This window comes from Rhamphochromis longiceps, linkage group LG4, assembly GCF_057381845.1.
Source record: "Rhamphochromis longiceps isolate RC_006_pf linkage group LG4, R_longiceps_female_GT1.1, whole genome shotgun sequence".
NCBI classification, from domain to species: domain Eukaryota; kingdom Metazoa; phylum Chordata; class Actinopteri; order Cichliformes; family Cichlidae; genus Rhamphochromis; species Rhamphochromis longiceps.
In genome coordinates this window covers 3,245,720-3,317,436 of record NC_140560.1, presented here as the reverse complement: position 1 = coordinate 3,317,436, position 71,717 = coordinate 3,245,720, and the positions used below count along the sequence as shown (strand labels likewise).

Genomic DNA, 71,717 nt, shown 5'->3' with positions numbered 1-71,717 from the left:
GGGTCTCTAAACATTTAATCTTTAGCAAAGCATTTTCCTTTAAATAAATAATCAATAGCATAAATAGAACCGAAATAAACAGAAATACAGAAATTTAACCATGTTCTAAGGAAGTCAAATACAGGATCACAAAATCTATTCAAAAATGTAAATGTAACGTTGCCAAGTTCCCCAGTCTATTTCCCTGTATGCAGCATATAGACTGTGTAGATTAATAAACAAAGGTCACCCACTGTGTGCACTAACAAGCATCAGTCAGGCCGCTGCCTCTTTCACCTGCAGTATCTGCTTTAAATCGCTTTAGTCGCCATCTGTATGCACTGCAGTCCGGCGAGGACTGGCTCCATTTGGAGCACATCTATGCATGCTGCCAGCGGCTGTCTGCTGCCTATGAAAAATTAGTTTGAGGCCTTACCTGTCCTCTGCATCTCATGTACTGAGCAGTAGTCAGAAAGCAGCTTCCAGCTGAAGAGCACTTAAGTGTAGCCTAAAGGTTGTTTTGTGCTCTTGTACATAATGTACTTTGCTGAGCTCCACATACAGAAACACACACTCATTTTGGGCACAACCTCTATGTGCTGGACCCTACCAGTTCTTTTATAGTCACGCCTGTCTTTTTCTGCAGTAGACAGACTGTTTATAATCCAGGGGGTTTCCTGCTCTGCTGTAGACTTTTGTTCCAGCGCCTGCATCAATGCAGTGAACCCCGCTAATTGCTACACACTGTTATGAAGCCATATGCTTCGCTTAATCCTGCAGAGTGAGCACTGCCGTCTGAGGCACAGAACCCTGCGACTTATAAAAGAACTTCAACACACATAGGAGTTGGATGGGTGGGATGTTTGTCTCACTTCTAGGCTGGTCAGGTCGCCGCTGCTCCACTTTTATTACACCTTTAATGGTCCACCGACTACTTTGAAGTTCTGCTTGGCTTGTACTGGGCTGGGTTTAAGAACGGCCTTGATTCTTCATGGTATGGATTGAACAAGTTTCTTGGAAACATTTCTCCGGGTTTCTGGTGCTTATTGATATGATAGCATCGCACAGGGCACCACTTCCATGATGCGATTCTCCCATGACACCACCACCCTGATCTGGTGAGCGCAGAGGCCACTTTAGTACAACGAGCTCATTGTCATCGTCGAGAAACTAGACTGATGATGTGAGCTTTGTGATGTGGCACATTTTCCTGTTAAAGTGGCCGAGAACACTGTAGTCATGGAAAGATAAAAAGGAATGGACATGATTATGAACAGCACTGGCTAAAAATGATGCTCAATTGGCAGTAAGTGGCCCAAAGTGTGCCAAGACAATATCCCCCACACTAAGAAACCATCAACAGCGTTAAAGGTTCTCATCCTTTACGCTGTTCATGTTAAAGTATCGATATTGCAGCAGAAATCAAGACTCATGAGATCTTTTTATGCCCAGTTTTGTCCAGCTGCAGCTGTAGTTACCAGTTTTTAGCTGAGTCAATTGGTTCCAATGTGGGCTCCTGTTTCAAAGCTTTAACATGTTGTGCATTCAGAAACGCATCTGGTCATGCTTCTCTAAGCTATGTCACCGAATGAGACCTTTCCCCCCAGAGAACCACTTCTCACTTAAACCTATCTTCTTTCTCCATCCCTTTTTCTGTGTGCATAAAATCCCAACAGCTCACGAGTTTCTAAAAAGGTTAAATCAGCTCATCTGACACCGAGAGCTACGACACGTTCAAACTCCCCTAAATCGACTTTTCTTCCCCTTTTCGTGCTTTGAACTTCAGCAGGTCCTCTTGACCCACAAACAGAAGACAAAAAGACAGACAAGAGCTTTCAGGTCTGAAAATGAAGGATAAGCATCTTAAACCTGCAATCTTTTTCATGCCCAGTAGGGTCAACTGAACTGGTTCCCAGAAGAAATCCAGTTGTATTGAACTCAAGGTAAAAATGGTCCTGCTTCTTATTTGATTTTAATCCCAGTAAACACCCTCCTGACGAGCTTCTGTTTTCAGTTGCTAGAATAACTAACAATATAATGCTCTTCTTGTAGTTTATGGTCTCATACAGAGTGAAATAGACGACTGAATTGGGTATGGGAAGTTACAACCTTATGAATTCAATGCAGTTTATATTTATATAGAGCTACATCACAACAACAGTCCCCTCAAACCACTCTGTATTGTAAGGTACAATATTACAGAGAAAACCCCAACAATCAGACGATCCCCTAAAAGCAAGCATGTGGTGACAGTGGGAAGGAAAAACTCCCCTTTAACAGGAAGAAAGTGCATCAGTGCATCATGGGAAGCACCCAGTAGCCTAGGCCTATTGCAGCATAACTAAGGGAGGATTCAGGGTCACCTTGTCCAGCCCTAACTATATGCTTTAGCAAAAATGAGAGTTTTAAGCCTAATCTTAAAAATAGAGAGGGTGTTTAACTCCCGAGTCAAACCTGGAAGCTGGTTCCACGGAAGAGGGGCCTGAAAGCTGAAGGCTCTGCCTCCCATTCTACTTTTAAATACTCTAGGAACAACAAGTAGGCCTGCAGAGCGAGAGCGAAGTGCTCTAATAGGGGGATATGGTACTATGAGGTATTTAAAGATAAGATGGGGCCTGATTATTGAAGACCTTGTATGTGAGGATGTGGATTTTAAATATTACAAATGCATTTCCTTTCTGTCATGTAATTGGCCGATTAGATATTATTTTAAGACGTAGTTCCAACTAATCTAGTGGCCGTAAGCACAATATTTAGGAGTGGATGTGCAGCGTCTTCAAGAAGAGAATATTCAGCCGCTATGTTAGCCAACACCAGTCATTTTAAATACACAGAGGTCAAGAAGTACAATAAAGCTCTAGTGTTACTCAGTACACAAACAGACTGACAAGTGAATTTATAAAGTCATCACTTGCAATAGGGGCTCAAACGTGGACCATTATTTGTCATTAGCATGGCCTCTTCTTATTCAAATGAGGCCCACCTGCTGTTTCCAGTGTAAGCACCAGTTCAGATGCTGCTGCGTACCTGCCCAAGCAGAACAATTATAGTAATTGGATAATAGGCTTGGTGTCAACTAGCTTTTATAAAAATAATTACAAGAGTTAAAGCTGAATTACTTGTTATGCCTTTGTGCAAATTCTACCTCCTGCAGCTCGGCCTGTACGCTACCCCTCGCTGTCTGCTCACAACTGGACCAGCCAGTTATATATCAGTGGAAGTATCAGCAAGCCACCGCCAGCCTCTACAGAATGATCTATCTGCAGCTCTCTCTGGCTTCTCTCTGTATTGCCCACACATTAGAGTGGGCTGTGCAAGTGAAACATTGTTGGATGTTGTAGTGCTACACTGCCCGAAGGAGAAAAAAACCATTAGAGGAGCAGTCGTGAAGCGAGCCTCGCAGTATGCAGGATAGAAGAAGAACACTGGGAGTCGTGTCACACTGATTGTGATGTTGAAACCTTAACTATCACACGGCCACCAGTATCATGTCACTGGAGAGCCAGGGTCACACACAGATCCAAACACACACACGCTGTGTTCCCTCCCTCTCTCTGTGCTGCAGTGTACAGAGACAGGGGTTTGAAGATGCGCTGCCACTCTCCAATCACACCACTAATCTTCTCGGATACACCCCGATGCATGCAAACCCCTGTCTCCCAGAAGACTCACACATGCAGCCTTCACACATCACCATCATCTCAGCGGTGAACAGCTCCTATGCGAGAGAAAGCTTTTGCCCATGGCTGAACACGGGCATCTATAGGGGAGGGTTTCAACAGAAATCCACAGCTGTGTTCTCATCTCTGCAGTGGGAGAGAACCGACTGTCTTACTTGCTTTCCCTGGCCGGGGCCTCTGCAGCAGCTTCTGCACGGTGAGCAGGTCCTCGGTCTTCACCGCCTGCAGCAGTTCCTGGTCCTTTCCCATCTTCCGCGCTCGGCCGCTCTATTCCAGCATCCTCCGATACAGAGGCGCCTCGCCACGCGGAGGGTACGTCTACACCCCGGCCACGAAAAGCCTCCTTCCTCCCACCCCCCCAGGTCCCTGGCTTGATGAGACCCCCCCTCCTCTCTCCCCTAGAGCTCCGGCATAGCACGGGTCCAGAGGGGCTGAAAGCGAGAGAGAGAGGGGGGGAGAGAAAGAGGGGAGGGGGGTAGGGATAGGCTGGGTGGGATGGAGGGATGCTCTCGGGTTCTCCCACGGCTACGTGCAGCGCTGCTGAATGGAGACGGGACCGGAGGCTAACGGGCCGCTCGAGATCCCAGCAGCCGCGCGGCGGCGTCGCGTGCGTCGTATTTTGGCGGAGCGGATGAGTGGTGGGGGTTCCAGGATTCGCCTCACCGGCTCCTCGGTCTCACCCCCGCTGCAGCTGCCCTCGATATTAAACGATTAACCGACGGTCACCGGGAGGAAGGAGTCAAACGGAGAAGCCTCGCAGGCTCAGACACACTGCGCGTAAATGGTTGTGCGTTTGAAGGCGGGTGCGCGCCTGTTCGTATCTGCCGAGGATGTGCCGCTCGTGTGCTTTACGTCGTAAACGCAGCCCAGCGGTGACGCGGCTGCAGCCACAGCTCCGCGTGCGCTCGCTATTTGGTAATGATTTTCTCCGAGTGGGGTGGGTGGGTGGGTAGGGGTGTGCAGAGGTAGTGAAGGGGGGCACGTGCACGTGCCCGCGCGCTCTACAGCTGGGCCAGCTCGCACTGCTAAATGGCTCGTGCTGAAAGTTGTGGGCGGACCAGGAGCGCGGTGCTCTCCCGCCTCCTCCTCGTCTCTCTCTCTGGCCCTGTTTCTGTGGCAGAGGCTGCAGAGATTTATTGAGGAAGACACAGAGAGAGTGGAGGTGTGCCACGCCTTTCTGCTTATTGGCGCGATGAAGTCTTATCAGACTACACACCTGCATTCTAGCCTAAGAGTTAGACTGAATTCAAAGCTGCACGACACAAACAATTTCAGATTTGTATTAAAACTTACCTTCTTTTTTACATAGATGTTTAAGGCCTCAAGGCAAGGCAAGTATCACTAATAAACTTGGCATTGGTATTGGATAAACACTACTAGGATCAGCACTTTGTTCATTTAACCCACTATACTGTGTTACATAAAACATTTTTTGAGGAAATTAAACCCCCACCCATATAGCTCCATATACCAATGGCATTCCATCAGGGCAAGCAAGGCAATCAGTGCTTACCTTGTCAAATCCAAAAATAGACATAGCTGTCATAAAGCTCCTAGCTGATTACTTTTCTGCCATCTTGTGACTGGAGTGAGTTATTGTTGCTGAAAGCTCCACTTGTTTTGTGCTCATAGGAAACTTAAGTTGTCTCCATTTTACCCGCACGTCCATTTCCCGTTACTTGAGCTGATCAAGCTGAGAAGCTAGACACTTCTTTCTGGTGGTTTGCACATTGTGAATAAGCAACTGCTCTTTCATGGTAAACTGATGGGAGACCAGCTTGTTGCTGCTGTCTCTACTTTCACTGCTCTGAGACGACTTACAGTCTGCACTTTGTGTGTAAGCACAGCTAACATTAGCAGGCAAACAAGCTTCTGTGATTTATCATCATAATAAATAAGTTTCCTCTTGCTAACCGCTATGTGTGGTTTAGAGAAGATGGAGTGTGAAAAAGTTGTTGATAACTTGTTTAGTACGTTAGCAAGAAAAACTGTGATGATGATGGAATGATACATGGTCAGAGGGGATGGCAGCTCTGACCATGTATCACGACTAAAACAGGCAAGTTGAGCAGGTGCTCAGCAGCACCTTCAGATTAGCATCTATGAGAATCTCTGAATGTTTGGCCATCGCTTCATTTTCACCTTTATCTTTTTTCCATTAATATTTTTAATCGTTGTGTAAATATCGATAGGTAACTAAGTCACACACTGCTCAAGTCTTTTAATTCAGATGTTTTTTTAATGTTAATAATATGTATAAATATACTTTTATAAAATCAAGATATAGGCGTGTGTTTGTGATCTTATGAACAACTATTTAAACTTAGAGGAAAATACATACACATGCTTTCAGCTAATGCCAAGAGTAATATTAACCAAATGCTAAAATGCTAGAAATTTCTAATCAGCACCAAAACCACAAATGCAGCTGATGTTTGGCATTACTGCTCATTGGAGATCTCATCAAAGACAAAGCCCACAGTCCTTGTTCAGTGCAAAAATCTGGACAATAATCTGGTGCTACGTGGGGCTTCACTAGTCTGAGTTTGTCAAGTCACTTGAGTATCTTACATAATTTCTCTAAAAAAAAACACACAGTAAGAAGATATTGCTTAATTTAGTGAATTCAGTAGGCTGAGGCTAACCTTGGATGAACTTCCCAACATTTTTGTAGGAATGCCAACAAAAGGGGACCAACGTTTGGGACAAGTAGCAGACCAATAAATGACAAGGATAGCTAGAAGACATTCACACAAACCTACCTCTACTTTTAATAAAGAAAATAGTTTTTTAAATATCTCACAGGTGAAAGAATTTCAGAAAAGCCATCAAAGCAGTTATATTTTTACTACAAAGCCATAAGTGTCTCACATTGATGCTTTTTAAACAATGGCTCACATGTTAAAAGCAGGAGTAAGATTGTAAAGATCTGCTAACCGTTGTCATTATGAGCATTAGCTCAAATACTACAAATATGATTTTACTACCTCCAGCAAGTTAGTTTAGCTTAGCATAGCACAGGATCTTCCATCCATCCATCCATCCATTCATTCATTCATTCATCCATCCATTCATTCATCCATCCATCCATTCATATTCTTCTGCTTATCCAAATCAGCATTGGGGGGCGGAGCCTGTCCGAGCTGTCAGGAGGCAGCTACACCCTGGATAGACGGCCAACACAGAGAGAAGACAACTTTTTATGCTCACATTCACGCCTACATGACTGTCTTGCTCTGAGGCTGACCGACCCAAAACTGTGCCACACCACTGAAGCTTGTTAATTTAATTAAAAATTACTTATTGATTAGAACTTATTGATTTCATTGGGGTGGCACGGGAATTCAGATTCTTTGATCAGAAGTAAATGTGGTGAACAAAAACACTGGGCACAATTTTTCAGCTCCTTCTTTCCTCATACAAATATATGAAATATGACATGAAATTCACCGTCCAAAGACATGCAGCTTGTGGGGATAGGTTAACTGGATAATCCAAATTGTCACTAGGTGTGAATGTGCGAGTGAATGTGAGTGTGAATGGTTGTCTGTCCCTGTGTGTTAGCCCTGCGACAGACTGGCGACCTGTCCAGGTTGTACCCCGCCTCTCGCCCTATGACAGCTGGGATAGGCTCCAGCGCCCCCCGTGACCCTGAAAAGGATAAGCGGAAGCGAATGGATGGATGGATGGACATGAAATAGGCTTTGCACTGAGCAGCCTAACTGCTTTGCAAAGTACAGAAATGGGTATTTACACCCTTTAAGTAGAAGTAGTACTTGTACTTTGAAATGTTTTAGCTTTGACATGCACTTCAATTATGCAGAATTAAGTGCATGAAGTTTAATGGATCATAACATTTGATTTATTAACATGTACATCAATTTGATATTATAGGTGGGAGTTATTTTGATTACTAATATGCTGCTGGGTAGTTTTGTCTTTAACAACATCTGTTAGCCGCACATATAGCCTTCAAACAATGGTGTTGTCATCCAAAGTACAGTGGTGCTGAAATGGGAAGCAGCAGAAACAGAGAAATACTTGAACAAATTAGAAGCACAGGGAAGCTGTAATTCAGTACTTGGCTAATTGTACTGTTACTTTCTATCCGAGGCTTCTCTATAAGATCAGGCCTGTTTGTGTTAAAACTTGTGTTGCCAAAAATCATTGTGATCTTTGGGATAATCACTCGTACACATGCAGCATGTGCTGCGGTCATGAAGACAATTAGAGAGCACACACACTGCAGAATTTGACCCTGACTTCCAACTGCAAAATCTAATGTTTTCTTTCCCTCTCCACCCTCCTCCACGTTTTTTATTTCACTTTTTTCTCCATTGTGTGTGTGTGTGTGTGTGTGTGTGTGTGTGTGTGTGTGTGTGTGTGTGTGGGCAGTGAGCAGTACTTGGATGCTGCTCTCTTCCTCCTCCACATAACCAGCGAGTTATGTAAGAACTCTAAAGAGTAGCCCGTATGGTACCGGTAGAGTATTTATAAATATGCCTCTGTCAATGCAAAAGAACCACACTACCCCAGAGGCGTGTTAATGCTAATGCCTGCTGCATAGAAGCTTACTTAGAGAGTGCTTACCTGCAGCCCCTCCCCTGTTTCTATTTGCATATCTCCTGTTATTGCTAAGTGCAGAGGCTTTCAGAAGTGGATTCAATATATGTACACTGGACACTCATGAGCCACTTGTCTCAGAGACAAGTGGCTCATGCCTTTCTTGTTATATCTTTGAGCACGTGTTGACACTTTTCACTTGACACTTTAGTGAAATTCACATTCACAACAAAGAATGAGAAAAAGGGAGAAAAACAAGAGTTTTTTTCCACTGAAATAAATATCTTCAAACTACATTTGATTTGTCTGTACTCATCTACCTGTCTGGGTCACATGAATAAGGGTTAAATTATAGGGGGGAAATGTAGTAATTCTAATTAGGCAGCAGGACTGTTTTACATCATGAAATCGTGTTTATTTAAAGCTTGAAAGTCACTTCATGTAGCATGTGCTGGAGCTGGGAGTGTTCGTGTGAAGCTTCCATAAAAACAGAGTGCCCTCAAGTGGCCGGTCCAAGAGCACACCTTTATTGGGTAGTCTTTGAACCTCTGTTTCCCAGAGATCTGTGATGGATAAAAGCATTGGGGATTTTACACCTAGTTTTATGTAGAAAGTGGTTAATATATGAGTAAATATATAAGTATATGGTTGGCTTCGTTAGTAATTTGTACCTGTGTATAGTTATCATAAAGACCTAAAGAAAAGGGGCAAATCACATTATAAAACACTTGTGACCGAGCAGCCATTGCTATTGCTCAGTGTTTTGAAAATCATGTGTCACTACGACAGCAGTACAGGTTGAGTTCAACATCTTCAGGAAATTCTGAAAATTAGCCAACCTCAGTTGTAGGCAATTTGAAACAAGATTTAGCGAATAAACATGAAGGAGAAATACAACATATTAATAAACCTCGCTGAAAAATGTATTCCGTTTAGCATTTTACATGTAATTGCGACTAATGATAAAAAAAAATCGCTTGTCTCCAATAACTCGTCTTGTCTACGGGTTTTAAATGTAATATTTTTCAGAGTACTTGAATGCAGCCTAAGGCCGACCCTTTAGAATTTTCTAGTCTTTGATTGGTTGAGTCATACGTCCGTCAAAACCGAACCTCACAGTCTGTTCGAGTCAGGGGAACAGGTTGGAAAGAGCCCGACGGAGGCTCGTACAATCAAATACTGTTGGTTGCAGGTTGTAACCGGATCTAACACACAAGCTGGTGAGGAGTCGTGTTAGTTTTGCTTCATTTATTGGATTAAAAAAAAAAAAAGGTTGTGTTTTCTGCCTACCGTACAGACAGGCTTGCTTTCCGACGCGTGAAGAATCAACTCGCGCAGTCAGGAGCTTTGGCTTGCCATTATGTGTTGAGCTATCGCGTTAGTACTTATGGTAACACAGGCTAGCCTAAAGCTATATCATGATGTTACAGCTATACATTTTGGTGGTAGCTGGGGTTGAATGGGCTGTTATTCCTCTACTTTCTTGTGTATAATAGTCATGCAGACACAGTTTCACCACGCAGCTTGACTTCTTAACGTATTCATTCCAGAATAACAAATGGCATCATGCACTGTGAAATCCGACTAGCTTAGCAACACGAGGAAGCTAATGTCGTGACTGTTTGTACTGTTTATACCACCTATTACATGCTATAGAGGGACCTTATTAAACGTCGTGCACCTCTCAAAACAGTGTTTTGTATTTAAATAAATGGTTAATAGAGTGGTCGCATACATTTGGGTTTGTATTGACACTTCATTGTTTCCCAGTCTCTTTGCTTTCTCTATTGTTCTACAGTTGTAATATGCATGCACATGCAAACCTGTTTAATAAAAGCCTTTCCTGCTGCATATACTCCAAACTATAACCTTTTTTTTGTTTCTAATGCATATGCAAGTCCTTTTATTCAGCAAGACAGACGTGTAAGGCACTGTGAAGAGAAGCATGAATTTTTAAGCTAAAAGTGGCATCTGAGTAGATGTGGATAGTGTTGTGTTTTAAAAAAAAAAAGATAAGGAGCCCCCCCCCCATAATAAAAGCTTATTCCCTTTTTGTTTAATTCTTACCTTAAAAAGAAAATATATTTATCATATTTTAACATAAACAAAGACAAGCAAATAAAATGAACAACAAACCACCTGTCCCAGTCCCACACGTGGTAATCTGATACTCAAATTTAAATCAATTCAAAGTACACACAAAAAACTGCATGGTTACCATTTACTGTCCTAAATGCTGCTGCAGCCACCACATTGGCCACATATTTCTCTTTCTCTTTCTCCTGGGCTGTTTGCCATTGTTTGTTTTATCCAGTGAGTGGGACACTGGGTCTTTTTCTGTTTTTTTTTCTTCCTTCTTTAATAATTGTGTTTTGGGGAACCAAAATTTTGAAATCATTAAATGTTACTTTGTTACATAATGTTAGTCTTCTAGACTTTGTACATTTAGATGTTTGGTATATTTTTATTGAAATGGTTTAACTTGGCGGGAGTTGCATATATTTGGATCATAGTTGTTATAAAACATGGATGCAACTTCTGTGATGTCAGCCATTGGTTTCTGAAGTCCTGTTCTTGAGATGCGTGTTGGTTGTAAAACAAAAACAAACAAAACCAAGCAGACTGTATGGATGAAAGCACTTGCTCATTGGCTAATGATTTGGAGCGGCCGTGGTTTGGGGGGTAGATCGTTGTCTACCAGTCGCTACCAAGTCTGGATGTCAAAATATCCTTGGGCAAGATAATGAACCCCCAGTTGCTTCCAGTGCAACTACTGGAGTGTGAGTATGTGTGCACATACGGCCGGCTGCAACCGGTTCAGATTGCCCCCCGCCTGCTTCTGCCAGAGGTTTCTTCCTGTTAAAAGGGAGTTTTTCCTTCCCACTGTCGCCAAAGTGCTTGCTCATAGGGGGTCATGTGAGTGTTGGGGTTTTTCTCTAAATGTATTATTGTAGGGTCTACCTTACAATATAAAACGCCTTGAGGCGACTTGTTGTGATTTGGCGCTGTATAAATAAATTGAATTAAATTGCACATGTGAGACGGGCATAGAAAAAGGACCTTTGTGTGACTGGGTAAACGGGGCTTGCATTGCAAAGCTGTGGTATCTGCTTTCTGCAGGATCACATGATTCTTTGTGAGAGCCAATGTTGTTTTAACCAATATGCATTTTATTCATGATATTGTGGAAAAAAGGATTCTACCATGAATCCTACAGTGCTGTCGCTCAGTGGTGGAGGCTGCTGTTACCAGAAACGTGTTTAAATCCGTGAACATTAGTTTGCAGAGTGAGTGTCAGACTTCAGTAATTGTGAGAGTGGTGATTGCTGTGCATTGAAACTAAGCACTGTTCTCGATCATTTAAAAAGAGGGAAGTCTGGCAGTGACCACTAAACCATTTAGAAGAAAAATGGTTCCTGGACTTGACATCAGTAAAACGACAACGTTTTAGTTTTAAATCTAGGATTTATTCCATTATTTTTTCTGTCTATTTTTAATTTTCCTTGAGATTTCATAAAAAGTTTACATGTTAAGCTTGTAATCAATGTTACAAACTGAGGTGTTAAATGATGTTGCAGTCATTAAGTTTACAGGTGGCATTTTGACTGTACGTCTTTAAGGACTAAACCAAATCTGTTTCCTGTTTCCATTTTTTGGAGGACCTTTTTTTAAAGGAAGTAACCGCCCTCCTCTTTTGTTACAGGAAGGGCTCAGTGCAGCGTGGGTGCCCAGGGATCCACTGCCTGAGTGTGGGGAGAGCAGCGGCCGAGACCCCAGAGACATGAACCACACCAAGGGTGGCCTGGTCATCTTCACCGCCAACTCGCACCCCTCGAGCCGTGAGCTGGGCAAGAGGATTGCAGAGTAAGTTCTTAGACATGCACTCAGACACACAAAGCAAGACGGGTTATTTTAGAGTCAAAGCCCATACACGTCCTCCAGGAGAATCTCGGTCTCCTTTCTTTTGTCTCATATGGTAAAAAAGGGACATTTAAACTCACATGTGTCAAGAAGACATGTTTTGCTCTTGCTTCTTCTGTTTAACATGTGTTTATTGATAGCATGAGCCTACATACGCAGTCCTTATGTGCTGTCTTTTCTGTTTTTAGCCACCTTCCCGAAACAACAGGATGATTGTCCTGCCCACCTTCCCTGTCACCAGCTCATCAAATACGCTTAACTCCCATCATTGCATAAACCTTTAAAAAAGGAACCGTTTTCTAATTAAAAGGGAGATAAAAGACTCAAAAAACAGCTGTCTGCAGAGCTAAACTAATAATGGGTAAAGGGTGTGTAGCCTCATTTTAACAGAACGTGTGTGGTTGCTTTGTTAGTGTTTCATCATGTTCTGTGTAAACCGAAAATTCCTACAGTCCAAACGTACTTTAAATGCACAGAGTCCAAACCTGGACTGCACAAGGACATCTGAGTCTGCATGTGTTTATAGAACAAACAGTGTTTGGCTGCTTTAGTGGACACTAAATACCTCACTGTGCACCAGGATGTAAACACTGCTTCTTATTGCATTTCCAAATGAATAGTACATTTTTTAAATGTTATACATATATTTGGTTGTGGGTTGTTTTTTTAAAAATTCATTTTTTTGTTTCAACTTTAAACAAACTTATTTACTGTTGTTTTGTCATTTTCTTTCTCAGGCGTTTAGGGGTGGAGCTTGGCAAGGTGCAGGTGTACCAGGAAGCTAACAGAGGTAAGCTCATATAATAATACATGCTACAAGATTCTTTAAAAACAATCATTTAGTGTCTTCCTAGTTTAAAGCTGTAGCAGCTAGAAAATGCTTAAATGAAAAGATTCTATTTGGAAATAGCTCTGCGAGTAATGAATGCTGAGAATGAGGTTCCAGTGAAAACCTCTATAAAGGCAGAGTACAGGAGTTATAGAAGAGTTGGACACGCATCATCTGCATAAAAAAGAATATTATATGTAGCTCACTGCTTTGTCGATTAACAAAAATTATATCTGCAACTGTTTTGGAACAAAATTAATTCTCTGGGCTTTTGACAATTAGATGACCAGGTAAAAATGGGCGGTGGACATTGATGTGATGGACAACAACAACCTAAATGAAAATACATGGCAGAGTAATAAGTGCTGGGGAATGCTGTTAGCTGCGGCTGTAATTCCAAATACATGAAGCTTACAGCCTTCTGGTGCCGTCTCGGCTCTATCACACAAACCTCATCCGAACTAAAGCGGACAAGATCGTGTAAATTGCAAACTGAAAAATGATTTCTAGTTTTACTGTGTTTGTCATCAGGTTACCTTAACTTCAAAGTTAAAGCTTCATGTTCTTTGAATTCTTTCAAGTCTGTTGTAAAGTGTATGATATGTAGTGTCGTGACATTTTTTATTAGTATTATTCAATCCTTCTCACCCACCAACAGTTAGTACTGCCATCCTATATTTAATATCTCAAACGTTTAGAAACAAAGTCTTTGATTTTTGTACAAAAACTTCCTTTAATCAGCTGCAAGTCACACGATTTAGGTTTCTTGAAAAAAAATGTTCCCCTTAAAAAGTGACAAATTTTTATGGAACATACTATATAAGTGTTTCTGCTTGTATTTGTGGAGTTTTCTCCTTGTACATTTAATAAAATGCTTCAAAAGTGTAGGTTTAAATTTATCGTTGAGCTTGTGAGAGCGTTTAAAGCAGAAACGGAAACACTTCTTGTTCCCCTTTCATGACAGCAGTGCTAGACACAAGGTCACCGTTTCAACTGAGTCTGTTCCTGTTGCAAATAAATTTCCTCTTAGAAGATCACAACCGTCCACTGGGCTTGTACTGGGCTTGTACTGGGCCATGACTGTGCTGACTTTTAAAAGTTTCTAAGCAGTAGAACGCGAAGCATTTCGCATTATTCACCACTGGAACAGTTTCTCTCATTACTGGTGTTTGGGAATGGGTTTGACAGGGTTCGTACGGGTGCTTGAAATCCTTGAAAATGCATAATTGAATTTTCAAGGATTTGAAAAGTGCTTGAATTTCAGATGTGGTGCTTAAAAGTGCTTGAAAGTGTAGCTGTATTTCATTCACCACAAATAACTATCTGATTGAATAGTTTTCTTATCAGATATAAAAATAAAATGAGTCACAAAATGTAAAAGAAAAATTTCCCCGCCTGGCTGCCTTACGTCTGTTTCAACGTGTGACCCCGCCCCTCCCTCGGACAGTCGGGGATGAGTGCGCTAACATACCTGTAGGCTGCTGTTTTAATGAGTGTTTGATGGAAAACAACAATGGCGGAGTTTGCGCTCTCCAGCATGATAGGTGAGTCCTAGTAAATAATTTTCCAGTACGTGTACGTTACACATGCTATTTTTTAAAATTATGATTATTATTATTTTGCTATCAAACTCGCTGGAGAAATGATTGGAACGCACTGAGTGTGATGCAGTATGGCAGCGCTGTTATGGAATATGCTGTGAACTTAGCTAACGTTACTTAACATTAGCCCGATGCATAACTAGCTAACTTAGGCTTTCTGATTAACCCTCTGGGGTTGACGGAGCCAAAGTCTCCATTTCAACTTGGGTCAACGTGCGGACTTCAAACTACATACCAGTGTTTAAACTGTGTTGATAGGCCACGTAAAACCGGTGTTTGTTTGTTTGTTTTTTTCTGAATAAAACAGCTGTTTACTCCGGAAGAAACGATAAAAACAGCGTTTTCTAAGGAGAGCGCTAGCAAACACGCTTTGCTTCTGAGTGAAAAAAGAAAAGGAAAAAACACTCCTTCCCTATTGGTGGAAAAATGTACCATGTCGACCAATCAAAAAATGATATGGCAACATGTGGCATCTGGTTGTTTGGGAGGAGACGGAAGCTTTAGGAGTGACAGAGAGCGAGAGAGCGAGAGTTTTGATACTGAGAGGTTTGTGACGTTTGCCGTGTTTGGAGTCTCGGGTTAGTGTGTTGTCTTGTGTAGTTAGTGTGTAGTCGTTGTTTTGTTTTGTGTGTCAGTTCTACTAGTGAACAGTTGCTGCCTTAAAGCCACCAAAGGCAGACTGCAGTGTAAACGCTGAGTGACACAGCTGCTGTCAGACCTGCAGGTTTATCCCTGAGCTGTTCTCATGTGTTATAGTGACACAAACTATTTTTTGGAGTTGCATAAATAATTTCTGTGCCTTCTTATTTGATGCAGAACACTTGATTGTTCTATATAACCACATAACTTTGTTGTTTGCAAAACTTGTGCATATTTTTTAAAAATGTAAAATTTCTATTTTCATTTCAAGTTATGAAAATGATTCGTTAAACATGTTTGTGGTTTTTACAGTCAAAAATATCACTTTCTACTCGTATTTTACATTTTGTCTGAATTTAGATAAATTGTGCTGACACATTATGTCAAAATGAGAAAATAACAGATTGGCAAGATAAACAGTTTTTAAAGGTGAAATATAGAGGCCAAATCAAAAGTAGTCAAAAACAGCCAGTTAAACCCTGGACACCAGCTTTTTGGAGTATTTGAAATAATGGTAATATGAGTGATCCATGTGGTTTTATTGGGAATTAACTTAAAAAACAAACAAATATCTGTCTCCTATTTCTTGTCACACAGGAAAGAAGCATCAATATCTGATGAGAAGACTTATTTATTTCTTTTTTGTTTTCCAACAGGAGAATCTAACAAGTTGATTTGTTCACATCTTAATTTTTAAGTGAAATGTGCATTTTGAGTTTATACACGATAAGGCGACCGTTTCCTTTTGCAGTATATTTGTGTTGTACGTTTTTCTATGTCTTAACAAAAGGGGAACAAAGGTGTTTAAGTTCACCTGGGATGATTTGTTTTAATGTTCACATGGTCTTACTGAGGTGATGCGAATTGAAGCATGCATTCTTTTTTTTTTTTTTGGCGGGAGGGAGGGGGCTGGAAAAGCTTGAAAATGGACCTTGAAAGTGCTTAAAAAGTGCTTGAATTTGACCCTGAAAAGGCACTTGGTACTAACCAATAATACTAACCAATAATACTAACCAATAAAGAAAGTGGCCCTGTGTCAAGTTGTTAGCCCAGCAAGAAAAGCTGAAGCTGTCACTCAAGTTATTCCCCCAGCTGCAACCTTTATGTCATTTATCCTTTTTATTTTTATAACAAACAAACTAATTACAAAACTTACAACATACAGCAGCCAGGTCAGCACATATCATACCAAAATAATAATATAAAAGAAATGCTTCATGTTTTTACATACGTCCTCAGAGGGAACAAAACCGTGACAAACAAAAAAAAGTGTTTCTCAGAATCTGCGTTCCTTCGTGGCGTCAGATCGTCCCTGCAAGAGAGTTTTCGGTATCGTCAGTTAGCCTGGCCAGCAGCATGTTCATATGAATCGCAGTCAGCCTTGTACCTGGATCGCTGTACTCTGGTGTTTGGAAATATTAGGCATTACTGTTGGTCCCCCAGTAGGCATATTCCTGGTGACACTGTTGTAACGTTGTAATCTTATTTTCCAAAATGGGAAAATGCATTTAGAGTCCCAGATTGTATAACGCTTTCTGGTTCTGCTTGACATTTCCAGCATATGTTATTGGTAAGTAGAAACCTAGATGCAATAAAGTAAAATCTGTGTACCATCTTATTTTCCTCTAGTTCTAACCATGATTTCTGTACATAAATCACCTGTATTGTGTTTTCCCTTTGTAAGCCATTGTTTCCAGTAAACAGTTTTCCCAACACAGACAGAAGGGTTGAACCATAATGAGGAATACGGCTGTTTAAAACGTGACACCATGTGCACCTCCCTCCATAAATGCATGGCGTTGAATTTATGGAGGGAGATATATTGCATATCTGAGGGCTGTGCTGTTGCCATTACTGCTGTCAGTGACCTGCAGCGGTCTGTGCTGCTACTGTACAACATGCTGTGTAGTGACGCAGCTAAACCCCTTTACAAGCTTTTTTTTAGTCCAGCATTAGGATACAATTGCAAATAACAATCTGTAGCTACTTTACTATGTTAGTTTCTTCTAATAATACTACTAATAATAAATAACTGCATCATGGGCATATTAAAAATGCAAATTCCATAACCTTAAATTTCCATATTTACTCAACTTACACTAATATATGGATCTAATGTTGAAACACGTTGCATTTTATTACCTCTTTTGTGACACATGATGGAGACCTGATTGTGTCCTTGAGACCTGTGTGTTTAAATGAAAGCACGAAGTACAAACATTAAGATGGACTGCTACACATTAAAATGACACATTATACGTAACAAATTAAGAAAACATGAGTAGTTGCAGACAGACTTGAAATATTGTAGCTTGTTCCATTTATACACAGCAAAGTATTTAATCCAGTTTTTCTCAGTTCAGCTGACAGTGTGGTAACAGTAACGGAGATTTAACGGTGTAATGGTTTAACATGTCCGGAGGGGTTGTGTTTCTTTCTCAGTGTGTAGTAGGGATATGTGTGACTCAGGAGTTGTTGCTGCTCTGGCTTATCAGCTCCTACAATGTTAACAAGCAAAGCTTTGACATAAATGAGCAGTTGTATGCGATTGTAGCAATGCTCAACCACGCTCTTCGTGGTCGGTGTAACATTTCTATGACCAGCCTTTGTGTTCTCGTTAGAATGTTTTTCTTACTTTTAGATTAGTCCACTACTCTTATTTTTCCTTCTCCTTAAAATGACCGATCGGTTGGTCATCAGCAGCAGACCTGGTCTGTATATAAAACGTGGGCGTAGCTCTCAGGTGTGGAAAGTATTTTGTTTTCTCATCTGTTTTTCCTGGGAAGCACATTTTTGGAATGCTAGTGTCTACGATTTAGGACAGTGAGGGTGGAGGTGGTAATGAGGCTGACAGGCTGTTGTAGGCTTTGTTAGGGGGCGTGTACCGGTGAGGCTCAGTGCATGTTTGTGTGCGCGCACATTCTCTCTCTGCTCTTTCCTTCTCACATCCGCTTTTTGTTTCCATAGAAACGCGGGTACAGATCCAAGAGTCGGTGCGAGGCAAAGATGTCTTTGTCATCCAAACGATGTCAAAGTAAGAGAGAAGACAAATATTTATTTGGACGTTTCCCCAGAAACGTGTCCCTCACGTGTAATCGTCTGCTTGTCTCTCTGCACTTCAGGGACGTGAACACCACCATAATGGAGATGCTGATCATGGTGTACGCATGCAGGACGTCCTGCGCCAAAAGCATCACGGGCGTTCTCCCCTACTTCCCCTACAGCAAGCAGTGTAAGATGAGGAAGAGGGGCTCCATCGTGTCCAAGCTTGTTGCATCAATGATGTGTAAAGCTGGTGAGTCTGTCCCTTTAAAGCACTCAAGAAGAAGACAGGACACTATTCAATGTCACATATCGTAGTATTTCAAATACATGATCTGTACAAACCACAGACATGTTACAAGCTGACATGACCATGTTTGTGTAGGCCTCACCCACCTCATCACCATGGACCTCCATCAGAAAGAGATCCAAGGCTTCTTCAACATCCCAGTGGACAATTTGAGAGCCTCCCCGTTTCTGCTGCAATATATCCAGGAAGAGGTCATTTCTAAAAACAGATGTGACACACACGCCTCATTTCTATCACTTTTATTGTTTCTAGTCTTAACTTTAACAAATTTGATGCTTTTTTGATACTTTTCTACATTAGTTCATCTCTTGTGTGTCATTTTAGCTCCTCTCCCTTTAAGCTTACTTCTGATTGGCTGACTCGGGTGGGAGCAGGTGGGAGGGGCTTCTGTGCCCGAGATGGCCACGTTTTCCTTACTAATTTCATTCGTAAACAAAAGCCAGTCTGAAGGGATTAGCTGTATTTTCCTGACATCGTTCTTTGACACTTGCACCACATCTAGCATGAGCATCCACCCAGTTACAGTGTTCATATTAGCAAGGCTGTTTTGCTGACGTTAGGGGCTCTCTGCCTGCTATTACATACAAAATCAGTCTAGTAAATGGGAACAAGGTCCAAAGCTACCTGGTCCAGTGTAATATTGCAGAGCACCATCACACCTGAAACACCATCACTTCTGCTGGAAGTAGCACATGGACAAAGGTCACCTTATACAACAAAGAAACTTGTTTTGAACTTTCTTTAAACAGACCAGTTTGTCCATTTTTATACTGGGATATTATTTAGGATGTAATTTAAATTTAGGAGTCTGTAACCTGCAGTACACACCTGCTAAACTATCTATCCAGGCATGCCTGCTGACACCTGGATATGAACATATATTAAACACGTAGAGAAACAAAGAAGCTTGATATTCTTGCTTGCTGAGTTCTGATTGGATAAGCTATTGTGTGCTTAACCGTATCTAACTCTGACCTCAGTTTTGTGTCTCCTCCCCCTCAGATCCCCGACTACCGAAACGCTGTGATTGTTGCCAAGTCGCCAGCTTCTGCCAAAAGGTAGGCTCATCTCCTCCCGTCTGTACGAAGTCGCCTTTATCTGTGTTACCATTGCTGATGAGGCCAGCTTGTTGCTCACTTCCTTTTTGTAGTGCTTTTATTTTTGTCACAGTGTGACATGAGTTCAGGCTGGTGTCTGTGTGTCTTGTATTGGAGTAAGTTGTGAAGCGCTGCTGACTTGGTGTGCGCAGGGCTCAGTCGTTCGCCGAGCGGCTGCGTCTGGGTATCGCAGTGATCCACGGAGAAGCTCAGGACGCCGAATCAGACCAAGTAGACGGCCGACATTCCCCACCCACCGTCAAGACCACCGGAGCCATTCACCCCAGCATGGAGATACCATGTAATGCACGCACACTTGCAAAGAACTCGTCACACGCAGGACTTTGTGCACCCCGTATGAATCACAGCAGGACTCACTGTCTGTGTTCCCTTCCAGTGTTGATCCCTAAAGAGAAGCCCCCCATCACTGTGGTGGGAGACGTCGGAGGACGCATCGCCATCATAGTGGTGAGAGATGACGCACAGTTTCTGAATTTTGGGATGTCAATGTAGACAATATGTCAAATCGACCCACTTGAAAATGCGTGTGAGTGAAAGTGGCTGCAGGAAACTGAGGCAGCACTTTGAGAAGTCGGTCAGCGGTACCTGCAGCCATAATGAGTTCACAGTAACAGTGAGAGTTAGTAGTTTGCTGAGAGGATGTAGCTGTGAGCTTCCTGACTCGTGGTGGCTGCTCCCTCCAATTAATCAACAGTCTAACAAAAAAGCCCCAAACGAACACGAACATGATCAGCATGAACTGCTGTGAGGAAAAGTCCTTTAATTACTTCAAAATGAAATCCACCCTTTCACTCGCTGAATCCTTTTTGAGGTGAACCAGCATTAGATGTAAGCACAGTGTTACCATTAGCAGTCATCTCGTTTTCACAAAGACTGAGAGGAAACTGTGAGAAAGCGAGTCTAGCCAATCAGGAGTCGTCTCTGTGGTGCAGTAGTTAGTATGAAAGTGTGTCACTTATAGATTTATTAGTCATAAGTGATTAGAAAACACACTCAAACACACCTGAATGGTGACTTTGCCCTAAACTAAAGTTTAAAGCATGTTGATCTCTGTCACACATTACACAGCTTCATTAATCTGTGTCTGTTTACTCATACCAGTCCCAGCACTCGACAAATACCCTGATAACTCCTGCTATGAACACAGTTAGCCAAGTACAGTTACATTTTATATATATGTATATTTTAAACTGTCATGCATCAGTGCCTCAGCACACGATGCTGATCCTGTCCTTGTGTGACTGCTGGTTGGATCTCTCGGGGCAGAGGTGGGACAGCCTCCATGTTTCCCTCACAGAATATATTTCTATTAACCCTTTAGAGCCGGTCAGAGCAGCATGCTCCGTTTTGCATAACTATTTTTAAATCCCGGTAGCTCTGCAACCGCGTAAGCTAGCGCAATAGTTTTATTTGCATATGAAACCGGAGGAGTTGTACTTACATCTGATCCCATCAGCTTGTCCTTGGTCACAGTTTCCTTCCACATACAGCTTTGCAAAAGCTGCATAAAAAGCAGCAACAAAAACATAATATTCCAGAAACACGCTTCGCCGATCCGATCAGCTGTTTGTAACACTTCCTACGTCCATCAGCGCGAACTATCGCATGTCCGCCATGACCTGCCCGAAACCGGAAGTGACGTCATTTTGCGGAAATGTAGTTTTTTACCATCAGGGCCTCATGAGCCTATACTGGTGTTTTTAAAAGTTATCTTTGACTTTATGACTTCCTGTGTCGTTTCTGGGATGCTTCATATTGCACTGCTGGAAATAGTTTATTTTGATGCATATGCTGCTTTTTTGCAAATTTGCACTATAATATTTATTTTCGTTTTTCCTGCAGTGTATAAAAATTGGTGTATTTCAAAAATAAAACTATGAAGACACTCAAAATAAATTTCCTGTGGTGGGAAACTATTTTGTGCAACTTTTTTGTATTTACAGTTTTGAGGGATATGCCTCTTAAATTTCTCTAACTAGAAATATATGTTAAAAAAATAAAATTTTTATTTATTTTTTTTTGTAGTTTTTTGCAATTTATGTAGTTACTATGCACTTAATGCATGCATATTATTAATATTTGGGCTATAATGGTTGTATTGATGTATAGCAACTTGAAATGCTCCTAAAAATGGCTCCACAGCATGTAAAAATATAATATAAGCTCTGGCAGACTTGGTTCTATGGTAGGTCTTAAAGGGTTAATGATTCTTGGAGTGCCAGCTCACTCACTCACAGGTCTTTCATACAAACATGAAGTTGAATTCAGTCACACTGGTAATCTGCAGAAATTGGCCTCTAAAGACTAGCAGGACAAAGAGGAGATAGCTGCACAGCTGTTACAGTAACATGTTTCCATAACGTAACATTAAATCTTGTGATTTTGCTCATTTTTGTCCTGTCGAACTGAACTGTCTGGGTGTGGGTCGACTCTTTCACTCAGTCAGAAAAGGAGGAATGTTGTTGAGTAATGTGGAAAATGATCCCGCTCCTCTGTGCCCTGAACGAGCAGTTTTGAAACCTTGGTATATATCAGTACAGACCGGGCTTGATGACCATTAGAACAGCTTCTGGGTGTTTTCCAAAGATTAGCCCCAGTAAGCTGCGTAGTCGCTAACTGACGCAAACTCAGACATTTTGTTCTATAAGCAGGTCTGAAGTATGAGGAACAAGCTTTACCTGCAGTAGGTGTCCCAGGTGGAAAACGCTCAGTGAGAATTAGATTCTTTTCTTTGTCATATTTCAGTAAACTGCAGTTCTGGATGGGTGTGAGTGTGCAAATCAGTTCTAAAACTGATCATTAATTGGAGCACTAGAAGATTTACTGAATGTAAGTTTCCGGAACAAATTACCGATGATGTTAACGTAAAAATAAAAGTTCAACATCCATATGGGAAGAACTGAGAGAGGAGGGTGAGCTAGGCAAAATTACTGCGCCGCATCAGGAACACCGAAAGGAGGTTGGGTGGGGCGGACTGTCCTCAGCACGTTTAAAACCATGCCCGTTTGTCCCCAGGATGACATCATCGATGATGTGGACAGCTTCGTGGCAGCAGCGGAGACGCTGAAGGAAAGAGGGGCCTACAAGATTTTTGTCATGGCGACACACGGCCTCCTCTCCTCAGACGCCCCCAGGTTCATAGAGGAGTCGGCAATCGATGAGGTGAGTCGTCGTTCTTAGGCTTCCGTCAGCATGGCCGCCTCCTCCTCACGTGTGTCATTGTCTCCAGGTGGTGGTGACCAACACGATTCCCCACGAACTCCAGAAGCTCCAGTGTCCAAAGATCAAGACGGTGGACATCAGCATGATCCTGTCAGAGGCCATCCGCCGCATCCACAACGGAGAGTCCATGTCCTACCTGTTCCGCAACATCGGAGTGGACGACTGAATAACCTGTCTCACTCTCTCACTCACACACACACACACACACACACACACACACACACACACACACACACACACACACACACACACACACACTTTGCCTTCTCAGTCCTCTCCTGATACATAGATGAACGATGAGCGTAGTCAGCACCCTGAAGTGCTACCTCTATCATAACATACGAATATGAATGCTAACCTGTCCTTTGATTGCAGCTGAAGGATGTGGTGACTGAACACACACTCTCATGCATGCGTATCTAAGCACACCTAGTTTTGTTCATAGCTTTGACCAAACACACACACTCTCTGATTAGTGTCCCCAGTGGATATTAAGGGATTACTGCCGAGCTCTCCGGTGGCTGCGCTCCACACGCCTCAGTTCCTTTTGTCTTGTATCTTTCCCCCATAGAAATGATGTCGAGGTTAAATCAGCTCATGTTAGCACTCGTTTGTTAGCACTGAATGTGTCTGATGTTATTAGTAAAGGAGATTGTACTGATAATGTCGGTGCCTTCCACAGGACACAACACACAGGCCTTCGCTGCTCTTTTACACCTCGCCCTCGTTAGCAACTCTGGAATATACGCTTCACAGCTAATGACCACATGTTGTGCATGTTCAAATCCAAATGTGTGTTTGATTATTTCTGTGGTGTCTGAATGTGCAACTAACACGGCTCATTTCGACTGGTCCCAGCAGCCATACGTCTGAGTGGATGCCATAGTGTTTAGATGTTAATCTGGTGTCAAATCTACTAAATGCTAATGTTGACCTGCGTTTAACAGGAAGTCTTTGGATCTTGATAATTGGATGTTCCATTTAATGACAGTAAGTCATCCATGTAAATGTGCCATCATCTCAATACTTAGTGTTGAATATTTGTTCGTGTCACAAATAAACAGGGCTCTGGATGATTAAAACCTGACGCTCCAGTTCCAGATTTAAAGTGCAGTCAGTCTCCGGTTAGAAGTTTGAGGTTGTTCTTCATAAACTGGAAATCTTCCATTGTTAGATCCCTGTGAGGGAGACTGAAGAAGTTTGTTTCAACACATTGTCCAAGTTTAAGTAAAACTTCAAACTGTGGCTAAAACAGGAAAAATGCATTTTTCTGACTAGCAAAACTTGACTGAAGCGGGTCTTTGTCACTTTATCAGATGCTCCCAAAATGTTTTGTATTTATTTTCTGGATTTAATATGAATAAAGATAACCTATGAAAGGAAAATGTCTTCTGCTGTGGTGGTTTGTAGCTTCATAACTGGGACCGTGTTTGCTTGAAAGCATGAAATGCTGTTTCCATATTAACCTCCCAGGACCTGGCGTCCACATATGTGGACATCACATTTTGGGACGTCGAGACCAAAATATGTAATTTTTCTCTACAAGAGCCTGATATCCACCTACGAGGACATCATGCTGCCACTGTTCTACCAAAATTTGAAACAAATGTCCTCATGTGGATCTCATTATTTTAGGTTAAAAAAAAAAATTGGTAATTCTTTGTTTTTACATTCTTTTGGTCCCAATTAACCCAAATAGCAAAGAAAAATTATAAATGCTGCCATGAAAGAGTTCAGGTCTTAGGAGGTTAATGTAGTAATATTACACTTAATGTCATTACTGTTTTATCTAAGTGGACTGGATGAAACCAAATGAGTCCGGACATATTGTTGAAATATCTGTTTAATGTAACTACAATCATATACTGTATTTAAAGGATGGAATATTGATGATGTCACCCATCGGTTTGTACAATGCTGCGAACTTTAAGTAGACATACAGATACTAGTGTTAAAAATAGTCCAGTAAAAGCTGAAGCACTGATTCAACCTCTTAAGTAAAAGTGATAAAGTACAGGCTCTGAAATGTACCTGTGTGCAAAGCTAGCTGAACCTTGTGCTATTTTATGTAATAATAAAATAATATCAGTAGATATGAAAGCAAACTTTATTTCACTCAAATTTTTAATTCTAATAAAGGTACTTTGAATGAGTTAAGTCGAACATGAGCAGAAAAATGGAAAATCGCTCTGCTGTCTGACGCCTACGTCGCAGACCTGACTTTGCCTTTGAACGGAAATAAAGGGAAGAGGTCAAAGTGGATTCAGCAGGTGGGAACCCTAAAATCAGTTGATTTTCAGGAGATTTTCTTAATGTGCAAGCTGTGATCAGCTGATTTGGGCTACTACTGCTCTGAGGGTCACTGCTGTTTGTGGATTTACACAACTGAAATGAACAAGATGTCAGCAGATGTTTCCTGAGGCGTCCTGGCTGGTTTCCATCCTCTACACGATGTTTATGCTGTCTTTAAATTAGACAGAATAACGTTGGTCAGTATCATCAGCTTAACTTCACTTACACTTGATGTAACCTCACTCTGACCATGAAACCACTGTGCACCAGTCACACACTGCTCTTTACTTTAAACCCATCACAGTACAGAAAGTAACCTCTTTATCCTGCACTAACCTGCAGAGGACTTTCATGTTACCTTTGAATAGTCTCAGTTTGATTTGCTCCAGTTTGAGAATATGTCACATGTCACCCAATATCTGATTTAAAAACATGAGGACTTACATGTAAGCTTTAAATTTCCACTGAACAGTCCTTAAATCTAACCTCTTCTTCCTCTGCCCGTCTTTCTTTCTCCATCTCTGAGTGAAGTTAGCTCTCCTTCTTTTCTCTCCCTCTGAAATAGAGTAGCTGGACCTTCAGCTAGCATCACACTGTGACAAACTGCACACAAACTGTTTGTGTGTTTGGTGATGTTTCTTGTGCTGATAGAAAAGTTGCATTTGAATTGACCTGATACTCAAAAACATCACTCCCTTTATGATCACTCCTCTTTTGTAGCGCTAGCTACACTGATGAGTATCTGCAGGGTCAGTTAGGGCTCATCCAAGACGCTTCTTCATGAGGAAGTTGCACTGCTTGCAACCATTCAACAGGCCTCTCCTGCTTTGTCTACTTTGCTTGGGAGCCATAATTTTACATCATAAAACCACATTGTATTAAACTAGATGTGAAATTAGCAACTGAAAGTTTTTAGGAAAGTGTTTACTAAGGTGATTAAAAACAAAATACTCATGATCACGTTCTCCACAGACTTCTATACAACTGCATGCGATTCTGCAACTATTCTGCTGGCCATTACCAAAAGTGCCTGTTTAAGGGGTTTCAACATGTTGGCTTCACTTTTCAGACTCTGAGGTAAAACAGCTTCATTGAAGCAGGGGGTGAATTGAGGTATTGAGGTAATTCTCAGTATTTCTGCATACAGCTGCTGCTAAATGGAAGGTGCATCCAGAGCATCAAGAAATCCCCCTTGAAGCCTGAGGCCATTGTGTTGCCCTTCTTCTTCCTCCAGTACTCTGAGAGAACAGTTAGCTAGAGGTTGGGGAAGTCCATCCATCCATCCATCCATCCATTCGCTTCCGCTTATCCTTTTCAGGGGCGCTGGAGCCTATCCCAGCTGTCATAGGGCGAGAGGCGGGGTACACCCCGGAAAGGTCGCCAGTCTGTCGCAGGGCGGTTGGGGAGGTAAGATCTGTAAATCAATGCACACTTCAAACATATGTGAACAGTGAAATATGAAGTTAAATAAAACTTGTTTTTTTCTTGTCATATTTTATCTTTATTAACGCTGACAGACAGGTATTGGTTCAGACAAACATGGTGGCATCAACTGAAAACAGAACCAGGCAGAGAAGGAAATCTGTTTCAGACCCGAGACGCACTCCGAGGTCAGATTGTCCCGCTCTCATCATTTGGCACCGCATGACTGTTAGTCTTTCAAACCACACGACTTCACTGTCTAATTTCAAGCCAAGGACTAATAGTTTTGTAAAGAAAAGGACAGAACTGCTCCAAAGTGCGGTAAATTTTGGCGATGCATGAAAATAGAAAAAACAAAGAAACAAAAAACAAATTGCAAGGATTCTCATAGTGCTTTTGTTTCTTGTAATTTCACCCCCCACCCCCACCACCATTTTTCTTCCAGTTTCTTAAAAGTTGCTGTGTGACACGCGTGATGTGAGCACAAGATTGCATCTGCTCTACATAGCAAGCATCTGTTCTTCTAGTTCTATAGAGGCTGGGTGTAAAGTGTTTAAGGATTGGCTACCAGTGGTTACAGCGCAGAACATGCCAGAGTTTTTAAGCTTTTCACCTTGAACATCAAAAACGGTCATTATGCAAACACAATCAGAAGCAACTTGACTTTGGGTCCTAGCATTTCAGTGCAATTTGGACTGAGGCTCATCAACCAAGGCGATCTGAAGGCAGAGATAACAGGAAGTACATGTGCAAACATCCATCCATCCAGTATAACTTATCAAGGTCTGAACTGCAGGGTCAGCAGTTCAAGCAGAAGTACCTACACCTCCATCTCTCAACCATCTCCATCTTTTCAGGAGGGTCACTGAGGTGTTCCAATGGCAGCCAAGAGACGCAATCTCTCCAGTTCATCCAGAGTCTCCTCCTTTCCTCTTACAGATAAGTCATCTTATCTGTAAGAGGAGACCAGACGTCCATCGGAGGAAGCTGATGCTTGTATCCACTATCTCAATCTTTAGGTCACTGCCCACAGCTTGAGGTCACAGGTGATGGGGATAGATCCAACCAGTAAATTGACAACTTTGCTCCACGCTCAGCTTTCTCTTCACAGCAATAAGCTGGTACTACATCTGCATTACTGCAGACCCTTCACCAATCAATCTGTTAATCTCTGGCTCCACTTCTCCAGTCTTGAACAAGAACCGGTGATACCCAAGGCAGGACCTCATCCTCAATCAGGGGCAGGGCAATTCTCATCCTCGCAGAAAAGCACAACATTGTAAGCTAGAGGTTAACCACTTGACAAAGCCTAAAAGGACCACGTCACTTGTGAATTCCCAACGCCACCAAACCAAAACCAACACGGCCTTTAGCTACATCTAGAATATGTTGTCCATAAAGGACATGAACAGATGGAGAGGCTAACTGTCTGACTTTCGCAAACAGATCTAATTTGGACTAACCTGAGACACTTGTGAATGACCTATTAAGCAGTTTCTGTGTACTGGCTACTTAACACTGATTATAACCTCCACCAACAACAACAATCAGTTATGACTCCTTGAAATGTACAAAGTGATTAGACAAGAACCGTAATCCTTTACCTACAAGCAAGGCACTGAACCCTCTCACTTCAGAGGCCGCCTGTTGACGAAAATGGTTTTGAAGGTCATTCCCCGAAATATGAACTGGGGGCAAATGATGAGTTTATTATCAAAAATCAATTTGTAACAGCTCTTACATGGCGTAGTGCTACAATCAGTCAGTCTACCAATATGGCAGTTTGTCTGTAATCACTGGTATTATCTTTAAACTGATGAGGACAAGCTAATTTTGTTTTTTCCAACGTAGACACAGCGGATGGGGCGGGAAGGGTAACAAATGACAGTCAGCTACAGTTAGCAAACATCGGAAGGCTTTTTAGAGGCAAAAGCAGCAGGTTAACTTATAGGTCATAAAAAGGCAAGCTGATCACTTCCTGTGTTTAGACATTAAAACCCAAAGTGACCAGGGTTCGATTTGGTGATACAACAGCTTTTGTACAGCTCACACTGTTTCAACACCGAGATGAAACTGTAATAAAAAATACTTAAGAAATAAAAATACTCAAGTGAGTTGCTTATGGCTGATTTTCATTCCTTTAAAACAAAAAATGCTCTTTCACCTTTGCTTCCATCTATTAAGACAACACTTTAAAACATACTGCAGGTTTGGAACAAATACTTGGTGTCTTTTTAGCAAAAGAAGAAGAATTCTTACATGAAAATAATCATACATTGTGATTTTGGAGTTACTCCTCCATGTTCATCAGCCAGACAGTACAAACACAAAAGATTATTTTCTGGTGGTTGAATGTCCTCATATTCCTGTTTGTTTCCACGTCCCCCGACAGTTCTCAAACAGAAACGTGCAAAAAGACTTAAAACTCTGCCCCCATGTCTCTCTAGATATCTGTTAATGCACAAATACTGTAGGTCAAAGGTGAAGCACAGATTCAGATCAGTTTCAGCTCCAACAGAGTGGGTGTGAAGAACAAAGCCAGGCTGAGGCTGAAGGCAGGGGCAGATTGGTCTTAGCAAAACAAGCTTTTTTTTTTTTTTTTAAGCAAATACCTCAGGAAAACATGCTTCTACCTAGCAAGTAAGCTTGGAAATGCAACTTTTCATTTTCAAGCAGATAGCAGCTTTATCTAAATAGTCGTGATTTGTCAAAATTATTTTGGGTTTCAAAGAAACGACGATACGTTTTCAATGTAGCCATGCTATAAGCTTTGTGATGCTATACTCAGGCACAGCAGTGCTTCGAAATGCTAACACTGGCATACGAGCGTGATCGCAGGCTTGCCAGCAAGCTCTACTGTCTTTACTCTCTCTACTATCTTGATTAACACAGGCGCTCATAACAACAGTTACCACGGGGAATGACAGCAGCAAAATACATAATCTACCAGTTCAGAATTTCATTTCACATGTAAAGGCCATCTTTCAGAGCACCATTTTGCCATTCACATGAATACAAGTTTCATATTTGAAACGGTCCACATTATAATTTTCACATAATTTTTTATAAACATAGAGCGTACAGTAACCAGTATCACAGGTTCAATCCTTGTCTAATTAGTCTATTCTCAGCAAATCAACCTTTTGATTCTGCTAGTCTTAAAAAAGGTTGCAACTCATTACATTGATCTGACCAAAGAGGAGTTTGGGGAAAAGAAAAGAAATCATATTCAGGTAGATGGAGTTGACACATTGGTTACTGAATTCCTGAAGAAACACCTGACCTTTAATGGCTATAATAACACTTTTAAATTCAACCAGTTCAACTACGTCAGGCATGTATCGCTAACTTAAATTCATTTTCTATAGGTATAATACTGGCACTGGGACCCTCTACTTTTCTCCTAATGTAAGATATGTGGAGTGTGTTTACATGCACACAGTTTTCTGAATAACCCCGATGCTCATATCCATGTGACGGTCTTGTTACACAAACACTTCAGTGGCTACACTATCCTGTTATGCTAGCAGGCTTCACTAGCTAGTGAGGTGCTACTAGCTAGTGAGAATTGATAAATACTGATACAAATATCAATATAAAACAGAACTGGCAAAGACTCTGGCATCCTTGATAGTTCTAGTTTGTGATTTTGGGAAGTTAAATTAACATATTGCCAGCTAACAACTACTACTGTCAGTCGACACTTATAGCCTAACAAGCTAACCGACAGCCAAATGACATTAGCCAATACAGAACCACGGAGAAATGTCACTAACTTAGAACTAGTGACATTTGACTAGTCAGTATGTAATGTTCAAACAAAAGAAACTATTAAACTATTACAATAACACTTACAGAAACAGAAACCACTTCATAAAGGTAACTTTTAGCTAGTAAAGTTTAAGATTTTATGTTTTTTTTTAATGTTCAAATAAAATCTAATATTTGAGTGTCCAGTGTTTCACTATACTCCGTTTATATCATGTTAGTCAATTTATGATCTGGAAATTTAAGTCAGCCAATGAAGAAAAACAAAAACTGGGGGATCAATTGAAATTTTTTCAGTAGTAGTTTCCACTTACTTTTTATACTTGCTAGTTTTGGAAGAGAATTCGTGTGATAGTTCTGGGGGAAAAAACTGAAGTTAAATTCAAAGTTGGTTTTTTAGGGAGTCTTGGTGCATGCTCAATCATCCAGGTAAGTAAATCCCAAAAGGCTGATTCTGTTCACCTGTTTTTAGGGACAAAAAAAAAAAAAAAAAGGCCCCCGTGGCCATACTAGTCTTCCATGCTAATAAAATAATAATAATAATTAAAATGAAAATTACATTTCATATGAGTCTTTAGTTAGGTATATAATTGCTTGGAAAAGTTTTACTGCGCAATATAGGAACATTATTATTGATGGGGGATATTAGTGGCAGTAATAATAGTAAACTCCAATCTAAAAGTTAGTAATAATTGGACCTGCTTTTGGACAAATTATGAATTTATCTTTTTAGTAAATATCCAGTATATTGTTATAGGATTTTAAATGAGCAAATTCTCTAATCTTAGTGCTGTTTTCCACTTTGGATTTGACCTCAATTGCCAATTCAATGAATCAGTTTCTATCTGTAGTCATTCTCTGCTTCCATGACATGTTTGGACGATAGATTTTTTAAATATTTTATGTATATGGTAGTAGCTAAGAGTGCGAGCTAAGAGGATATTCTAAAACGAGAAAGGAAGCCTTCCTACACGTGAGAATATAGTGCACGGCTGACCTGAAAGCAGGTTTGTGTGCATGTAAACCCACAGAGTATATAGTAAACACCAACAGATATACACAATTAGAAGTTCTACAAGCACAAATTAGACTATTCACACCCTGTTTGCCATTGATGCTGAGAGAAAAGAGATGAAACAGACTGAGGACTACTGAACCATTCCCTCCACAGTAAGGCGTCACCGCCTCACTCTTAGATTCCAGATCCATCTAATTGCTTAAGCCACTTTAACACTTTTAAATAAATGTATAGAATATATACAAACATTACGCCACGTAGTTCAGACCTGAAACGCACACTTCTTCTTTACTAATACCACCGTTTGCAGAGAGTTAGGTCAGAAAAAAGAAAGCAAAAAGCTGGGCTTTGACAGTTTTGAAACACGGAGGCCATCTTGCTCCATAGTTTTTATTACTTCGCTAATGGGCGGTGCGGTGGCCATCAGAGTTTTGTCGAGTCTTACTACCGAGGTTCCACTTCTTGAAAGGTGTCGTGTCTCTAAAAATAAGGTCACCGCTTCTCCTGGTAGTTTCAGATGAAAACGAGCATCGCCACGGGCAGAGAACACGCTCGTCCTCTTCTCTCAAAGGTCGTATAACAGCAGTCCTTTTGTCCCTTTTGCTCTGCTTCATTCCCTCTGTCGCTCTATAAAGCACTTTGTGACGAGCCTGGTTATTAAAAGCGCTTTTTGTTTTTAATAAATCGGATTTATTCACAGAACCTGGGTAAGATGCTGCTAAAGAGAGGAGAAAACACATCGTCTACAAACTGAGTTGCTGAATATGGTTTCCGGGTTGAATGCCAAACCAGTTGCCAGGAAGACACAAAAGGAGGATTCTGGATATGACAGAAGGTGCATTCTGGGATTTGTTGTTGACTGACGGAGCACTAAGCCACTGGCAGATGCCACATGAGAGGTTGAGTCTTTCCTTCTCCACGGTCCTCTCTTCTACTTGCTGGGATTTTTTCCCTCCTCTGCTACCTGTCCGTTGCAGTGAATGGTTGATTGGAATAAATTACAGCCCCCCTGCGGTAGGATGATGGGGGAGGATGGGGGAGCTCCTCCTCCTTCAGTCGCAGACAGGAGGCAGGAAGTAGCAGCAGTCTAGGAGGGATTGGGGGTCTTCAAGGCATCCACTTTGGTCTCCAAGTCTGTAATCTGTGGAAAACATAGTGGATGATAACTTCAAGAAATATAACGTTAAACCTTTTATGAAAAGTGTTAAAGAAACACTTAATTGAAGCAGAGCATCAAGTGAACAAAACCTGTGGGACGATAATCTGCAGCTTGATCATTTCCCTCTGTAGCAGCATAGACTGAGATCAGACGTGTTCCTTTAACTTGTTTGAGCAGTGTACTAAAACATAATGCAGGGACACTGCCATCAAGATGTGACCCTCCTTTGCCTTTCCTGCTCGGGAAAAGCTCTGCTACCTGACAGTGAGAGATTCAGGTGAGTCCACTGCGAACCTTTTCCTGCAGGTTGTCTGTCTCCTCTTTGTGTGTTGCCTCGCTCTCCTCTTGTGCCCGACGCTGAGCAGTCTCTTTCTTCAGGTACTCGATCTCCCTAAAATGCACACGCGCACACACACACACACACACACACACACACACGCGCACACACACACACACACACACACGCACACACACACACATACACACACGCACACACACGCACACGCACACACACGCACACACACGCACACACGCACGCACACACGCACACACACACGCACACACACACACACACACACACACACACACATTGGAGTGGTGGTGTTTTTTTACTCCTTTTATCTTTTTACTCTGTCCCTCCTCCTTCCTTACTTCTGCTGGTATTCTTTGATCAGCCTCTTGGCTTTGCTGTATTTCCTCTCCAGGGTTTGATACTGAGCCTGAGTTTCCTTCAGGTGTTCATCCACAGCCTGAAAAGACAAATACTCGCTGTGAGTAAATGATAACAAAACTAGTTTTAGGGTGGCAGTGAGCTCATTTTTTTTAGTTTTTAAGGGATGAGGGGAAAAAAAGAAACACTTGATTCACTCGTGCCTTTTTGAAGTTTAGGTTTACTATCTTACCTTACATAGAGACTGTGCCTCCATCCAGTAGCCCTCAAGTTTTTCCATCCTCTCTTTACTGTCCCGGATATTTTGCTCCAACTGAGCACGCTCCATCCGCCAACGCAACTTATCCTGCTCTGCGTGAGCCAGCTGGAGGCGGGGTGGGGGTCAGTGTGGGAGGAGGAGGTGGTATGTGGGAGGCATTAAGTCATCATAGAGCCAAAAAGAACTGGTGTTATGCATGTGTACATTCTCTTCTGCAGTGCAACCTGAATGTGCCGTTGTTTTGAGGGTTTTTTGCCTGCATGTGTATAAGTGTGTGTTAAACAGGCTCACCTTCCTCTTGAGCAGCTGGATCTCAGCCTGGGTTACTGCATGTTTAATCTGGAGCTGCAGACAGAGGGAGAAGCAATCTGATTTCTTTAACAAACAAATAAACATAACAAAAATCAAGCTAGGTAAAACTGTAAACAAGACTGAATAAAATAATGACATTAACATCCAAATCATTTATATCACATGTACCTCTTTGAACTTGTGGGCCAGTTTCTCTGGGTCCAGCTCCACAGGCGACAGCATTTCCTGGTTTTCTGCCAGATCGAAAACCTCTATCGAGTTCGGAAACATCGGACTCATCTCCTCCTCCTCGTCTGTCGCATATTCACCTGTCTGCAGGTAAACACACGCGCAACAAATACAGTTACATTTGGTAATAGTTGTGATATTTTATACATATTGTATGAGTAGGTTTTACAGGTATGAGGTTACATAGCAGACCAATGATTGCATCCGATATGGAGCTGGAGTAGCTGGTTAGTATAGATCAGGGGTCCCCAATCCCAGTCCACCAGGGCCGGTGTCCCTGCAGGTTTTAGATGTGTCCTTGATCCATCACAGCTGATTTAAATGGATAAATTAGCTCCTCAACATGTCCTGAAGTTCTCCAGAGGCCTGGGAATGAACTAATCATGTGATTCAGGTGTGTTGACCCAGGGTGAGATCTAAAACCTGCAGGACACCGGCCCTCGTGGACTGGGATTGGGGACCCCTGGTATAGATGGTATAAAAGACTGACTTCCAGGTTTGTGCTTCATTAGTTTCCAGGGCCCTGTTTCAGGAAGCCGGTTTAGTGCAAACTCTGAGTAAGTACACCCTGAGTTAACGAAAACTCTGGGTTTTCAGTTTCACAAAGCGAGTTTAGATTCATCCTGAGTGAGTTACTATGACGACACACTCCGTGAAGCTAACCTGCCCCCTAGCAGGTTTACTTCAACTAACCCTGACCTTCTCCGCCTCTTTGTCAGAAACCTGACTGTAGGAAGTGTCAGACATGGCGTGTCCCTTCCTTGAAGAGCCAGTAGATGTTGAAGCCCAAATTCTCCGCAGAGCTCTCCGCCGGGAGAGAGTGATTAGAGCGCGTTTGGACATTTTATCATTTCCTGATGATTTCCTGTGTGAACGTTACCGTTTTTCAGCACAATCTATAATTTATTTGAATAACATCCTCAGGCCTAATATTGCTCATGTGACACATCGCGGACATCCTCTCAGTTCTGTACATATTATTTGTATTGCACTTCGGTTTTTTGCAAACGGGAGCTTTCTGTATAATATTGGTGACGCTGAGCACGTTTCCAAGGCTACCGTCTGTCGGGCAGTCAGGAATGTTACAGTTGCACTGAAACGTCTCCTGTACTCGTCTGTGGTGTTCCCCGGTCACAGACCCACAAGATTTATCAAAGAGGGATGCCACAAAATTGCAGGTATCAGGATGAACGAAACTTAATTCATGATGTGGTGATACTTGGACTACTACTTAAATTTTACATTTATTCTCACGGTTCCCAGGCGTGATTGGCTGTACAGATGGCACTCACATTCCAATCATTGCTCCTTCAGTAAATGAAGGAGACTATGTGAACAGGAAGTCTTTCCACAGCATTAATGTACAGGTACATGGTTCCCTGTAGCATGTCAAACTAACAAATTATTTCATTATAGTAATGGATGCTAATTTGTGTTCTCTGCACTGTGAAGATCATATGTGATGCTGCCAACATTATCACAAATGTGGAAGCCAACTGCTCAGCCTCTGTGAGTGGTGGTGGAGGACCCCCACCTGTTTTTCGGGCCTCTGCTGTTTTTTCCTGTTGGCTATAACGGGGTCACATTTGAGCATACAGAGTAAGCAAATATGTACTTGTAATGTGCTCAGATAATTTCAATAAGTGCTTACAGAGGGGAAATTAATGTAGCCTCTAACTGCAATTGATTTACATCGGACAAACGGACCAAGCACTATGGCTCATAAAACAATTACACCTTACCTGTTTGGACTATATTTTTATATTTCATTTTTACTTGCTGCCAGGAACGTTTGGGGCCTGTTGGGTTGCACCTGCGCTCACATCACATCACAAAATAAAATGTATGAAAGAAAAAATAAAATAACATATGATAAAATAACGTGTTAAATGGGTGGAAATCCCTAGATCAATGTTTAAATTAACACTCACGCATTGACTCTGTCGGCTATGTTTTGCCATGCATGCTCCCTTTCTTTTGTAGCTGAGGCTGTGTTACTTTTTTTCTGCAAAATTTGCATGTTATCGGCATATGCTGCCATCAGAATTTCGGCCTCAAGTGCTGTAAGATGCATTGACCGCGCCTTCTTTCCCTCCGTCTCCATGGTGACTCGCTTACTCTGTGCTCCACTAATCAGGGCTTTATGTATCCTCGTGCGCGCGTTTAACTTGGGGTTAAAGCAACTCCGCGTTGACTGAACTACTTGTTATCAGCCTTTCTGAAACCGAATATTCCGAGTTGGACAGTTCGGGGTTACTCAACTCTGAGTATCGTTTTTCACTCTGAGTTTTCTAAACCGGCTTCCTGAAATAGGGCCCTGGTGGCGTTCAGATCTAATGCAGGCTTACAGCACCACCACATTTAGTTGGTTTTTCAATGCTCATGTTTGATACACTATACACTGTCCCTTTGGGTTTAGGAGTTCAGTTGCGATCGTTTGAAGTCAAAAGTCCATTTGGTAAGTTTTGGTCATTCCAAGAGTCAAAAAGGACTCTTGGCTAGGCTAAGCTCATGCATGTGGTTTCACAGTTTGGTGGCTTATACTCTTTAAGCTAGTTAGCTTAAAACAGTCTTATGCTACTTAGTGCAAAGCCAGGTTGCTTTGGTAGACAAAAGGTATCTCAGTCACCTACCAACATCTCCAAAGGTAACCGTTACAAAAAAACTCTAAACATGATTAGTGAATTTTATTTTTTATTTATTTTTTCAAACAGAACTTAGTCATTTATTAGATGTTAGCTAGTTGCTGGCATTAGCTTTACACTCGTAGCACTGTGTGGTACATTTCAGTCGTCTGTCTCTTCATAATCTAATTGGCGGGAGTACCTGTCATATAAAATGATATAAATGGCAACTAGGTCAAGTATGCAGTCACAAATTAAGTGAAAGAAACGATCTGGTCAGTGGTTTGACAGTTCAGACTCATTCCCTTGGAACAAAAAGCAGCCAGCACATCGTCTTCCACTAAAAGCATTCACACAATCGATAACAGCCTGCTGATCATTCGTCTTATTCTTCTTTGTGTTACAAAGTAAATTAGCCTCACATTAGCCCGTGTCCAGCATGTTTTCTTCCAGGCTAACAAACGCATTAACTAAAATGTATTACTTAATACATGATTGCTTTGCACAATGACTGCACCGTGTCTTCCTCTCTGCTTACTCTTCCTACTCGGACACAATTTGAGGTAAATACTGTAAAGTAACTGTATTTATTACAAGACTGCAGCAAACCAGAGCGCACGCTGCCGTCCATATCAACATCCTCTGATAACTGCAGCTGTGCTCTGTGGCTTCTCTGGCTAACCAAACCAAAGTACACAAGCCTTGAGTTGACATTTGCCCCCAGGCATGAAATCAGAGCTCTTTCATTTTAGGCTGTAGAGTGATGAAATGTTAGGAGTCTATCATTAGAATCCTGAATCGATTTTTAAATGTAAATTTATTTTGCCCGACATGCCAGAATCTCAGGTTAAACCTCACAAAATTTCGACAACAACCAAACAGCAAACCAGAGCAGGTACACGCATTCAGCACAAAGACGTAAACACAACGCGCCGACGCATCACAGATGTCTGCTTTCTCAGCCGTCAGCGCACAGATTCTGATGCGTCGGCGGGTCCGTGCTTTGTGTTTACGTCTTTTTGGCGCTAGACTCCGAAGCTGCAGGTTTCAATACTCTACAACCAAAAACGACTGAAGATCAAACTAAGCTTCACATCATCATCGTCATGAATTTCCTCTTTTGCCGTTTTGCTTCCACCACAATAAAATTACACTTCATGCACAGCTCTCTCTCTCTACTGTTGTGTACAGCGCTGTCTGCTGCTGGTTTTATTTTTTTAAATTTAACTGATTTCCGACAAGAAAGTCTCGTTTCTGCTGTTCAATACTGAAGAAATGTAAACTTTTTAAAATGATGTGAAATTGCAAAATGCTCAGCTGTGTCTCTAATTAATCCTCTGCTTCACTTCAGCAGCATCAGGTGATGTTTATATGTTGATTCATGCTACTGCACAATATTTTTAAGGTTCTCTGCTATAAAAACCCAATAACATGTTTTTCTGTGTTTTATGCTCAGTTACTTTGACACTAAAGCGTCTGCTGTGATGCTCACACCTTTGACAAAGTCTCATAAGTCTCAGCTTTCTTTTTATAGCTATAAAAATATGGATATGTGCCGATAAATGACCAGAATTATAATATTTCTGACTGTCTGAGGCAAAATTTCCCCGATTCGAATCGAATCAGGACCTTGTGAATCGGAATTGAGATGATTCTGGAAATCAGTGACGATACCCAGCCTACAAGCCACACTCTGTCCCATGAGCCATGTGTAGGAAACAGCCTGGTCCCACTGTTTTAATTATGAAACCTGACCCTAGAAACTAGGAATTTAATGATTTCTGTATTGATGCAGTTTCTCTCTCTGACCAGACGGTGGAGATGCTGGACTGAGTTTGAAATGGCATGTGGTGGAGCACAGACAGGCATTTTCCCATGTACACATGTTGGATTTCCTGTGGCTAACAACCACTAACACCATCAAAAGGCTTGTGAAAATGAATTTAATGACTACATGCAGGATATCTTTGTGAAGTAGAGCAATGTTGCCTTCCAAATGCAGGCCAAAGTGCGTTTGGATTCTGTGTTTACTGACTAAAAACAACGACTTTTTCATTATTTTTGACTATTTCAAAGGACAAAGGAGGTGCAGTGAGGAGAACTGACTGTGTTTGAGCATTCACTGTGTTTATCACCCTCTCAAGCTGAGAGCGCTGCTGCTGCAATGTGTCACATGGCATGTGTCAAGAACCGCCCCTCAGCAGCGCATCAACAGGAAGACCACACGCAGGGCAGGACAATGAAATGTCACGGGGGAGTTGCCTACTGAGCTATGTCTGCGCGGCGTGCACCCAGCCAACGTTGGTGTGGTAGCTGTGCCTCGAAAATGATATCAGTGGCTGTTCTTTTCCCTCCCACACGACGGAGAGGTGTAGCATGTACCTCCTCATCATCATCCATGTACTGTTTGTATCTCTGCTCCATCATCTCTCTCTGCCACCTCTCCTGTTCCAGAGTCTGCTGGATCAGCTGAGCCACTTCACTCTGTTCCCCCGGCTTCTCCCGGCCAATCACAAACCTAGAAAACAAAACCAAAAACTTAGGATTTGTCATTCGCAAGAAAAGGAAACAATGAAACATTTTACACAAACTGCATATGTGGAAAACATGAAAAAATTCACTGTATCAACATCAAACCTGAAAAACTCCAGAGCTTCAAAACACACCAACTAAAAAAAAAAGTAATAATATGCAATTTATACCACTAATGGACAAAAAGAGCTTCCATAATGTGAAATGTGTTTCAAAAATGGAGATGTGGGGACCACACGTTGGAGTGTTACTCTACCTGTGGGGACCAGCAGCCCTTATGGGGACAAAATGTGGTTTTAGCGTCACGATTGCAATGAGGTTATGTTAGGATTAGACACTCATTCTTGATGGTTAGGGGAAGCAGCTACAGGAAGCATTATGTCCTCACAAAGATATGAAAACACAACTGTGTGCGTGTTTAGAGTGAGTGCGACACAGACCTGACTTTGCCGGTGGTATTGCGGAGGACAGTGGCAGCAAAGCTCTGAGTAACACCAACCAGGCTGGTCCCATCAACCTCCACTATGAGGTCATTCACCTGGATCCTACAGACACAAAGAGAACACTGTATGCAGAGCGATGTTTGGAGAAGACCAAGGTCGCTCAGTGAACACACCTCTCACATGCAACGACAAATGTAATTATGAGTGTCTTTGACCAGACAGGCCTGTGGACTAGCACTGGCTCCATGTAACATCCTAGCCTGTGGCATTTTATGCTTTTGCCTGTTTATTTTAAACTGGTGTCTCTAACAAAGAGCTTTAAAAACTTGCACTCACACTAATGAGAAGAAGGTAACAGTAGTGAGCAACTATCAGCTAAAGAATCAAGTTTGCAAAGAAATACATTTAAGGCAAAAGTGTACATTTAGCTAATAATCAATAATCATGCCTGCTGTCCAAAGAAAAATAGTGTTAAGCCTACAAAAAAGGGCCAACTATTGCTTTTTGATAAAGCACATAGTTAGTGTTGGATCATGTGACCTTGACTCGTCCCTTATGCTGCATTAGGTCTAGGCCGCCCCTCCCTGAGCCTGGTTCTGCTGGAGGTTTCTTCCTGTTCAAAGGGAGTTTTTCCTTCCCACTGTCTCATAGAGGTCATATGATTGTTGGGTTTTCTCTGTTCTCTTTGATTTACTGCAGGCTCTTTACCTTACGATATAAAGCACCTTGAGACAGCTGTTGCTGTGATTTCGAGCTATATAAATAAAACTGAAAGAATGAAAAATGCATGTCGGGGCAGGCAGGTTGAAGAAGGTACCTGCCGTCTCTCTGCGCAGCTCCGCCCTCAGTGACCGTCTTAACAAAGATCCCCAGCTTCTCCAGGCCCATATCAGCTCCTGCACCCATACCAATGATACTGATACCGAGGCCGTCACTGTCTGAAAGACACACAGACAACAGAGCCACATCTCAGTGCTGAAAATTAAAACATAAATACATCATTACTGTTAATTAGAATCCTGTCATATTTATTTTGCTATCATAATAACTAATCATATTATAGAGTGGCAGGGAAAAGCATGTGGGATTTATCCACATTCAAGCTATTAAATATTAGTGAAATTATAGCTATTATACAGTGTTGAGAGCAGCCGTCACGCATGGTTGCTGGTTCAAATCCATTACCTTCAGAGTTACTGGCTACTAATTAGGCCAATCTGTGCTAAATTTAATCCCATAAGGGGATAATGGAGCTGTTAGAGCGACAGTGTATGTCCACTAACTGCAGCCTCTTGTGTGAGTGTGTACAGTTACATAAGAGGCTTGACTGAGTGACTCTCGGTGACATGTAAGACGCGTGCAAACCTTTCTCCAGCTCGACGGGAAACAGGTCCAACTTTTCGACCCTCTTCTCCAGCTCGTACTCAGCTGACGCTGCCATGGGGTCAACGTCATCATTACGTCGGTCGTAATCTTCATTAGAGTAGGTGGTAAAGACCTATGCAGAGGGCAAACGATCAGATAGCTAATCCAAATGCATCTAACTGAGAGGGCTAAGTGTAAAAACAGAGGCACTCGGAAAGTTCCCTGAGGAACTCCTACATGAAAGCCTCATAAGCTCACAGTGACTGGTGAAGGTTTGATGCTGATGTGCTACACACGTCTTTTTGCATGTTCAGGTATATGTCCCAATCATTTTTCATACAAAAATTGAAATATTTAACCTTAAACATCATCAATCAAACTGTATCTGCCATTTGAAAAAGGTCTTTTTCACTCAACTGTTTGGGGATATTTTGCTCACGTTGTAGACAAGAACGAAGATGGCTACGACGTTAGCAACACCTGTTCAACCTCTTGTTAAACAGAATATCTAATCAGGAACTTTGTGCACTGAGGTATGGTTAAGAAGACCAAGCATAAGACTGGGGATTTTCTTTCTCTCCAATTATTCTTCTTTGGACAGGAGCTGTAGAGAATAGAAAGGAAACAAGGGAAGGCACAAAGAAGCTGTAGCTGTGCCCAAAAGAAAGAGGAGTCTGAACATATTGTTGTTGACAGGTTGGTATGAGTATTTCACAAACTGCTGTTCAGACAACACAACACTGGATTTCCCCACACCACCATCTGCAGGGTTTACAGTTGATATCCAGTGAGCAGCAGTTCTCTGGGGAAACACTTTACGGTCTACTCTTCACTGCAAGGCTGTCAAATAAAGGTTAAAAAAGCTTATTTTTAACATGTTGCCTTGTGTGATGAGTCTCATTTTCTCTTACTCTCAGAAGTCAGAATTTGCCATAAACAGCATCAAAGCATGGACCCACTGTATGCCTTGTATCACTGGATAAGGCCACTGGTGGTGTAATGGTGTGAGGAATATTTTAATGGTACATTTTGTGCCCGTGAGTACAAACTGAGCATCATTTTAACACCACAGCAGTATTGTTATTGACCATGTGCATCCCTTTATGACCACAGCGTATCCATATTCCAACAGGATATTGTCCCATGTCACAAAACTCAAATCATCTCACACCAACACACTGCACTCAAATGGCCTGTAGGTCGTAAATCAATAGAGCACCTTTGGATGTGTAGGCAACAAATCTGCAGCAACTGTGTGATGCTGTCACGTCGATATGAACTACAGTCTCTGAGGAATGTTTCCAGCGCCTTGTTGAATCTATGCAATGGATAATTAAGGAAGTTATGAAGGGAAAAGTGGTTCATCCTGTAAGGTGCACCTAATTTAATTTTAGACACCTCTTAGTTGCAAAACAATTGATTAATTAATTAAAAATCACAAATTAAAGCTCAGAAATGATCATAATGTGAAAGAATGTATATATTTAGTGTGTATACTATTATTCTTGTATTATTATTAGATTATACATATGTCTCATCATACAGCAACATTTGAAGCCACTTAAAGTTGTTCTTCCCGTCCACACAGTGAATAAGCTCTATATGCATTTACCTCTGGCTTCATCTTGATCAACTCCTAAGAGAAACTTAAAGCTCTCCAATGGGAGCAGACGAGAACGGTGAGAGTCAATCAAAAGGTGCAAGGACACACACCAGAACTAATGAGCTGAGGGGAGCTGGAGAGCCTCATAATAAACCTCCGTCTCAACACTTTTCCCATCTCCAACTCTGATCCAGTGCTGCTTTGAAAAAGGTGCAGCTTTAGCTCTTTTTATTCTAGAGCCATAAGGTTACAAACACTGCACACAGACCAGGACATGCAGGAGGACGCTGGGTCTCGCTGTGGCTTGGTTTTGACAGGTGGCATGTTTGCATGCTAGGGAAGTACGCTTCTACATACTTCCCTTGTTTTTAACTGATGCATTAGATCTTCACTGCACATCATTAGCCTGCGATACTGGGCGAAGCATCCAGAAATATTATCTCACAATAACCATTTACATCTATTGTGGCTTTATGGTAAATGGCCTGTATTTATATAGCGCTTTTCTAGTCCCTAAGGACCCCAAAGCGCTTTACATATCCAGTCATCCACCCATTCACACACACATTCACACACTGGCTTTAGACACAGTCCGTACACTCTCACTGTACTGTGCTCCATATCTTTCTACTGAAGCCCATCCAAACCACCCCACACCCCCCTGTTAAAAAAGGTCAGCAGCATCTGTCTCCCTGGTGACCACCTCTGTGATCACGTGGCTTCATTTCCATGGCAACCTCAGGCTTGCCCAGCGGGATTTTGGCACTGATATGCTCTCTCTCACTGTCCCTGTCTGGTAGATATGCTAATGTGTGTGTGTGTGTGTGTGTGTGTGTGTGTGTGTGTGTGTGTGTGTGTGTGTGTGTGTGTGTGTGTGTACACACAGACCCATAGGCCTTTATGTAACAGTATTATTACATTCCCTCGAGCGTAGGAGGTACACACACAAATACTGTGACACAAACAGGGTCGGAGGGCGGGATTGTAAGACTGCTTCCTGTTGTCACGCTTCCTTCCTGTCGAGTAACTTTAAAGCTTAGTTAGCGTGTGTGTCTGTGCGTACATGAAGCTTTAGGGTGTTCCTTTAAGATGTCAGAAACACAATCTCTACTGTTCCTCAGGAAAACAAACACACAAACAAAGAAAGATAAAACAGCAGGTAGAACATAAACAAAATAACAAAAAAAGTAAAGTGCACCCAACGACAGGAACAAGGTCGCCTCTAAAGTCTGTAACCCTGCAGAAGTACTCTGAACTGAAAAGCTGACCCTTAAAGTTAACATGCACCTGTAACCTAGATTCATGGGAGTAAACAACCTAGACTCAGTCCAGCGTTACTTGTACAGCGCCAAAGGTAAACAATAAGAGAGAGAAAACTAACAGGAGAAAGCATCTGCTGACAGCGGGAAAGAAAGTGTCAGAACCAGGGAGGGGCGGGGCCATCAGCCGTGACCAGAACATAACAGCAATGATAGAAAAGTTTCTACAGAAGATCAATACACGTTCCAATATTACAACAGGTGCCTTAAAATAAAAGTCAAAATTGCCACAAAACTAAACAGCAAACACGGTTTAAGATAAATTGGCTTCTTCAGCAGTTTAGTAATATATTAACTTAAGATTAAGGTGTGGTTGTTGGGAGAAGCATTAGAGTCCTAATTTAGGCCCACTCTGAAGAAGAACCCCATAATGTAACATGACAGGGATTTTCATCCACTGTAACTCACGCCATCTCTCTGAAATTTATGGTCTCAGATTTCAGGCTGAGATAAACCTAATGACATCATTATGACTTAATCTGGGCTATTCTTCACAAGAGAACCTCCTCCAGTCCAGAACATTTCCACAGTACTGATTGTGGTACTACATAGTATTTAAACAGTGAGTAAAACCAATGGAGGTTACGCACTTAAACGTGAGTTACAGTCCAATCCATACTCACAATCTCCTTAATGTATTTCAATGAAGTTTGTTACTTTACTAATCTATATTGATTTTTTAACACAGGATCAATACGTTCAATGTTACTCTCTTGAAATAGGTAAACATATGCTGGTAGTTTGTTCACTTTGCATAATCATAATAAACCCTTGGTATCAGGCTCTTTACTGATTTGACCAGCTAGCTGCCGGGTCAGCTAAGAGGCTCCGTCCTGTTATAACAGTATCCACTTTAAAGCTCCACTGGGTTTGGCAGCGTGGCTCACAGACTCTGCTGCAGAGTCCCAGAGAAACAAACACCGACAAATATTAAAATGTTCATTTAAACTTGGGCAACTTGGTGTATTTGAACATTTTTACTTCAAAAAGAGAAGTCACTCTGTAATGATGACTGTTGATGACAAGAATCAAATCGAACCTGCAGACCGCTTCACAATTGTGTATTAAGACCTCGTCTTTTGTCAGTTTGAATGAATAACCAGTATTCGCGTCTTTGGGAACAAGTGAAGCTCATACAGATCAGCTCAGCCCTTCAGTGAATATGATGTGAAAACAATACATGTCTTTCTTTCGACTGACAATGCTGTGAATGGAAGCCTCAGCAGAACCGGGCCAGTCAGAAGCTACAAACTTACTACACGCTGGATAAAAGCCAAGCCACCGAGAAGTCCCCAGGGACCAGCCCGGGCCTCCAACACAGCCGCCATGACAGGGCTGTGTAGCCTCTCTGTAGCTTACAGCAGTAGGCTTTGTCTCCAACGTCATGTGAAGTTTAAACCAATCAGAGGAGCCCCACAAAACTCGTGAAAGTACACAAAAAGCTGGAATGAAGGATTGATTTAAAGCCCGTCAGATCCAAACTGGTGCCAATATTTTGCAATTAAAAATCTCATGTAACTATATCTGATGGTTATATCTGAAAAGATCCTCGTTTAATTTCCTATTTCATTTCAAATTCTTTGCTCAGATCAGCAAATAGCTGACATGGTCCAATATATCGGCCGGGCTCAGTGTGGATGGATGGATATACGAGGCCGTTCTTTACTGATATTAAACATTTAATTTTACTTATTCAATTAAAAATACCCTACAAGTAATAAGTTAAATAAAAATGTAATAATTTTTTTTTTAAGTAAAAAATAAAAGCAATAAGTAAAGCTTTGGGGCGTTCACTTGACATGAGCTACATACATGTTGTTAGATCTCTATAAGCAGCAGGCAGATAATGTCGCGTAGTATAAACACTGGAAACAGGAGGAAGCAGCTAGCTTGTTTGTGGGTCAGGCTAACATTGGTTAGCACCCGTCGGTTTTTGTTTACCTACTGTAGAGGTTTTTAAAGTCGTATTAATCATGTAAACATGCTTCTTCTTTTTTTTTAGCCAAAACGCAAACAAGCACATCCTGATATTTTGAGTTTTTTGCAGTCATGCTGAAATGTATCGATTTATACTGGTGTACTGGTGTACTGGTGAATCACCTCATACTTTATCAGAGACTTCCTAGTTCTGGTTTCTGATACGTGAGCATCAGCTCCTTTTTAAAAAACGAGTTTTCCATGTGATAACAAGCTAAACAGTGTTTATACAGAGAAAACTCGCCTTTGCCACTGTAAAATGTCAGCGTAATTATAAACGTGTGGGTGTTCTCAGTTTGTTTGTATCCTCCTGCAGGTCTGCCTGTCTCAGCCGGTCTTTAAAACCAGTATTTTCCGAAGGCCTGTGTAAGCAGGAGGTCAGTCACAGTGTAATTGACAGTTTTAAACTCTCCATTAAAGCATCGTGAGACAACTGTTGTTGTGAGCCGGAGCTGGAAAAATAAAACTGGAATTAACGTCTGAATTTTAACACCTCTTTCAAATATGTTCAGCTTAGTCATGTGATCTAATTGTCCCGGCGGCTGGCGCGTCCCAACAGGTAGAAACAAAATCGAATCCGCCGACACCGCCTCTGTAAGTGGCGCGAGCTGCCAGAGAGATATCAAAACCGCCATCTGAGTTAGCCGCCGGTCAACTGAGAGCACTATCACAGGCTGTACAACAGAGGAGCGAGGTGTGCCTTGATAAATATTTGAAAAAGCGTCTTATGTGAATGCCACCTGGATGAAGCATGGCTCTAAATTAAGGTCTGACAGATGGATCACAAGAAAATTCAGGTTGAGTCATATCTGGTGGAGACGAGTCCTCAGGCGTTGGCATCTCCTGGGTTGTAATTTGTCCGTACTGAAAGGCAGCACAGAGCCGAGAAGCAGCTGGCAGAGGAAAGTTTCTCACTGAATGCTGCAAGGATTGAGTCCAGATCACAGGTCTGCAGGTAAGTTTTATTGTAACTGCCACGGTGACGTCTGAATTTGGATCTTTAATCGAATTTCTTTTTGCCGTCTTTCATTCATTTCAGATGGGATCAGAATTTTAGCCAGCCAGTCTTCGTTGGGCGGCTCGGGGTATGGCTGCGTAGCGCTGTGGACACGTGACCTCTGAGTGAACCTCGAGTTAATAAACAACAGGCACCAGATTTAATCGATTTGATTAGTGATGTGACACTGAGCACGAGTGTGTGGGCAGAGCTCCTCTGGGGATCTGCATAAATAGTTCTGAATTTGTGAATCGCACTACTTTCAGTTTCTGCTCATGTCACAGTCAAAGGGAAGCCACTCTTCCAGCACTTCCTGCCACATCCCATCGACCCTCCTCCCCCTCCACACTGGTCCTGCAGCCATTAAGGTTGGGTCCATTTTATTTATGCTCATTTCAAGCTCAGTATTTTTATTCTCGGACTCTACTAGGGTAACTTTAAATAATCCTTACTTATCTTATTCCTGCTGCAGACTCAATGAGGACATTCAAACACATTCACTCCCTAAACTGTCTTTATGACATCATAAAGATCCAAGAGCAGAAAAAAGGCCTGAAACAGAGCAGTCTGAAGCTTTAAACATTTCTGCATATGTGAAACCCTGTTTAATATGAACATCCACTATTGTAACACTATAAACACTCACAAGCCACTTTATTAGGTCCACCTGCTTATTCACTCCGTTATCTAATCAGCCAATCGCAGCAGTAACTCATTTATTCAGACGTCCGGACATGTTCAAACTAAGCACCAGAATGAAGAAAAAAGGAGATTAAGTGACTGAACTGGCAGACGGGCTGATCTGAGTATTGTTGCTGACCACGTCCATCCCTCTATTAGCACAGTGTGCACATTTTCTGATGGTTACTTCCAGCAGGATAGCACACCATGTCCCAAAGCTCCAATCATCTCAAACTGGTTTTTTGAACCTGTTAAAGAGACCAGTTTGAACAGTCCCCAGATCTTAATCCAGTGGAGCACGAGATGAGACGAGAGATTTTACATCCTGGCAAATCTGCAGCCGCTATGTGATGCTGAGCAACGTTTGCAGCATCTTGTTGAATCTGTGACGCACGTAATCAAAGGCGGCTTTTAACTGATTTCAGTCACAACTGGGAGCATCATTACCTTTGTAAAGAGATTTTCCCCCTTCAGTTCACATAACTGTACACACCAGGTAGTTTTTTAAATCTAAACAAAGCTCTATTCTGTGATTCTTATCAGCCGGCTTCCCCTGCTTGTGCGCGCTTTTTTTTCCTCCCCGAGGAAAACAAACACACCCATCCACATTCCAGCTGCTGCTTTTAACAGTCCTACAGAGGTGGCCTTGTACACAAGTCAGCATCTGCACTGTGTGTGTGAGAGAAAGTTTAGACCAATCGCATAGCAACCTACAGCGGCCACTCCGACGTGTCTTCATCACGCATTAGCCTTTATGATGACACAGCGTCCGCGTGCAAGTCCAAAAATCACAAGACCTCTCACACAGGCTGATTAACCCGTGCTGTAATCACATGGCATTTCAGCTGCAGAGGACATTTTAATGAAGCGATGTTCTGCAGACTTGCTCAACACTTGAGGAGCTCTGAGCTGTGCTGGCTAACGCCAACTTCATGATGCAAGAACAGCAATTACTCCGTTCCGGAAACCGGCTGCTGACGGCACTCGACATGCTCGGACAGTGAGCGTCTCTGTTCCCTGCAGCGGGACACCTCTCAGACGAGCGATGGGTTCAAATCAAACAACGTCCGCTCCTCTAATGGCGCTTCATGTACACCAAATGTGTTTGTTCCAACAAATATGTCAGACTCATTTGTGTTACCTGAAATTAAAGCTTTTCCACACTCATTCATATCTACCCCGAAACAGCCGATATATCACGTAATGTTCTTTTGCTTGTATTGTGCCGCGAACCGAGGCCCCTCCAAAAGCATATAACCTGCATCTAAAGGCTTATCAGGCGCTTCACCCAGCAACCAATGGTCTTCCTGCATCTGGTTGAGGTCCAACACTCTTTTGAAGCAAGCCAACTTTCTGTCAGACGGGATGTTTATGTTTCCAAGTTTAGCTGGCTTGGCACCGTGTCAGCACTGGACAACTTTTCCTGACAGAAGATGCCCCTGAGGCGAGGCCTGTTGAAAGACTATTGTTCCCTGGTCCAGCTGAAGCTATTGACAGGTAGCTTCAGTACTCTGAAATCAAGTTGTTTTGTTTTTCCTCCTTTAGACTGTGAGTAATCTGCACTGCTGCTTGGCTGTGATTTCATTTCATTCCCCCTCATAAACCTCCGCTTCAGTGCGGCGTCATTTATAGATCTTCTATAGCAACGAGCATATGAGTAGGAAGCGTGTGTGTGTGTGTGTGTGTGTGTGTGTGTGTGTGTGTGTGTGTGTGTGTGTGTGTGTGTGTGCACATAACTGCTGAGTCTAGCTTTAACTGTTGAAGCTTCCTCTGAACCAAAACGATGATCTCTGCTGTGTCAGATTTGATTGTCTGACATTTCTTGTAACACAGTAATGTCAAAGCGACTGGACAAGCATCACTGTTTTCTTCTTTGCATTGTAAGAAACGGCACCAGTTCATACATGAATGCTTACTCAGTTTCTCCTGAAACTCTAACAGGTCACAAGAGTCTGAGATGATGTCATGTATACTAAAATGTTTACATTTTACAAAGGTGGATGAAGTTGTCAGATTCTTTACTAAGTATAATCGTCTATAAGTTCCCCGTGAACAGCAAGTTGTAGATAAAGGGACTCAAAGAATCCTGAGTTCAGATCTTTGGAAGAATTGTGCAAAAAAAAGAGATGGTTTTAGAAGCGTAACTTCCAGTGGAAAGAGGCTTTTCAACGCTTTATCCTCATTAGGAGTAACCCTGAATCTCTCCTCTGTGCTGAGTGGCTTTGTCATGTTTCGGACCTGCTTGTACGACAGGGTGTTTATCAGAAGTTCGAGCGGATGGTCTCTGCCATGCAGCTGCCCCTGGAAAAACCCTGAAACTGTTCTTTGTTGATATGTACAAGGTGTCAAAACTAGTCGTTAAAGGTACAGGAGAGGTTAGCTTGATAAAGCCTTGTTTTGGGGAAAAGTTGTCAAACTCTTTAAGCTATTTTTTAGCACTTTTCATGGCGTTTTTATTTCCCAGTGACCACTTTAGTTAGAATAAATGCCCCGAGGTGTTTCAGGGTGACGACCAAGTGGCGGATGTTACTTGACTTTGACCAGTTTAGAGCGATCGCCAAATCTACCGTCAGCTAGTGCCAGGGTTGTACTGGAGCACGACAAAGTGAACAGGAGCACGAAAGTGGACCACATGTCATGTTTTATTCTGTGACTTTATAAGTCAGCTTCATAAGTGTGACTGAAAGGAAATAACAGGAGGAAACTGGAACCTTCCCAACTGAGTCCATGTCAGCACAGTCAGCCTTTAGCTAGCTTAGGTCTAATTCTGTGGATGTTTTTCTAGCTCTTTTTAAGCTCATGTCCACACTGCAGAGGATAAACTGGTAAACCAATATTTTTCTCCCTGTTTTGACCCTCAAACTTGATTAAAACTGTGTTGCTGGCCTCCAAAAAACAACAGAAGCTGTGCTTTAAGCTGCTGCTGTGTTGGAAGTGTGTAGGTGTTACGTTTGTAGACCCACGTCTACGTGTTTCAACCTTAGTGCACACACAGCTGGGGGCCACTGTCAAAATATGTAGAACAACCATTAATGTGCGTTAGGCATGGTTCAAATGCTCAGAAAATGTTATCAGAGGAATGAAGTTAGAAGGACACCTTCATGAGAAAAAGAACAATTTGTTGGAGTAAAGACAAAGAGGTTTGAATGCTGTCTTCAGATTTAACTGTTGATTGCATACACGCAGTGTTTACATCTTAATAACCATTAAAGTAGAGTTAAGTAAATTTAGTCAAAGTTATTTTCAATAATAACCTTAACTTTGAATAATGATTCAAGACAGCTGCTCAAATATAAAACGAAGAACAGAGTAAATGAAAAATCCTCCTGATGTGGAGGACAAAGAGTCGAAAACAACGAACGATGTCATCTGTGCTAATCGTCTGGGCTCGCTTTTACTCCGTCTTTAATGATTTATTATTTTGTCTTTCTTTGTTGCAAACTCTGCTTCCATTACTCTCCCTGTGTCGGCCAATCAGCACTTCACCTGCATGCATCATCATCATCATCATCATCAGGTATCAGGCTGGATAAAGGTGCATCCTTGTATCTTTGCTGTTTTTGTCCACAGCAGAAAAGCCACGCACACAAACATCATCTAACTCACACGAGCCAGATAGTGTTTAGTGCAGAACTCAAATGAAGTGCATTAAAAAGAAAAGAAAAAACAACCCAAATGTTGAATCTTAGAAGCCGCTGTGTTTTATTCAAAGTGAGAGCCCACTCTGATGATGCAGAGATGCAAAGATGGGGCGGGCATGGAGGAAGTGTACCTTGAAAACGCTGGCCACAAAGCTGCAGCTAGCAACCAACTGAATCACTGTGGCTGAAATGTTTTTGCAGCCCACTCTTGCACTTCATCGCCAAGAATTATACATCTTCTCTGTAAATCTATCACAGTTACTTAAATATGTCTTTGAATCAAGAGGAAAGAACGGCAACACACAAACACGGACACATATTTACTTTAAAAAAAAAAAACCCGATCTGAATCTGAGACCCAAAGTTGTAAATCTACCCGGGTGCAGCTGTTACCTTTGTAGTAAACAACACAACACAGCCTCAGGCCACAGCTCCACTTTTAGCCGCTCTGTGGCCAAAGAGGTCAGAAGCTAAACGTTTCCAGGTCCATGAAAATGAAAGGAATTCCTTTTTTTGCCCTGACGCTTGGCCTGAAATTAAACCCGTTCTTCCTGCTACCACCCCGTAGTAGCAAACATGACCGAGCGGGCAAAGCTCGCCATCACTTGCCGTTATACAGTTACATCAATTCTAGATCGGCATGCAGCGCTCTTCCTTCCTGTTCTTATCAGTGTTACGTGCTACATTATCAAACTCTGTGGTATGTCATTCAGAGGGCTGTCTAAACATATTAGGGGACGCGTCGTATTATTATTAATGCAGGTCGAGACAAGTTGCACGACGCAACAAGCTCAACCAGCTGACTGTTGCGAGGCTGCAGGACAGCTCTCCATCAGACAGGAGAGCTTCTTTTGAATCAAGAGCTACATTAACAAACACTTTGAGCACTGGCAGGAAGTAGAATGGCGAAATCAAAGAGTGAAAATCCCCTGTGCACCCTTCGTGTGTGATGAAGGAAGTCACTGAGTGTTTTTCAATTGTTTTAGGGCAGTGTTCATTTTTCTTTGAGTTTCCGTGGTTTCGTAAATTGCAGAGCATGCATGAAGCGAGTGCCATCGCTCGACTAAGTTAGTTATGATCTAACTTACTGTAAACCAAGAGTCTGGAGCTCAAGATACTGAGCAGAAGGCCTTTTTAACTTAATGCTACTGACCCCGTCTTCCTGCCTTTTTAGTGCTTAGCAGCTAGCGCTCGCTTCCTTGCTGAAAACAGCAGCTACTCGGGTTGTTGTGAAACTAAACTTGTGGTTCTGAAATACCAACATATATAACTTCAAGATGCTAAAACACTGAGGCAAAAGGGACTTATTATTCTATTATTCAATCTAATAGAAAAATATGTAACAGGTACAAGTTTATGAGCAATTAAATAAATTGTCAAGTCCTCATATTTATTAAAAGATCAGCGCTTTCTGTTTGGTGCTACCTTCAACATTTTCCCTCGACCAGCACCTTAATTCAGGAGGATGAATCCTAACGATCAGCTCGCTCCTTAACCTCTCTTTCTGTGCTGACATCAGCACAAAATGCACACATAAATCCAGAGAATCTAATGAAGCTGATTGTTTCATATTAAGTGTAATGAACACTTAAGAGTCTGTGCACTACTGGAAAGTCGGTGGCGTTTGCTTTAAATATCACTAAAGCAGTAACTGCCGTGTCTGGAAGATGAAACCACAGAGGAAGTGGCTCAAGATTGACTTCCTCTTATGAAATCGGAGTGGTGGATACAGTAAAATTAAGACTAATGTGCGCTATGTGAGCACAAAAAAAAAGAAGAAGAAAAAACTCACTCTGATTGGCTGAGTGCTGAAGCGAATCTTTCTACTGGGTGGCGGAGGCTCCTCTTCCTCAGGAAGGCCAGGGATTTCTGAGCAGCTGGACTCTGGCTGATATGCCTCCTCCTCGTCTTCGTCGTCCTCATCGTCCAGCTGGCTTCCCCCAGAGTCCTCCTCCCCAAGCCCGCTGTATGCGCTGATATCTATCAGATCTCCCTCAGAATAATCCTCCTTCCTTGAACCATCCTCGTCATTCTCATCTTCTTTGGCCCTCTCCTCAGAGTCCTCTTCTTTCTCCTCCGATGAAGGAGAGGAAGATGGAGGCTCTTTCTCTCCATTTTCCAGCGAGGCATGAACCTCAGCTTGCACCAGCCTACCCGCGGCCTCAGATCCCGCAGTAGCGCTGTCCTGATCGCCAGACTGTGGCTGCAGCCCAGAGGCTTCCACTGTACTCGAACCCTTGGCCTCAGTTGCTGCCGGCTCTGGTTTGGCCTCCGATGAAGAGGAGATGGAAGTGACAGTCACTGAGGAAGAGGAGGAATAGGAAGAGTTGGAGAGCTGGTCCCCCGACAGTCCAAATGCATCCTTCTCTTCATTGGTCGCGGCTCCCTCCATGTTCCTTTCTAGAGAACCCGTTTCTTCATGTAGCTCTGCTGCCTGGTTACTTATAACTCCTGCTTTTACCTCATCTTTCTCGTCCTTATCTGCAGGTATCACCTTTGTCTGGAAGAAAAGCACAGGGAGATCATGTAGTAGTGCAATCAAAAGATTTTCTAGTTCAAGAACTTCCCTACAGCTTAATTGCAAAGTTTTAAGTTTTTGAGAAAATCCTTTTCACCTTCCTGTCTGCTGCTTCCACCCTGGGTGGAGGTTTGGGTTTTGGTGCCAAAGCAGGGGCTGACCGACGCTGGGGGAGGTAGAGATTGTTTTGCAGGTCACCCTTTTCGAATGCGGCGCTGAGCTGGCTCACAGTGGGACTGACGGCCTCGCCTGGCCCGGCTAAAGCTGCAGTAGACGAAATAGAAGGAGGGGTGGGAACAGGGGGATCATCTAGCCGGTCCAGAGCTTCGGTGGACCCATTAAAGCGAGCCACAACATCTAGACGGCTGCCCTGGAAGCCTGACGCCCGCTCTTTCTTCAGCAAGATGCGGTTAGTGGCAGCTTGCTTCTCCTGAAGGACGCACAAATAACCAGTCAGTTAAAGATTACAAGCGAGCTATGTCAACTAAATGATAAAAAATAACAACGCAAGTGTAACATCTGACCTGCAGAGTCCGCTGCTCAAAGATCCTCCTGGTCTCCTGGAGCTTGGACAAGCCCACAGATGAGCCACTGCCCTCCCTACCAACTTTAGAGTCAAAACGGTTGACCCTTTCAGAGACCGTGCCCCCAAGTTTCAGCAGGGCGCTGTGGTCGACGTGCTCATTGAGGCTGGATACTCTCGGCAGGGACAGTTTCACTGCCTGTTCCTTACCTACTAATGACAGAAAATAAACAAGTTGTAAAAAAACGAAATTGTCCTTTAAGGGAAGTACAGGCTAACACCACTGGAGTTCACCAGAGCAGGTGGTTTTATCATTAATGAATTTTGGCTACACGAAGTATCACAGCATGGATATCATCAACACATTTGTCTTTGTTCATAACCCAGTTTCTATGCCTGCTACTATCAATAAACATGGCCTTAAGTGTTGGTGGTTAAATTTAGCCGCTTTAGCAGGAGCTTAATAATATATGTTAAAAACAAAATCTGAACTCACTTCAAAACCATAATCTTGTAAAAAGAATACACACATATGCAACATAAGGATACTGGTCACAAAAGACAGGCTAACGGCTAAAGGCTAGTTAGCTAGTTCCTAGCTAGCAACCTTACTAGCTAATCCATGTAAAAAAGGGCTTCTTCTGTCTGTAGTGTAGCAGTAGTGCAAGTGCTAAGGTTGCAAATACCAGGTGGAAAAATGCAGAAGCTACAGTGTTTTTACGCTTAAGATAAAATCTTTTGAGGATATGAAAATCTTTTTATTAATGTATTTGGATGCTCAGTTCCACTCTGACAGGAGGCAGAGGAGAACTGAATCATCACAGCAAAATGCTTTGAGTGTGAGGACTAATGGTCCCCGTGACTTTATTTTCAGAGCACTTCTCAAGCTTTTGTTGTTTCCAGGTTACAAAAAACCATCTTTTGATCACAATGCAGATACTGAAAGCCCCACCCTCTCTGACTGTTTGACTGGTGAGAGGTAAAAAGAGTTGTTGAGCACAGCACTCAACACACACACACAAAAACATGACTAGCCGTGCTAACATTCGAAGCTGACTTATCAGATAATTTGTGTTTTTAAAGATTTCTAGATCAAACCTTTACTATGGTAAACCCGCTTCTCTTTGTGAACACTGGAGAATTTAAAATTTTTCTGTCTTTCGATGGCCGACACCTGAGAATTAGAGGATATTTGTGGTTCTAGTTGTGTAAGTAACCCTCTTGTATATTTCCAACATATCACTCACATTACTGTCTACCAACTTTCCATTGGTAGTCATTCAATCTCGCCTTATTTTTCACATTAGCTTAACTTGATACTCAGCCACTTCATTTCACCAGTTGTTACTTGGCCTGTTATTGTCAGAAGTCAGAAAAGGAATCATTGTCATTGCAAGTATTGGGTTTATCTTGCACATTTGAATACTGGTACCAACCGATATTACTTTTGGCATAATATATTCTAAATTTGGTGTCTGAGAGCCGCACTTGCTGCAGTAGTCTTCTGATCGACACTTGACACAAAACCTCCACATCAGCGCTGGTATAGTAGTAGAAGCAGTCGAGACAGAAAGCAAATACATCAACACATTGCAGAATTTTCCCCCCCAAACTATTGCCGCATCGCTCTCTGTATAACTTGTAATTTTCAGCACTGAAATGATGGTAAAACCCAACACGATCACTGGTGACGCTACGTGTGACATCGAGGGGAACACGAACAGCCGAACCTTATCTACTATGAATCAGTCCTCATTAGTACCAATGTAATTTTGTCGGTACCCTAAAACAGCAGTCCGTAAACTTTTGTTTTGCGCTACGGACCGGTTTATGTCCGACAATATTTTCTCTGACTGGCCTTTAAGGTGTCTCGGATAAATACAACAAGATTTATTCATAACAGGCAGACCCAGAGAAACCGAGTTAACTATTAAAAACGATAAAAATAATCAGATAAAAACCCTGAAAACCATAAATTTCACAGGCCCGGGTGTGAAATTACCAAACGACTCACAGACCGATACCGGTCCGCGGCCCGGGGATTGGGGACCGCTGCCTTAACTGAATTCGGTAACCGACCCTACAAGTTGCTACATTCCTTGATTCTAAAGGGTTCTGTGAAAAGGCTAGTTACCAATCATTTTGGCTCCATCCTCTTCATCGCCGGGAGACTGCATCTGCATGAACATGTTCTTGATACGGTGAACATTTGAGCCATATTTCCGGCCCCTCCCAGTAGGCCGGGGCAGAGGAGCGGGTTTTGAGGCAGGGTCAGCGCCTCCATTGGCGGCATTGTTGAGGTGGTCTGTGGCCTTCTTCAGCGCCGCAAGACCTGCCTCGTAGGCATTGCGGTGGGGAGACGGACTTCGCAGATTAGAGCTCCCGTTGCTCCCACCGGAGGCCCCGTTGCCTCCCGTGGCCGACGGAGGCTCAGTCTTCATCATGTTTGGTGAGTCAAATGTCCCGTGGTGAATAGCAGGTTGGCATGAATGAGGGGGGCAGCATCCTGGAGCTGTCTGACATTCACCTCCTGAATAAAACAGAAAGAGATCAATGAGCCGTGTACTCTGGACACGTCTGTGCATCGGTTTAAACATTCTGAAGGATATGAGGCAAATGAAATTTACATGTTGCATTTTTCAAAGCTTTAACCAGCAAATTGCTGTGCAACTGCAAACATGCAGATAAGAACCACAGATGTTCACAGTGAACAGCTGAAGCCACCCAGCAGGCCTTCATTTTGTTGCACTGAAGTAATACTTTAGCCCAAAATGCCAAACAGCCAGCGGTGCCAGCTTCTCAAGGGTAACTATCCTAGTTTACAAAGGACCTCTTGGCTGTATGCTGTCGCTCAGACAAGATTTTTGATACATACAATTAGGTTGCATATGATTGTGATCAATAATCAAAGACTCTTTAACGAACACATGTATTTGTGCCACCTGTAGGAGCCAGCTGGGAGAGTGTTAACAGAGTATAACTAAGCTGAAGATGAGCGAACTTGGCATTAGACGACATCACAATCGCCCCTCTGTGTACACCCACACGGCGCTGCCGCAGCAGTCAATATAATCCAATTAAAACAATGACGCAGTGTGACAACTCCCCCCCCCCGCGTGTTTATATTGCTGCTCCTAATGCCAAACTTGCTTCGTGATAGACTTGCCAGATAAATACAGAACAGCCCTTTGGTCCCAAGATATCACAGTGTTTTCTCGTGATAGCATCTCATTTACTGGTTGACAGCATTTGTGGCTTGTGCCGTCAGATCTTTGCAACAGGGATTCCTGATGTTTTCATCAGGCTTGATTGACTCTATAAAAACTATGTAGTATAACAGAGACAGCAATTAGAACACAATGAATTATAGAAAGAGTAACGAGGTTTCTTGATAATCTGCCAATGACGTGCTAAACTACAAAAAAAAATAACGGCAACTTTGATTTGATTTTTTTTTCTTTGATAGTTGCGTGACCTTTTATGATTTAAGGTCACGGCAGTAGTTTTGAGTGCACCAAATTTAACAGATCAAACTAAATTAGGAAAGTTAGATTAGCTTAGCTTAACTCAGGTAGACAGCTAGCCTTGTACAATCCAAAACAAACAATTCCTGCTAGCACCTCCAGCTCCTACATTGCGCAACCCCTCACATGCTACCATTGGCATCACTGCACAACCCTGGCAAAGCACAAGTTCCCAAAAAACAACAACAAAACAACCTGCAGTTCTACTAATGACCACTTGAAATTGACTTAAAAAAAACAAAAAAAAAAAAAACGCGACTCAATCTCCACAGATTCCAATGCTAAAACGTCCAACTTTTCAATATTAAAAAGTGAACCTGGCACAAGAGGTTTGGATCCCTAGTCTCCCTCTTCATAACAAATGTATAATGCATGTTTTTTTAAACATCTGTTACGCCCTAAAAGGTGCTAAAGAGTGTGGCTGCTGCCGAGTCTGCGTACACAGCTGATAGCTTAGTGCTACGCCACAGTTGTAATTATTAGCATCACTGATCTGAACGTCTCTACCACTTGTGAAGTATCGATCCATTCTGGAGTGTTTTTGTTTTTTTTGGACTTATCTGACAAGTATTATGGCTTGCTGTGTGGTACAGCCTGCCCAAGGAATATGTGCTTCAGCTTTTGTATTTCAGTAGACTGTTGTTTTGCACTAATTAGCATCTAAGCCTCTCAACTAAATATGCTAACTTCTGGCTGAAAGAAATGAACATGGCAGAAGCCAAAACACTAACATTAAAGCCTTAAAATGTAAAATCAGAACCAACCACGGCATCCATCTTTTACATGCAGTCTATGGTTACCAATTTGTAGCAATCTTCTCTGTTACATCTTCATAAATAGCGCCATGGGGTTTTGTGCAAATACATTTCTTAGCTAGCCGAAGTAGCATCAAGGTGATAAGACAGGTGATTCCCCTTCTTTAGTACTTCAATAATCTAACCCTGATGAAAAATAAATAAATACATTTGTAATTTCAAGGATTATCTAATGGAACGTGGACACAGCCAGAGACACGTCTGATTTTTCCAGCAGACTGTGGGATTTGTGTGAAGATTCATACTGTCATTTATGTTACACTGTCACAATGTTACCTCTACTTTAACTTATCATTGCTCAATGCAAAGAAGCGCAACAGTTCATTTTACTGCGAGCAGCATTTACTTGTACTTTGCCTCTTTGAGTCTCAAGTATAAAACCTGAATCAGAATTTCCACTAAGGATTGTACCAAACGGACTCCAAATGAGGATAGCCACCGATACAGGAGCCCGCGATTTCATGGGCAACTAAGGCTGTGTTTCATTTGTCTTCCACAACTTGAATTTACAAGGTCACCACAAACTGCCTGAACTAAATCGCTACATTTTCCAGTATCTTCTGTGCAACGTAGTCGAGTTTGTGTTTGGCTGTTAATCAAAAGTCAATGCAGCAATTACATTTTAAACTCTTAAGATGAACAACTCTCTACTCAACAGACTAAGAAATCTATACAGCTCAGTAACAAGAACTAGCAGATGTTTTCCTTTGTTGCATGATAAACTAGAACTTAATGAAAATGAATGTTCCTCAGTGGCTTGTGCTTAAGGTTTAAACATTTCCATCTCCATGTTTTTATTGCTGGAACTTCTGGAATAGCTTTTTAGCAAGTTGTTCTAAGACAGCTTCATTCTGATTGGCTGCGCCTCATAGACAGAAGGTCTGGATTGGCTTGACCTCTGTGCTCACAACCAAAGCTGTGAGCCTAAGATGACGTATTAGGAATAGCTGGAGTAGCTGACATCACAGAGGCCCAAAGGTAGGAAAAATGGTTGAAACAGAATGTTTGCAGAAGCCTGAGATACTGACTGAGATTCATGGTGCATGTTTGACGTTCCAGCGTTTGCGGTTGCACATAAAACTCCTCTCATTCCCACTTGCAGCTACTTACAAATGCTTTGCAGCAACATGCATCGTTGCTAAAGGAACCCCGAGCAGGTTGGATCATGTAACCGTTTAGCTTTCCGTGACGGTGCTAACAAACAGGATGTCGATGGAGAAGAAAACAATTTTTGGGGATGTGAAACTAATTAAACTAAACAAAGGCAACACTTTATATTACCGCCCACGGCTGTAGCTACGTGGAATTTCAATGCATTTATTTTGAAATCATTATAATTGCCTACAAACATTTTAAGGTAGACACACTAGAATAAGGTCATGTTTTTACAGGAAAGAACAAATAATTAAACTGTAAGTAATTTTAAGTAATGTGCAACTAGTTATAAGTGATGCACGATCAGTTTTAAGTATTGCATCACTTCAGGTAGAAGATAAATTTACATTGTAAGTAAATGTAAGTAGTGTGTAGTTACCTGGCAAACAAACAGTATTATGGACTGGCTCAAGTGTTATCCAGTGATGTCAATATGTACCTTTTCGACGCCTCCTATGAGGACATAATGATTTCTTACTCAGACACGAGGGCAATCTGAATATCTTTGGATGCTAGCGTAAGGGTCACATGTCTGAACTTTTGCCATCTTTGCCTGCAGGAAGTCCTTTTATGGAGAAAACCAGTAATTAAAAAGAAATTATCAGACAAAACAATGATGAATTCTACTTGTAAACATAGCTGAAAGGCAGTCTGGGTAATAAGAAGCAGTGTTTATAGTACAGTCTGGCCTCACACTTACTCCAGATGGCACTGCCGGCCATGGGGGGTGGGGTGGGGGGGCAGACACACACACACTGCAACAACGGTCTTGTGACACTGTCTTGCTAAATACTCAATTCTCACATACAGATCATGTGAAGTCAAGTGAGCAAATTGAATGTAAAGCCAATAACTTTCTCTCACACACACACACACACACACACACACACACACACACACACACACACACACACACACACACACACACACACACACACACACACACACAGCTTTTATAGTTCTTGGCTCGTTTCCTGATATTGTTCAAATGAAGCTCCCGCTCTGATTGAGAAACAGCATGACAAACACACATAAACCCCCAAAACGCACAACACCAGCAAACAGACTCCAACTCCAGTCTCCACCGTGACGTGGGCGGGCCTTTGCGCCTCTTCATTCGTTGGTGTGTAGCCACCAGTTAAAAGAAACGTAACTAAATCCAGCACAAGTATGGTGAAGCACCTCTTTCGAAGAACAACTCAATCCGCCTCCTGCCTGCCTCTCATCCCTCGCGGTTTGGGGTTGCTTCCTGCCATTCAGTGTAGAGTCTAACTACCAGCTGGGCTCCAGGTTTCCTGTTCAATAACACACATGGTTTCACACGCAGCAGCGTCCTTTTCAGTTTATTATAACCAGTTGGTCTCACTCTCGAAACATCAGGGTCACTGATTTGCCTCAGCTCTTACTGACTTCTCTAATCTCTAACTAGATAACAGGATATTGCTTTCACCTGTACTCACAGACAGGGCTCCCATCCTCCACCCACAGACACACACACTCAGTATCAAGTACGGCAATACGATCCAAAAAATAAAAACAATGCACCAGAACCACTGCCTGCACCAGTCACCCTAAGCATATGGAGGCAAGCATCTATTGACTTGTAATCTATTTATGGGAGGTCCCTGAACGCCTCCTCCCATCACTAAATACAGGCTACATCACACGCACAGCCTTCCCTGTGTTTTTCTACGTGTTTGGGTGGTTAGTATGGCACAAGTGACCTTGTCTCATGATATACTGTAAAACCGAGGAGTGCTCAGTTCACTGTAACCGCTCACATCTGTCTGTGTCACAGTCTCTGCAGTAGCTCAGCTACATAATGCTTGAAACTGGCACGATAATACACTGGCCGTTCAGACGCGAGCATTAAAGTCCTTATGCCCTGCGTGCGTCACGCACAGTGTCCAACAGAAGGCACATTATGGTAAACACAATGACTCCATCTATTCACACGACGATCGCTGCATCGGGCCTCGGCTAGTGCAAAGGTTCATTCTGGCAGACAGTCTGCCTGCGTGCTCCTCCTGCTGCTGCTGCCACAAGCTCGAGAGAGGCTTTGTTGGCATAGCGACATATGCTCCACGCACCAAACTCCTATCCGAAAACGGCTCCTTTTTTGTGCCGCTTCTTTTCTAGCAAACACGTCAATCGCCAAATAAGACTGAATACGTACTGTTAGTAAGCGCACACTTTTCAACAAATCGGCGTCCGAGCAGCACACACAGCAGCGTTTATCTCACACTAATGTCAACTATTGTTTGCGGGTCGCGTGCCGTGATCCCGCTCACTGCACGTCAATACCAATACGCTGTAGCACTATGCTCGCACGTTATCATTGGTTTTAATTTGAAATAAAAAGGTTTGACTAATGAGTCTGGCGCCGAATCCGACAGAGTACCCCGAGGAACCCGGAGAAGTTTCAAATGGTCTGATAAAAGGGTGGGTAGCCCTGCTGGCAGTGAGTCGAGTGCAAAATTTCACGTTTTTGTAAAGGACTTTGGGGTGGCGTTCTCTAAGGATAAGCGTGAGCAGTGGAATAGGGTGTTCCCGCGTGTCTTTCCCTGCTGTGTTTCAGCGCGGCCGTTATTACCCGGTTGATACGATGAAGGCGCAGAGCTGTGGCGGTATCGGACGGTTTCACCGGCCGGTTCCAGGACCCAGAGGCAGCCGGTACGCAGGCCCCGCTCAGCGTCTGCTGCGCCGCGTCGCTTCCTTCCTGCAGCCTCTCTCCTCTCCCGCAGACACACGGCAGCTTTTTTAACGCGGGTAAAACGACGGCACGAACTGACCCGTGTGCTAACCTTCAGCCATACCTTGTATTCCAGCTTGATGAAGCTGCCCGGTGCTCGTTAGGACCCGCGGTGAACGCTGTCCATTGTCCTTCTGTTGCTGCCGATTCCTCCTGCGAAGCAAAGCAGACTGAGTGCCTGCCTCCTCTCTGCTCCTCCTTCTCCTCCCCCCTCACATCATCTGTTTTCCTCCGTCCCCCTCTCTCTCTCTGTTTCCTCCTCACCCCTACTCCTCTTCCTCATCTTCTCCCCCAACCCGTTTCCTGCTCGTTCACACCTTTATCTGTTCACACTCCGTCCACACACACACCCTTCTCCCTCCTCAGGTGTGGTTGAATTCATTCAGTTAAACAAGCAGCAACTACCTGATCTTATATAAAGCGGGTCCTGCCGGCCCCCGCTGGTTAGCTGCTTTTTTTGGTTGTTGTTTTTGTGTCTCTGTGGTTGGATGACTTTTACGAGCTGCTCGGTAGAAACCGATCAGCGAGAGCTCCTCTCCAGATACAGTAGAGCTCCAGCGACCTCTGCTGGCAGAAGCTGTCACTGCCAAACGCAAGGTGCAGTGACGCCACCGCTGCAGCAGCTGTTTGCGCTCATTTACTGTACTTTTACTGTGATTTTACTGCTTTTTATTGACAGGTTATTGCATTTTCAATACCTTACAGTACATACAGAACTTTTTTACTAACATCATTGTAATTCTATACTTTCATTTACCTTTATAGCTTTAATTTACTGTATTTTTACATTTTTTCCAGTGATGCTGTTATGGGTGTATTTTCATTTACATCACTTTCATTTTTGTTTTTCTGCTGTGTTTACAATACTTTTGATATACTTTTATACATAAGGCAAGTCTCAGGAAGGGAGCATATGTCAGCCAGTGCTTTGTTCTATAAGGTGATGGAAATGATTTTTTTTATTTAAACAACTTATAAAGTGTAAAATAATAAAAATCTGATAAAAACAGGTGGTTACTATAACTGTCACTGTGGAGTAAAAAGCATGCCATATCTCTCAACTGCAGTCAAATAAACAGTGTTAATTGAAAATATCCACATAGCTTAAATACCACAAAATTACGTTTCAAATGAATGCGAGCAAAACCACAGCCTACCTGCTGTTTAAAGCTTTCTGTTGACAAGCAGGAAGCAGTCAGAATAAAGACGAAGGGAGAGACACTTGTTTCAGGCAGAACTGAGAGGCCGTACCACGACCCACTTTCACATAAACAAGGATTATTCTGAACTGTGAGTTCAATAAAAACACAATCTTTTGTTAAATACAAGTGAATAAAAGTCCTCAGAATATTTAAATCCACAAGATCTTTCCTTGTAAAGGAAACAGCTTTGTAGAAAGCTGTTAAAAGCACACGTTTGCTGATGCTGTGATCCTTTAACAAGAGAGTTCACCATATACAAGTGGTCACAAGGAGCTGCATCGTTGTAAATATTCATAGATGATAACCTGAACTTGACTTTATTAACCCTCTGGGTTTGTTCAAAATCACAACCTTTCAGCTTGTTCGTGGCCAAAAGTGGCCACCAACACATTAGGTCTGTAATTTTGATTATTTTCATGTTTTTTTGCCATTTTTTCTACACAAAGCTTTTAAGTAACTTTAGTTCTTTTCATGAACATAAAATAATTATTACTTTTTAAATTTTTAACCCTTTAAACACCAGTTTGTTTGTCCACTGCACTAGCTGGAAGACAACCTCAAATCTCGCAATTTTATATAATTGTTAAACATATGTTTGTATCATATTACTTATGATAAAATTCATATGTATTAAGAAAAAATTCCAATATTTTGACTTGTTTTTTTAGATTAGCATCAGTGCTGTTCATCAAGACCAAAATTTCAATCAAATCCAGAATTTTAACCCCTTAAATACCAGTTAAATCACATAATTTTAATGATTTAAATAGGGATAAAAGCATAAAATCACAATTTTTTTCTAAATAATACATGCAAACTGATTTATTTTGTAACCATGATGGAGGTTAGATGCGTAGCAATAATTAAAAGTATCAATAAGTTTTATGCATCTTTGTTTTTTTGTGCAGTGACAGAAAAACAAAAAAACTCCCTCTCAGCTTGTTCGTGGCCAAAAATGGCCACCCCCTGTTTATGTTTACAAAATGCTATAAAATTCATATATATTAAAACATTTTTCTACTTTCATTGACTTGATTTTTTAAATTAGCACCATTAGCATACAAATGATGAAACCTAATATTTCCTTTTGTCATCATTGCAGGTCAGTAACAGTAACAATGATTTATTTTTACTTTGTTTTTTTGTTTTTGTTACATTTTTTCTTTGGTGGGGGGGTGAATGGCTAAAAAGAATATCACACATGGTGTGTTAGTGGGCAGAAAAGCAATTTAATGACCAAATGACCCAATAAAATGATCAAAATTTATATTCCAGTGTGTGCTTCTGTGTGCATCCTCATTAGCAGCAGGATGTACTAACCACATTAGAGTGGTTTTTGTAGGCACACTTTCTACACCTGAGGGGCTGCTGTTCCAATCCTGGAGGTGTGCCTTTTTGCACCTTCTTCTCATTTTGTTGGTGGGGTGTGGGTCACACTCTGGGTCACACTCTGGGTCACACTCTGGGTCAGACTGTATCTTGAGATCAATGGCAGAAGTGGCTGAGAATCAGGGACAAGTGTGTCTTGCAGTTGTTGAGGTCACCAGCATGTGTCCCAGCTCTCCCAGCATCACTCTTCATTTGTAGGTTGTAGATTACTCCCCCACTTCAGTGAAGTTGAATACGTTACAGAATACATTTTGGGGCATGTATTCTGTAATGGAATACATTTTAAAAGTAACCTTCCCAACACTGCCGGCAGGACAAAGACATCGTATCCCAAGACATCCAGGAGATTGGAGAAAAGAGCCATCAGCCATCAGTTAGTTTTCCTTCAACAGCTCGAGGTGCCAACATCCTCTAAGTTATCCAAGCTGTATTTGTGCGTATTGTAGTCCAGGACTGCTTCTTGCTTTCACGCATCCTTTATTCCCCGTCACTGACTGCTGGTTCCTTGTGTGTTGCTGTCAAAAGAAGCACATTCCTCCGTTGCTTTGGCATGTGGGATATTGTCGTGGTAGTTTTGGTGAAGCCAAAGACAGACAACAAAATCTTCCTCTGTTGCATCTGGAGGAGCTGGGGAGGAAGCTCTGGGTTGTTTCCTCTGTGCCAGTTTTCATCTGAGGAGTTCTTCTGCCAAGGTGACCGAAGGAAAGACGTTGTCCTCGGAGCTCCTCCGTCAGTTGGAGTCTGAACCCCATGCCTTCTTTACTTCCTGAGAACTTCCAGTGTTGTCATCCAACATGCTATGTATTGCTTTATTGTGGTTTAGGCTCACATCTCCACTTCATCTATAATCCTCCAGTCCTCACACCTTGGCCTCCCGTGCAGGTTTGTAAGGTGCACAGCAGCTAAAAGATCTCCTTTGTTATAAAAGCAGATCTCAGGCTGCTAATGCAGAAAACTGCATACAGGCTGAGCCCTGGTTTGATACCAGTGGGTACTGGATTGTAGAGCAGTCTCTCTTCAGTGGTGGGACCCACATGGTTTTCCTTTCATGAGGGATCCACTCAGTCACCGGCTCCTCGGTCTCAGAAAATGCTCCTATGTTCTTTTCCATCAGCTGCTCGGCCTCCACCTCCATGCCCCCCAACCCCAACCCTCCCCCAAAGAAGAGGATTCAGGCACTGGCTAGTACTCTTCATCAGTGGTGATGCTGTCAGCCTCTTTGGAGATTGGCCCCTCATCTTCTGGAGAGGAAGTTTCTTCATCTTGGGCAGATGTCTTTTCTTCAAGGGCAGAGGACTGCTGCTGTCCTTGCTCTCTGACCAGATCATACAGACCGTGCTTGAAGCAGTGATGACCTTCTTGCCATACAGCCAGAATAAATGATCTGGAAGCTGTTAGGCTTACTTACAGCAGTAGCTCTGTCTGCACCTGCAGAAACTCCAGGACACGTTTACAGTGTTTGTTGTTGTTTGCGCTGCAGCTGCAGGTTTGAACTCTGCAAAATGTCCTGTGATTGGAAGTGTGGGCCTGTACATCTTCAACCTGAGCCTGAGCCTGGAGAGGGTTCCTGAACTGTGGAAGACTTCCTGTGTGGTTCCGGTGCCAAAAATCGCACACCCCAGGGAGCCCAACCACTTCAGGCCTGTTGCTTTGACTTCTCATCTGATGAAGACCATGGAAAGGCTCATCCTGCACCACCTTCGGCCACTGGTGGGCTCAGTGATGGACCCCCTGCAGTTTGCCTACCGTTCTGGAATTGGGGTGGATGACGCTGTCATCTACCTGGTACACCGATCCCTCTCTCACCTAGAGCAGGCGGGGAGCACTGTGAGGATCATGTTTTTTGACTTCTCCAGTGCTTTCAACACCATCCAACCCGCACTACTGAGAGGGAAGCTGGAGGGAGCCGGAGTAGGCACACAGCTGACTGCATGGACCGTCGACTACCTTATCAACAGACCACAGTATGTGAGGCTCCATGACTGTGTGTCTGAGGTGGTAATCTGCAGCACGGGGGCACCACAGGGCACGGTTCTCTCACCTTTCCTGTTCAGCCTTTACACTTCAGACTTCTGTTATAATTCGGACGATTGCCATCCACAGAAGTTCTCAGATGATACAGCCATCATTGGATGCGTATCAGACGGGAATGATCAGGAATACAGGGGGGTCATCAGTGACTTTGTTGGCTGGTGTGAGACCAACGTACTCCAAATCAACGCCAGCAAGACAAAGGAGATGATCATAGACTTCAGGAGGAAGTCCCCCCCCTGCAACACCGGTGAACATCCAAGGGAAAGACATTGAGATAGTGGACTCTTATAAGTACCTGGGTGTTCACCTCAACAATAAACTGGACTGGACTACAAATACAGACGTCCTGTATAAGAAGGGCCAGAGTCGACTCCACCTGCTGAGGAGACTGAGGTCCTTCGGAGTCTGCAGGACTCTGTTATTCTATGACACTGTGGTAGCATCTGCCCTTTTCTATGCAGTGGCCTGCTCGGGGAGTGGCTGCACGGACAGGGACAGGAGCAGGATTGACAAACTGGTGCGGAGGTCTGGCTCCGTGCTGGGATGTCCCCTGGAGTCTGTGGAGGTGGTTGGTGAGGGGAGGATGTTAGTAAAGCTGACATCCATCATGAACAACCCACATCACCCACTGCATGAGTCTGTGAGTGGGCTGAGCAGCTCCTTTAGTCAGAGACTGAAACACCCTCGCTGCAGGAAGGAGCGCTTTCGCAGATCATTCATCCCAACAGCAGTTAGGCTCTATAACTCCTCAATCACGATGTCATGAGTCACTGGACACTGTGAACATCCACGGTCACCACTTCATGCATAATGGACCCTCCATGTGTACGGACATGTGCAGGTATATATGTATGTATATGTATACATACATACAGGGAGTGCAGAATTATTAGGCAAGTTGTATTTTTGAGGAATAATTTTATTATTGAACAACAACCATGTTCTCAATGAACCCAAAAAACTCATTAATATCAAAGCTGAATGTTTTTGGAAGTAGTTTTTAGTTTGTTTTTAGTTTTAGCTATTTTAGGGGGATATCTGTGTGTGCAGGTGACTATTACTGTGCAGAATTATTAGGCAACTTAACAAAAAACAAATATATACCCATTTCAATCATTTATTTTTACCAGTGAAACCAATATAACATCTCCACATTCACAAATATACATTTCTGACATTCAAAAACAAAACAAAAACAAATCAGCGACCAATATAGCCACCTTTCTTTGCAAGGACACTCAAAAGCCTGCCATCCATGGATTCTGTCAGTGTTTTGATCTGTTCACCATCAACATTGCGTGCAGCAGCAACCACAGCCTCCCAGACACTGTTCAGAGAGGTGTACTGTTTTCCCTCCTTGTAAATCTCACATTTGATGATGGACCACAGGTTCTCAATGGGGTTCAGATCAGGTGAACAAGGAGGCCATGTCATTAGTTTTTCTTCTTTTATACCCTTTCTTGCAGCCACGCTGTGGAGTACTTGGACGCGTGTGATGGAGCATTGTCCTGCATGAAAATCATGTTTTTCTTGAAGGATGCAGACTTCTTCCTGTACCACTGCTTGAAGAAGGTGTCTTCCAGAAACTGGCAGTAGGACTGGGAGTTGAGCTTGACTCCATCCTCAACCCGAAAAGGCCCCACAAGCTCATCTTTGATGATACCAGCCCAAACCAGTACTCCACCTCCACCTTGCTGGCGTCTGAGTGGGACTGGAGCTCTCTGCCCTTTACCAATCCAGCCACGGGCCCATCCATCTGGCCCATCAAGACTCACTCTCATTTCATCAGTCCATAAAACCTTAGAAAAACCAGTCTTGAGATATTTCTTGGCCCAGTCTTGACGTTTCAGTTTGTGTGTCTTGTTCAGTGGTGGTCGTCTTTCAGCCTTTCTTACCTTGGCCATGTCTCTGAGTATTGCACACCTTGTGCTTTTGGGCACTCCAGTGATGTTGCAGCTCTGAAATATGGCCAAACTGGTGGCAAGTGGCATCTTGGCAGCTGCACGCTTGACTTTTCTCAGTTCATGGGCAGTTATTTTGCGCCTTGGTTTTTCCACACGCTTCTTGCGACCCTGTTGACTATTTTGAATGAAACGCTTGATTGTTCGATGATCACGCTTCAGAAGCTTTGCAATTTTGAGACTGCTGCATCCCTCTGCAAGATATCTCACTATTTTTGACTTTTCTGAGCCTGTCAAGTCCTTCTTTTGACCCATTTTGCCAAAGGAAAGGACGTTGCCTAATAATTATGCACACCTGATATAGGGTGTTGATGTCATTAGACCACACCCCTTCTCATTACAGAGATGCACATCACCTAATATGCTTAATTGGTAGTAGGCTTTCGAGCCTATACAGCTTGGAGTAAGACAACATGCATGAAGAGGATGATGTGGACAAAATTCTCATTTGCCTAATAATTCTGCACTCCCTGTAGATTTAGTGTATACATGTCTATAAATAGGAATAGTAGTGGTACAATAGCTATGTCAAGCTATATAGTTTATGTCCATATTTCCAACCATATCCATAATCACATACTGTGTATGCTACCATTGTATATAGTGTATTATCTTACTTTTTTTCATCGATTGTACTTATTTGTATTTTTGTATTTCCTTCTGATATCTGTACCTGAGCTGAGGTGACGCAAAAAAATTTCCCCGCTGTGGGATCAATAAAGTCTTATCTTATCTTTGATTGGGGTTGTTTTGTTTTTGTTTCTAGAGTTAATATTTTGGGTATGGTGTCTTTTTATGATAAATACAAGAGTAAAAGTGCTTTTAACATGTGCTTCAAAGCTGAGTTTGACTGGGAAGCTCAACAACCTGCATCCACAGAAACTCACTGCAGCCTATGTAATGTTTGATGCATCATTATTTATTCCAGTCTATCTTGCAAATACATGTTTGTGCTGCAATGTCATGCACAAACACAAACTATTAGATCCTTAAGATCAAACCTATGTCAAAATTGTTTCATTATTTTGGTCCATTGGAGTGTGGTAGGCCATCAAAGGCTGCTACTAGAAACGAGGAATATTACATGAAATCGCTTGTTTGGCCAAAAATGGGTAAATGATGTAATTTGGTAAAAAACATTAAAAACTACAACTTTCATGTGTTGAGTTTAGAATGAAAGCAAATTTACCTAAATCGCAGGATATAGTACTGTCAGTAACAAGGAATCAAAAAGGTGGTTATGATGGGTTTCAATTGGCCAAAATGGCCACGATAGAGTCAAGAGGAACAATTTGGTGTATAGTGAATATTATTGACATTATTAAGGAGCTGATGTTGAAAATTAAAAAATCTGAAAAAAAATACACACATTTGGGAAGTTTCATTCCATTAAGAGAACGAAAATGGTTGAAAAAAGTGAAGTGGCCACCAAGGCCAGAGCCCAGAGGGTTAAATCAGAAAACACCCAAACATGCTTATTGCTACCTGATAAAGTTATCACACATTGTCACTGATGTTTCTCAATATGCAGAGAATCCAACCATCAGTAAGGTCCCTGTAAAGGACAACACACATGAAAACCCAGCAGGTTCTTGCTCCAGCTCCGTGCACGATGGCACCTGCAGGAATCCACTTCCACGCCGTTATCGTCAGCGGTGGATGGCTGTAATGGATAAATGCTGCCAGAGGAGGGCAGCAGCCTTTTTCTGATGATAGTAACCTGTCAGCAAGTGCATCACTTTTTAAAAGCGAGTAGATTCACTCCTACTCACACTTAGTTTCACCCTAATTTGTCCTCTAGTCACACGTGAATTTAGGATTTCATGCCATCGCACACTCATTTTGCATTTTAGGTTTGTTTGTTGTTCTATCCAACCTTGTATTGACCACAGTGAGTGAGTTCTGTTTAACTATAAGCCCATATATAGTACTTTAACTATACGTGTGCACTAAACTTATGAGTCCTGCTGTTCTTGGGAGAAGCATCACGTTTTTACTGCAGTTAACTTTCAAAGTTTCTGATACTTCTCATTTTATTAAACCTGAATAAGTGTCTAGTTTCTAACAGCCCACTGAATCTGTGATGTTTCACACTGATCATGTTATTGTTTATATATGTTTTATACATGTAGCCCTCAGAGGAGGTTCATGTGAAGGAGGCCAGGGTGAGGGTGAGCTGGAGGCAGGTGGGTTATGTTAAAGGTCAGCAATCCAGCATTTCCTGAAAGTCTCGTCACATGTAAGTCGTTCCTCCCGAGGCAAAGAACTGGATTCAACATTTACTCGTAATCCTGCGGTCGTGATAAATGAGACTAGTGTCTTCATTTAGTATCACAGACACCTTACAAGTTACAATCAGCCTATTAATGTTCATGGCTTCCTTATTTGCAGCATACTGACAGGAGAACACCTGCTGATGCCAGACTGCAGCATGAACCACACACAAGAGACTGTCCAAGTAGTCTGATGTGGCTTTGGCAGCTTTTATCAGCAGTCCATGAGTCTGCAGTCGTCCTCCTGGGTCAGAAGATACAAGTAAACTGTTTTCTTCTACTAGCTTTGCTTTGTACAAGACAGAAAACTATCAGTGTGACTGAGAAGCTAACAACTGTCCACTGAGTGGCTGTGCA

At 42.4% G+C, this 71,717-nt stretch overlaps 3 protein-coding genes across 12 annotated transcripts in view; 1 reads left to right on the top strand and 2 right to left on the bottom strand.

The window, feature by feature from the left end:
- Window positions 1-4,579, bottom strand: part of caskin1 (CASK interacting protein 1) — a 122,797-nt gene extending 118,218 nt beyond the window's left edge. For all 6 annotated transcript variants that reach the window (XM_085402953.1, XM_085402952.1, XM_085402954.1 and 3 more), the window contains exon 1: window positions 3,815-4,579. In XM_085402953.1, coding sequence (XP_085259079.1) covers window positions 3,815-3,908 — 94 coding nt within the window. In that variant the 5' untranslated portion in view covers window positions 3,909-4,579. The remainder of the gene's footprint in view (window positions 1-3,814) is intronic.
- Window positions 4,580-9,312: 4,733 nt separating this feature from the next.
- On the top strand, window positions 9,313-24,289 carry prpsap2 (phosphoribosyl pyrophosphate synthetase-associated protein 2). Of its 2 annotated transcripts, XM_085402915.1 has the most exons (11): window positions 9,313-9,442; window positions 11,926-12,086; window positions 12,881-12,933; window positions 18,180-18,246; window positions 18,335-18,507; window positions 18,640-18,755; window positions 19,567-19,622; window positions 19,814-19,962; window positions 20,059-20,129; window positions 22,698-22,844; window positions 22,912-24,289. In XM_085402915.1, exons 2-11 carry the CDS (start codon window positions 12,004-12,006, stop codon window positions 23,068-23,070), a joined length of 1,074 nt encoding a protein of 357 aa, XP_085259041.1. In that variant the 5' UTR covers window positions 9,313-9,442; window positions 11,926-12,003; the 3' UTR covers window positions 23,071-24,289. The 2 variants fall into 2 exon arrangements, with proteins under 2 accessions (XP_085259041.1, XP_085259040.1); XM_085402914.1 differs by having other exon boundaries at window positions 19,814-20,129.
- A 5,031-nt stretch (window positions 24,290-29,320) lies between these two features.
- LOC146670823 (neurabin-2-like) lies at window positions 29,321-62,749 on the bottom strand. Of its 4 annotated transcripts, none has more exons than XM_085402913.1 (15): window positions 62,566-62,749; window positions 56,390-56,785; window positions 54,257-54,465; window positions 53,830-54,162; window positions 53,007-53,714; window positions 40,997-41,129; window positions 40,449-40,569; window positions 39,629-39,733; window positions 39,039-39,174; window positions 33,973-34,116; window positions 33,784-33,837; window positions 33,466-33,597; window positions 33,215-33,312; window positions 32,858-32,954; window positions 29,321-32,545 (listed from the first exon to the last, which is right to left on the bottom strand). In XM_085402913.1, exons 2-15 carry the CDS (start codon window positions 56,697-56,699, stop codon window positions 32,492-32,494), a joined length of 2,634 nt encoding a protein of 877 aa, XP_085259039.1. In that variant the 5' UTR covers window positions 56,700-56,785; window positions 62,566-62,749; the 3' UTR covers window positions 29,321-32,491. The 4 variants fall into 4 exon arrangements, with proteins under 4 accessions (XP_085259039.1, XP_085259036.1, XP_085259037.1 ...); XM_085402910.1 differs by having other exon boundaries at window positions 54,257-54,468; window positions 62,566-62,745; XM_085402911.1 differs by lacking the exon at window positions 62,566-62,749 and adding an exon at window positions 62,343-62,536 and having other exon boundaries at window positions 54,257-54,468.
- Between the last annotated feature and the right edge of the window lie 8,968 nt (window positions 62,750-71,717).

What these genes read in the sequence shown, in the direction of transcription:
- prpsap2 (XM_085402914.1), top strand. Translation starts at nt 12,004, where the DNA reads ATGAACCACACCAAGGGTGGCCTGGTCATCTTCACCGCCAACTCGCAC. An exon ending in GTCATCCAAACGATGTCAAA is followed by an intron (nt 18,247 to 18,334) that starts GTAAGAGAGAAG and finishes TCTGCACTTCAG; the next exon opens with GGACGTGAACACCACCATAA. An exon ending in TGCAATATATCCAGGAAGAG is followed by an intron (nt 18,756 to 19,566) that starts GTCATTTCTAAA and finishes CCTCCCCCTCAG; the next exon opens with ATCCCCGACTACCGAAACGC.
- LOC146670823 (XM_085402910.1), bottom strand. Translation starts at nt 56,699, where the DNA reads ATGATGAAGACTGAGCCTCCGTCGGCCACGGGAGGCAACGGGGCCTCC. An exon ending in GCTGCGCAGAGAGACGGCAG is followed by an intron (nt 39,734 to 40,448) that starts GTACCTTCTTCA and finishes TTGTGTCTGTAG; the next exon opens with GATCCAGGTGAATGACCTCA. An exon ending in CAGACAACCTGCAGGAAAAG is followed by an intron (nt 32,546 to 32,857) that starts GTTCGCAGTGGA and finishes TGTTTTCCACAG; the next exon opens with ATTACAGACTTGGAGACCAA.